A 72,089-nucleotide genomic window follows, 5' to 3' on the forward strand; every position below is an offset into this window, starting at 1 on the left:
CGCCGACTGCAGATTATCACCTCAGAATTAACGATCGAGACGACGGGAGCGCGCCGAGACTCCAGTAAGATTCCTAAAGACTGCCGGTCTTTAGTCTGGGACTGTGAAAATCCTTTGGTGTACGCCCGGCATAAGAAGTACGGAGCCCCGCACAATAAGAGAGCTACAAATGCAGTAACTCCAGTGCGATGCTGTCACTCACAGCTATGGTGTTGGGTTTGACGAGCTCTTTAGAGCGCATGTGCAGCGCCTCCCGCTGTTCAGCCGCTGCTATGACACTTCTGCTGTGACGATTCACTCCGTTCACACTGTCCTGCATGCGCTGCCAATCAGATTTGGACAAAACTAGGTCTGCTTCGTATTTCTCTATCTCCCAACTCACAACTGTATGCATTAGACAACAAATTTCCAAGTTATTATAAAAGCCATTCCTGATAAGCTGGAGTCGATGGTTGCGGTCAACACCTCTCATATTGCCGGATTGAGAGAAAAGCTTAACGCCGTGTGTGATGATGTGAATGAGGTGAAGACCAAAGTTTCCCAAGTCGAGTCATCACTGTTGAAAGAGAACAATCGGATCGGCGCATTGGAGTCACGCATCACTGAATTGGAGCGGTATTTCAGACGTTGGAATTTGAAATTACACTGCCTGTCAGATAATATCGATGAAAAAAATGTAAGGAGAGAAGTGGTTGGCATTTGTCAGAAATTACTGCCAGAGCACGCTGACCATCTTCCGGATGTGATCGACACAGTGCATCGTGTTGGTGTGAAGAAAATTCTGCCCGCGGTGTAATCATCCAGTTCTCTTCGCGTATACACAGAGCAGCAGTACGGGCGGCAGCCAAAAACTCCGCTTATCTACGGGAAAATGGTCTGCGTTTTAGAGAGGATCTTTGCAAGGCCGACAGAGATGGTAGAATGAAGTTGTGGCCGTTAGTCGACGAGGCACGGAAAGCAGGAAAGGTTGCCTACTTTGTAGCTGGTCGGGCCTTCGTGGAGAAAAAAAGAGATCTTTCCGCCAAGCTGAGTTCTCTCAACTTTGAGATAAGGTGTTCTGTTTACATGCTTGTTAAAAAATAAATTAATTTGTTTTTCATCGCCACTTGTTTTTTTCCTAGCTATTGTTCATATTTTGTCCGGTTATACCTACGAAACTACAGTTGATGTGGCACTTTTTGTTCTCATCAAAATATTGTTCAAGTGAATTCCATTTTTATTTTGATGTCTTTAACTTTAATTTCACTCAATGCAAAGAATCGAAATAGCCTTACCTTGTGTCAAATAGTAAACTGAGCAACAGGAGAACTGGATATTAATTATAAAAACGCTTGCACGCTCTTGCCGTATCTACGGACTGACCGCTTGTTCTTTAGGAGTGGGTAGATGTTTCTCCCTGCCTTCTCGGCTGTTTCGATGACTTGATTGGCGTATTTCTGGAACTGGGTTTCCTCCTCAACAATGAGAGCGGTGTTCTTTGCCACAAAGTCTTTCAGTTCTTTTTTCGCACGACGATTTGTGGTCTAATAACGTAAGACACGAACATGGAGGCCTTTCACTCTGTCGGTCTGGTATACTGCTTGGTTTCTGCTTTCTCAATGGCCTCCTTTCGTATCTGGGCCTGGTATTTCTCTTCTTCTATGTCGAGACGTTTCTTCTCCTCTTCTTCGATCGCCTTCAACTTGCTGTGGACGCCAGCAGCGTAGGCGCCGGTGCCGTACTTTTGCAATCAGGCGTAGACAACGTAAACCATCCCGTGAGTTTCTTCTCTAAGAAATGTAATTCTGCCAAGCGAAAGTACTCCACTATCAAGCAAGAGACTTTGGCTTTAGTCCTGGCTATTCAACACTTCGAAGTGTATTTAGGCTCTACGGTACATCCAGTTAAGGTCTATACTGACCATGAGCCACTCAAATTCCTCAGTCGCATGTACAATTCAAATCGTAGGTTAATGCGCTGGAGTCTATTGCTTCAACCTTTTAACCTCCAAATTGTGCATATCCGGGGAATAGACAATATTATCGCAGATGCGTTGTCTAGGGTGGATGCTTAATAGTATAAAAAAAAAAATTTACTTGGAAAAAAACAAAAACGTTTTGTTTATTGTGAAAATGAACTTGCATGTGTCCTTATTTACTGAATATGGTCTATACATTTAGGTTATAGTTAATAATAATAAAACAACACTATATGTATATATATATATATATATATATATATATATATATATATATATATATATATATATATACAGATTGTTTTGGGATTTATTTTAATTTATTGGGCTTGCTAACCTAATGTAAGTCTGTAGCAATACTAGGTATTGCGTCGCGCATAGTTGCGATTTGCCTGTGACTTAACCATATACGCCAAAATAATACATTCCTGTGTAATTCTAACTTCTTTTCGCATGCAGATACGCCTTGAACGAGGTAGTGATTATTTATAGCTGGAACTCTATTGTCTGGGTTGGCTCAAACATTGAGCTGAAACACAGAATTCGTGAGTAAAAATGAGTGTTCTCATGTTCCAGGTATGGCGACAGGTCACCATTTCGGGGTGGGGGTATTACGTCCCCCAGCTCTGGTCTTTGTTCCTATACATGTGTTTGAGCGCAATGTCTCTTCCCCAATTACAGATGAGCCACACCTGAGCGAAGCCTACTTGCGCTATAAAAGGCTCCTGGGACCATTCTACATTACAAATGTAGAATTCTGTATCCGTAGTTTCAATTATTAAAACCATATTCTTGATTGATCCTGAAGTGCTCATTTACAAGTCAATGAAATGAATATCTCATAGCTACAAAGCTTTACAAGTTGCTACTATATCAGTAACGTAAATTTTATAAACACGAGAAAAATTAATGTTCACGGCCGGAACATTGAGATTTCTTGGAGTTTATAAAAAGGGATAACTTTGTTGAGAAGTTGGTAAGTTAATCTTACGGCTGTTTGCTGGACAAACCGATTGTTTGATAAACTAAATTAATTCCCTTAAAGTTGTCTCATATAATCGATCTGTAATGAGACCATTGATATATGAATGAGGAATTATAATTCGTTATGATTTACCATTCATATATACAATCGATCTATTTTCAATTTCGATAATTTAACTGTAATATGCAATATATTAATCATATTCATGATTAATTATTAAAATTCCCTATGCATAATTTGAGCTAATTAAGGCACATCTCGATGTGGCTACAAGGGAGCTAAGAACAAGAGGAACAGGTGAGCACACTCAGACAAGGAACAGGTGACCACACTCAGGTAAACGAGGACTCAAACAAGGGAGCAGAGAACATGAGGAACAGGTGACAACACTCAGACAAAAGAGGACTCAACTAGACAAGAGGGTGTGGTACAGGGAAACAAGGAGGCAGGAACAGAGGAGCACATGGCCAACACAAACAAAACCATATGTTAAAGCACAACACAAACATAGAGACATGAAACAAAGACAACACAGACAAAGCTGCCAGAGCAAGACCCTGACAATATTCATAGAAGAAAATATTCTGCGGGCCATTAAAGTTTAGTGAAAATCGTCAAAAACCCTGGCGGTGGCTGGCAACTTTTTTTTTAAAAATGCTGGCGGGGAAAGAGTTAATAAAGAGTTGACTATTTAATGGGATGACCTAACTTTTTCACATGACCGGGGGTTATGAATCTATATCATTATATGATGAGAACAATAGTTTGAACTAAATGTCTTGAAAGGGTATAATTTTAAATGCTGTGTTGAAATTATGGATATAAGTGTTTCTTTGTTGTGACTGATGGCTTCCTGTTTCCGGTTTTCTGAGAACGATTTTATTGGTTGTTGATTGTTTTACGTCACTATGACTACGCTAGGACTTGCGATAATATCAAACATGTTTAATATGAAAGACTAGAGAAAGACTGGCATAAATCGGGTCGCCGGCTCCAGATTATCACCTCACAATTAACGATCGAGACGACGGGAGCGCGCCGAGACTCCAGTAAGATTCCTAAAGACTGCCGGTCTTTAGTCTGGGACTGTGAAAATCCTTTGGTGTACGCCCGGCATAAGAAGTACGGAGCCCCGCACAATAAGAGAGCTACAAATGCAGTAACTCCAGTGCGATGCTGTCACTCACAGCTATGGTGTTGGGTTTGACGAGCTCTTTAGAGCGCATGTGCAGCGCCTCCCGCTGTTCAGCCGCTGCTATGACACTTCTGCTGTGACGATTCACTCCGTTCACACTGTCCTGCATGCGCTGCCAATCAGATTTGGACAAAACTAGGTCTGCTTCGTATTTCTCTATCTCCCAACTCACAACTGTATGCATTAGACAACAAATTTCCAAGTTATTATAAAAGCCATTCCTGATAAGCTGGAGTCGATGGTTGCGGTCAACACCTCTCATATTGCCGGATTGAGAGAAAAGCTTAACGCCGTGTGTGATGATGTGAATGAGGTGAAGACCAAAGTTTCCCAAGTCGAGTCACCACTGTTGAAAGAGAACAATCGGATCGGCGCATTGGAGTCACGCATCACTGAATTGGAGCGGTATTCCAGACGTTGGAATTTGAAATTACACTGCCTGTCAGATAATATCGATGAAAAAAATGTAAGGAGAGAAGTGGTTGGCATTTGTCAGAAATTACTGCCAGAGCACGCTGACCATCTTCCGGATGTGATCGACACAGTGCATCGTGTTGGTGTGAAGAAAATTCTGCCCGCGGTGTAATCATCCAGTTCTCTTTGCGTATACACAGAGCAGCAGTACGGGCGGCAGCCAAAAACTCCGCTTATCTACGGGAAAATGGTCTGCGTTTTAGAGAGGATCTTTGCAAGGCCGACAGAGATGGTAGAATGAAGTTGTGGCCGTTAGTCGACGAGGCACGGAAAGCAGGAAAGGTTGCCTACTTTGTAGCTGGTCGGGCCTTCGTGGAGAAAAAAGAGATCTTTCCGCCAAGCTGAGTTCTCTCAACTTTGAGATAAGGTGTTCTGTTTACATGCTTGTTAAAAAATAAATTAATTTGTTTTTCATCGCCACTTGTTTTTTTCCTAGCTATTGTTCATATTTTGTCCGGTTATACCTACGAAACTACAGTTGATGTGGCACTTTTTGTTCTCATCAAAATATTGTTCAAGTGAATTCCATTTTTATTTTGAGGTCTTTAACTTTAATTTCACTCAATGCAAAGAATCGAAATAGCCTTACCTTGTGTCAAATAGTAAACTGAGCAACAGGAGAACTGGATATTAATTATAAAAACGCTTGCACGCTCTTGCCGTATCTACGGACTGACCGCTTGTTCTTTAGGAGTGGGTAGATGTTTCTCCCTGCCTTCTCGGCTGTTTCAATGACTTGATTGGCGTATTTCTGGAACTGGGTTTCCTCCTCAACAATGAGAGCGGTGTTCTTTGCCACAAAGTCTTTCAGTTCTTTTTTCGCACGACGATTTGTGGTCTAATAACGTAAGACACAAACATGGAGGCCTTTCACTCTGTCGGTCTGGTATACTGCTTGGTTTCTGCTTTCTCAATGGCCTCCTTTCGTATCTGGGCCTGGTATTTCTCTTCTTCTATGTCGAGACGTTTCTTCTCCTCTTCTTCGATCGCCTTCAGCTTGCTGTGGACGCCAGCAGCGTAGGCGCCGGTGCCGTACTTTTGCAATCAGCCGTAGACAACGTAAACCATCCCGTGAGTTTCTTCTCTAAGAAATGTAATTCTGCCAAGCGAAAGTACTCCACTATCAAGCAAGAGACTTTGGCTTTAGTCCTGGCTATTCAACACTTCGAAGTGTATTTAGGCTCTACGGTACATCCAGTTAAGGTCTATACTGACCATGAGCCACTCAAATTCCTCAGTCGCATGTACAATTCAAATCGTAGGTTAATGCGCTGGAGTCTATTGCTTCAACCTTTTAACCTCCAAATTGTGCATATCCGGGGAATAGACAATATTATCGCAGATGCGTTGTCTAGGGTGAATGCTTAATAGTATTGAAAAAAAAATTTACTTGGAAAAAAACAAAAACGTTTTGTTTATTGTGAAAATGAACTTGCATGTGTCCTTATTTACTGAATATGGTCTATACATTTAGGTTATAGTTAATAATAATAAAACAACACTATATGTATATATATATATATAGATTGTTTTGGGATTTATTTTAATTTATTGGGCTTGCTAACCTAATGTAAGTCTGTAGCAATATTAGGTATTGCGTCGCGCATAGTTGCGATTTGCCTGTGACTTAACCATATACGCCAAAATAATACATTCCTGTGTAATTCTAACTTCTTTTCGCATGGAGATACGCCTTGAACGAGGTAGTGATTATTTATAGCTGGAACTCTATTGTCTGGGTTGGCTCAAACATTGAGCTGAAACACAGAATTCGTGAGTAAAAATGAGTGTTCTCATGTTCCAGGTATGGCGACAGGTCACCATTTCGGGGTGGGGGTATTACGTCCCCCAGCTCTGGTGTTTGTTCCTATACATGTGTTTGAGCGCAATGTCTCTTCCCCAATTACAGATAAGCCACACCTGAGCGAAGCCTACTTGCGCTATAAAAGGCTCCTGGGACCATTCTACATTTCAAATGTACAATTCTGTATCCGTAGTTTCAATTATTAAAACCATATTCTTGATTGATCCTGAAGTGCTCATTTACAAGTCAATGAAATGAATATCTCATAGCTACAAAGCTTTACAAGTTGTTACTATATCAGTAACGTAAATTTTATAAATACGAGAAAAATTAATGTTCACGGCCGGAACATTGAGATTTCTTGGAGTTTATAAAAAGGGATAACTTTGTTGAGAAGTTGGTAAGTTAATCTTACGGCTGTTTGCTGGACAAACCGATTGTTTGATAAACTAAATTAATTCCCTTAAAGTTGTCTCATATAATCGATCTGTAATGAGACCATTGATATATGAATGAGGAATTATAATTCGTTATGATTTACCATTCATATATACAATCGATCCATTTTCAATTTCGATAATTTAACTGTAATATGCAATATATTAATCATATTCATGATTAATTATTAAAATTCCCTATGCATAATTTGAGCTAATTAAGGCACATCTCGATGTGGCTACAAGGGAGCTAAGAACAAGAGGAACAGGTGAGCACACTCAGACAAGGAACAGGTGACCACACTCAGGTAAACGAGGACTCAAACAAGGGAGCAGAGAACATGAGGAACAGGTGACAACACTCAGACAAAAGAGGACTCAACTAGACAAGAGGGTGTGGTACAGGGAAACAAGGAGGCAGGAACAGAGGAGCACATGGCCAACACAAACAAAACCATATGTTAAAGCACAACACAAACATAGAGACATGAAACAAAGACAACACAGACAAAGCTGCCAGAGCAAGACCCTGACAATATTCATAGAAGAAAATATTCTGCGGGCCATTAAAGTTTAGTGAAAATCGTCAAAAACCCTGGCGGTGGCTGGCAACTTTTTTTTTAAAAATGCTGGCGGGGAAAGAGTTAATAAAGAGTTGACTATTTAATGGGATGACCTAACTTTTTCACATGACCGGGGTTATGAATCTATATCATTATATGATGAGAACAATAGTTTGAACTAAATGTCTTGAAAGGGTATAATTTTAAATGCTGTGTTGAAATTATGGATATAAGTGTTTCTTTGTTGTGACTGATGGCTTCCTGTTTCCGGTTTTCTGAGAACGATTTTATTGGTTGTTGATTGTTTTACGTCACTATGACTACGCTAGGACTTGCGATAATATCAAACATGTTTAATATGAAAGACTAGAGAAAGACTGGCATAAATCGGGTCGCCGGCTCCAGATTATCACCTCACAATTAACGATCGAGACGACGGGAGCGCGCCGAGACTCCAGTAAGATTCCTAAAGACTGCCGGTCTTTAGTCTGGGACTGTGAAAATCCTTTGGTGTACGCCCGGCATAAGAAGTACGGAGCCCCGCACAATAAGAGAGCTACAAATGCAGTAACTCCAGTGCGATGCTGTCACTCACAGCTATGGTGTTGGGTTTGACGAGCCCTTTAGAGCGCATGTGCAGCGCCTCCCGCTGTTCAGCCGCTGCTATGACACTTCTGCTGTGACGATTCACTCCGTTCACACTGTCCTGCATGCGCTGCCAATCAGATTTGGACAAAACTAGGTCTGCTTCGTATTTCTCTATCTCCCAACTCACAACTGTATGCATTAGACAACAAATTTCCAAGTTATTATAAAAGCCATTCCTGATAAGCTGGAGTCGATGGTTGCGGTCAACACCTCTCATATTGCCGGATTGAGAGAAAAGCTTAACGCCGTGTGTGATGATGTGAATGAGGTGAAGACCAAAGTTTCCCAAGTCGAGTCATCACTGTTGAAAGAGAACAATCGGATCGGCGCATTGGAGTCACGCATCACTGAATTGGAGCGGTATTCCAGACGTTGGAATTTGAAATTACACTGCCTGTCAGATAATATCGATGAAAAAAATGTAAGGAGAGAAGTGGTTGGCATTTGTCAGAAATTACTGCCAGAGCACGCTGACCATCTTCCGGATGTGATCGACACAGTGCATCGTGTTGGTGTGAAGAAAATTCTGCCCGCGGTGTAATCATCCAGTTCTCTTCGCGTATACACAGAGCAGCAGTACGGGCGGCAGCCAAAAACTCCGCTTATCTACGGGAAAATGGTCTGCGTTTTAGAGAGGATCTTTGCAAGGCCGACAGAGATGGTAGAATGAAGTTGTGGCCGTTAGTCGACGAGGCACGGAAAGCAGGAAAGGTTGCCTACTTTGTAGCTGGTCGGGCCTTCGTGGAGAAAAAAGAGATCTTTCCGCCAAGCTGAGTTCTCTCAACTTTGAGATAAGGTGTTCTGTTTACATGCTTGTTAAAAAATAAATTAATTTGTTTTTCATCGCCACTTGTTTTTTTCCTAGCTATTGTTCATATTTTGTCCGGTTATACCTACGAAACTACAGTTGATGTGGCACTTTTTGTTCTCATCAAAATATTGTTCAAGTGAATTCCATTTTTATTTTGAGGTCTTTAACTTTAATTTCACTCAATGCAAAGAATCGAAATAGCCTTACCTTGTGTCAAATAGTAAACTGAGCAACAGGAGAACTGGATATTAATTATAAAAACGCTTGCACGCTCTTGCCGTATCTACGGACTGACCGCTTGTTCTTTAGGAGTGGGTAGATGTTTCTCCCTGCCTTCTCGGCTGTTTCGATGACTTGATTGGCGTATTTCTGGAACTGGGTTTCCTCCTCAACAATGAGAGCGGTGTTCTTTGCCACAAAGTCTTTCAGTTATTTTTTCGCACGACAATTTGTGGTCTAATAACGTAAGACACGAACATGGAGGCCTTTCACTCTGTCGGTCTGGTATACTGCTTGGTTTCTGCTTTCTCAATGGCCTCCTTTCGTATCTGGGCCTGGTATTTCTCTTCTTCTATGTCGAGACGTTTCTTCTCCTCTTCTTCGATCGCCTTCAGCTTGCTGTGGACGCCAGCAGCGTAGGCGCCGGTGCCGTACTTTTGCAATCAGGCGTAGACAACGTAAACCATCCCGTGAGTTTCTTCTCTAAGAAATGTAATTCTGCCAAGCGAAAGTACTCCACTATCAAGCAAGAGACTTTGGCTTTAGTCCTGGCTATTCAACACTTCGAAAGTGTATTTAGGTTCTACGGTACATCCAGTTAAGGTCTATACTGACCATTAGTGTTGTTTTTGGCTGCCTGTTTTAATTTTAGTTTTAGTCTAGTCTTTGTGTCAAGCTGTCATTTTAGTTTTTATTAGTTTTAGTCACATTCATACTCTTTTTAGTCTAGTCTAGTTTTAGTCGACGAAAACTGATGACATTTTAGTCTAGTTTTAGTCGAAGAAAAACATAGTCTAGTTTTAGTCAATGAAAATTGTATTTTTTTCAATACTCTTTTTAGTATTCTATTTAACCCAGTCAGTCAATATAGCCTATACGTAGGCCTATCTATTGTATAGACGAAACCAAAATTTTCTTTTAGCCAAACCCATTTCAAACAATCTTATCTTCTGTTATCTTATTATATTATTGTTTCCTTATAGACTCAAGAATACATCCATTCCAGACACGGAAAATGCTCTGATTTGAATGTACAACATATTTATTTTACCAGCCAAACATGTTAGAAGTAGCCTACACACATGATGAAATGAAAGTTTTTCCAAATGTAATTTCTTCTTTTTCTCCCAAAGACGAATCCCTTTCTCTGTGTCAGACTTAACTTTGTTTGTTGTCGTTTATGCTAATGCCTGTTTCACACATAGGCAACTCCGTATTTTTTCCCGCACCCATGTAGAGCCTATATGGTTAGAGCGCTCACACGCACGCGGATGCGGTCCGTCAATGCGCTCCAGGAGCGTGCGTGCATAACAGCAGAGCAGAGATCTACACACAGTAGGCTATCTACCTCAACAACGCGACATAATGGATGTTGGCTAAAAATATTGATTTGAAATAAAAAATAGAGAATGAATGTTGTGATTGTGGTACAGCCGTAGATCAGTTGCGCACTGCAAACGGAGCACATGTGAAAGCAAAATAGCTCGTGCAGCTCCTGCATACACACCGCAACACGCACCGCATACGCACTACACACGGAGTAGCCTATGTGTCAAACACTCGCGCAGCTGCATCTTCTAAATAATGCCGCGAGTGGGGCTTGAGGATGTGAAGTCGCCTGCGTCTGCGATCTCATGCAGCCCCTGAAGTGACACACGAAACAGAAATGCTGCATAATAATAATGCAAGTAAACGAGACGAAATAACGTTAAATAACATTTCGTCTCGTCTCGTTTTGGTCAACGAAAATGAAGAGACATTTTAGCATAGTTTTTATTTTGTAAACCACATTTAGTCTCGTTTTTATTCGTCAACGATATTGCATTATACATTTAGTTATAGTCATCGTCACATGACCAGCATTTACGTTGCGTCTCGTCTCGTTTTCGTCACGTGATAAAGGTTCGTTGACGACGAAATTTAGTCATAATTTTCGTTGACGAAAGCAACACTACTGACCATGACCCACTCAAATTCCTCAGTCGCATGTACAATTCAAATCGTAGGTTAATGCGCTGATTGCTTCAACCTTTTAACCTCCAAATTGTGCATGTCCGGGGAATAGACAATATTATCGCAGATGCGTTGTCTAGGGTGGATGCTTAATAGTATTTTTTTTTAAAAGCTGGAAGCACTTTCTTTCATTTTTTGTATGTATGTGTATTGGAGTGCTTTTCCTTCTTCTTTAGCTTTTTGAGCTTGAAGTTTTTGCTTCTCCATGAAGATTTGATCTGCTTCCTTCTTTGCATTCAGCATCTCCAGAGCTTTCTGTTTTTCTTCCTCTGCCTTTCGTTCCAGCTCTTGCCTCTGATATAGAGTTGAGAAAAATGTTTATTTCAATAAATGCATTTCAAATTCTATATATAAACCGTGTGATGCTCATAAACCCAGCATCACTGCGGTAAAATTAAGCAATAAGCCCCGCGAAGCCATGTTTTACAGTGGAACAGCTGAGGGCCGTTGTTAGGCATGACGCGGAGCGGAGATTTAAAAATGTTTACATGTCGTTAGCCTCATAGCTATTATGCTATGAGACTAACGATGTATAAAAACATTAGGAATAGGTAATTTACCCTGGATTCTCTGTGTGCAGAGATAGATTTCAACATGGCTGCATGTTTTTCTTCTTTCTCGCGCTGCACTCGGGCCCGTCTGGCCTCACGTTCAGCGACTGCTTTTGCGATGATATCTTCCTCATTGCTGATTTTTTCCTGCTTCTGCACGGCTAACTGCTGTATAACAGTCTCTCTATGTCTTTGACGCTCTCTAAGGCAAAAATAAAGACAAATACAAGCCCAGTTCTGAGACAGTGGAAAGAATTATACTTTCTCCAGGCTTCCCACTCAGTGAACTTCCATTAATTCAATAACCTTCCCAGTTAGATGTGATTCATGAATGAGCAAGTTGTAAGAATGTGGATGTCAAATGGTATGTCAATGTTCCCAAAATACCTTTCACAGACAAATTAAAGATTGGAACTGGTTTGCAAGCACGTTTGAATTTGAAACAAACACTTAGAGCAGTTTCTAGTTGATTAAATACACCCGAATAACTAAGTTAGCAAAACTCAAATAATTTGAGGTAATCAGTTACATCAAATTGTTTAAGTTAAGAAATTGAATGTGTAAGTAAGCAGAGCTTGCAGATTTTTGTTTTGTAATAATATATTTTAATTGCTTTTAACTTGAAATATTTGAGTAAGATAATTCATACACAACTTAAAATTCTCATGTAATCTCAACTTCAATATTTTTAGTAGTGGAAACTTGGCTGGATTTAACCAGCTAATTCAATAAGTGCTACCTATAGTATCAGCATATCATAGCCCTTGCGGAATGAGTACATCAACTTAAAACATTTAACACACACTGTTCTCAAACCAAACTCGTCACCGGCCATGATGGTAACTCCCCAAAAAACCCAACATAACAGAAACTCTTCTAAACTAGCATAACAAAACATTAAACACTACTAAATCTCCCACTTAACATTAATCTGGCACAAAAACCATTATATGACACTTAATTTTAGCATTTACTCTCCCTTTTGAGTGTCATTGCAAAGCATGCTGGGAAATAAAAATCCCAGCCCAGTTTCAGTTAAATTTAAGTTTGTCAAAATTAAAAGAAACAAGTTCATAGAACTCAAAACAACGAAACAATTCAACTTACTTAAAATGTGTCAGTTTTGTGAACTCAAAAGAAAAAATAAATGTTAAAATATTCATAAAATTATCGTATTCATAAAATTAAGTATCGTATGTTAATTTGATGGAACTAATTTGTATAATGTGAGTTGGCCCTACTCAAAACAATGGATTATTTTGAGTGTTAGGGTTTACAGTGTTAGGAAGCTAAAAATAAAAATATTAGATGAGAAACTTTAACCTTGAACTTAGAAATGTTGCCTTGGCAACTAATTGAAATAACATTTCACTTTGTAAGTTGAAGTACTAAAATTACTAAAACTGAAGTAAATATAAAATAAAACTCAAAAGAAATAAAATAAAATAAAAACAGGGGGAAAAATGACAAAAGCACACAATTCTGAAAATAATAATAAAAGGTCATTCAAAACATTGCTAAATACTGTATACTATAAATACTAAAATATCACTGGAAGCCCATGATCTCTAGAGATTCACAGTTTTAAAGTAACAAAAATGCCTAAAATGCACCCAAAGTTATTTTATCTGTTGTCTAAGCATTTAATATATAAATGTTAGTATGGGTTGGAAGTGTTTAACATAATTAATCAGCATGCTGTGTTTTTGATGCGTGTTAGCCCTCATAAATGTGCAAAAATGCTCCTGAAAATAAAGAAGTTAATTTCTGACACCAATGAGTGTGATTACAGTTTTTCTCGATTGCTTAAACACTATAACCAGGCTTTTGAACTAAAATTTCAAAACCATAATGCCATTTATCAAAAAGCACACCCATTTCACTGAACTATGAACACTATTCCCTGTTTTGACACATTAGTCAGATTTGTTGAACTATTACAGCAAAACTCTACACACAAATCCCTTCATTTCTCATTGCCTACACCACGTGGTCATTTAGAAAGCACTAGTGTCACAGGTCGGGGGGGCCAAGCCAGACTGCGCCCACCCCTCAAAACCCAGGACCACCTCGAGGAGCGTACCAGAGACCAGACAGACAAGAAGATTTTCTAAAAACGAAAGTCTTTATTGAATAAAAGCAAGAATTAAAAGTCTTAATGCGGGCTTCGTCTCTCTTTCCAGGGAGGAGGAGACCGAGGGGTGTACTGCGAGGGCCCGGATTACTGGCAGCCACAGAGGAGGAGGGAGCCGAACGCCCGTCTGGCATCCAGGTAAGTAACGTGGTAAGAAGGCTCTTTTCGGCGTAATACAGGCGGACAACGGTCCGGGCAGAGCAGGGCCAGGACCATGGGCCAGGAGGGGACTCTCTCCACAGGACAGGTGGGTAGCAGGTAAGTTTTTCCCAAGCGTCAGCTATTCGGCAGGTGATCGGCACAGGGGGCGATGGAGTCCAGGAGGAGGACTCGCTGCCAGTCAGGTAGGTAGTCGGGTAGGCAGGTCTCCTCCGTGTAGGGTGCTCTCCCCCGTGGCGTCACTGAGCAGCAGGTGTGAGGTCCCCCGAGTGCCTCTCCGCCCTTGACGGCTCCAGCCAGAGACAAGGGTACCCTGTATAATCCAGGACAGAGACAAGTGTGCAGGTTCAATTCTATTTCGGTGAAGTATGGACTTACGGCTGGAGCGGGTGGTTCGGGACAAGCAGCGCTGCTGGGGTGTGTCTCCTCTGAACAGGCAGCACACAAGAAGGCCGAGGCAGAAGAATCTTCTATTTAAATAGGCGAAGCCTTTGATACAAGAACAAACATGATCCTTTCGTATAATGGGGAATCAGGCTTACGGCTGGGCTGGGTGGTTCCCACGGCGACACGAAGGCTGGGGTGTGTCTTTCCTCCGAACAGGCAGCACACAGGAAGGCGGTGGCAGAGGAACGTTCTATTTAGATAGACAGGACAAGTTAAACAGGACAATCACACTCCTCTCCCATATCACAGGACCTGGTGGCCGAAGTGGAACATACACATCCAACCTGAGGGCTTCGTTCCGCAAACACTGGCGAGAATGTGAACTGGAGAACACTGGCGGTTAAATAAACATGTACATCCACACACTGCAACTTCACGTCAAGTCCAATACTGTGTGACACTTCAATTCAGGCACCGCAATCCACTCTCAAATCTTAGTGCAATAAGGCCAGCCCTCACCCAATGTTCAATCCCTCCACTGTTGCGCTGATTCAACACTCAGAAGCTGATGAGATGCAGAGGATTTCGCACCGCATGGAACACAGCGTCTTCAACACTCAGAAGAAGATATCAGGGTTTCAAAGATGAATCAGTCCACACTCTTAGTGGTAATTATATTTGTGGTCAATACACTTCACAATTCCTTATCCAATTCAGTGCAAGACATGCATTCACACGGATCCGGTGTTTCATTACTTATCTTTCTCCCTCGAGTGATGGCATTCTCCAATCTTGACTCAATCTCCACAATTCACTCACTTCACATCCAATTCACGTTCCAGCTTGCACTCCCTCAATCACCGTTGCACCCCTTTCCAGTCAGCTCCTCACAGCCGCTCCACAGATCCCAGCAAACCCAAGCCACTGCCAAAGGAATCGATTGCTCCCAGGGGAGTACCACACTCGAATGCCTTTTCCTTTTCCTTTTAACTACTTCTTTTGGTCGTGTTTCCCAATCACAAATCCCCACAGCAAACACCCGCACCTGGTCCTGCTTAGCTAATCAGCTGCCGCTGTCATGGCAACTGACAACAAGCAAACCAGCACGGTGTGCCGGTGAAATCGTCCCGGGGGGAAACACACTCCTAGCGGAAATTAGTTCCGCTAGATTTGTCACCTTGTGACACTAGCATTCAAAATTGTTCACTCAAGTCAGCACAGCTTCAGCTCAGTTAGCACACAATTACCCAGGTGAAAACACTAAGAGTCAAAATTGAACACACATCAGTCAGATCCTTCAATACAGATAAAAGGTTATACAATCTTTTATAAAAGATAAAAATCAGTTTACTGAGTTTTGGAACAATGGGTCCACAGATAAATTAAGCAATAGGTCGAGGAGGGAGAGGAAGAGGAGGAGGAGGAGCAGGAAAAGGAGGAGGAGGAGGAGGAAGAGGAGGAGCAGGAAAAGGAGGAGGAAGAGGAGGAGGAGAAGGAGGAGGAGGAAGGGCAAGGGCAAGAAGACAAGCAGTCTCGGATGAAATTCAAGCCACTTTAGTTGGCCATGTCCTTGTCCATGGTATGACTATGAGGGAGGCTGGGTAATGAGTACAGCCAAATTTGAGTCGCTTCACCGTCGCCTCCATCATCAGAACCTTCAGGGAGGTGTGGTGGCAAACAAATTTCTATCACTGAATAAGAGACAAACAATTCCAATTGTCTTTGATGAGGTTTATGTTCTTGTAAGAAAAGGCCAGCAGTCGTACAGTCACACAGAGTGGCTGCAGAGTGTGACAATGAAGGGAGGGCATCCTTTCTCCTTTATAGTCTTACTGTAACTCACAGAATGTTATCTTTCTAGGCCAATGATGGTATTTTATCCATATGTGGAACATTCTTAGACTTGTTCATCATATTGTATCCTTGAGTGGAGGCATGTACCAACACTCTTTACCATTCCAATACAATTCCATATTTGAATAAGGTTTGTGTGTGCTCTTTTACTGTCATATGATGCTCACACACATCTTACGTAAGAGTAGGAGAGAGTAAAAAAAAGATGTGGGGGGGGGGGGGAACCACAAGCAACATGAATTACCAGTTTTGGAAATGTTGTTTTGAATTTATAGCACCAGTGTGTAAGACTATGTTGTAGTGTGTGTATTTTTGAGGGCTTGTGTGTCCTGTCTGAGGGCAAAGTTTGGTTTTTCAGCAAGAGTGAATGGTTTTGAGTGTAGAGCTTCATTTTGACCTGAAAATAGGATGTTTGGGGAATTGGGTGAGACGTTATGGATTTGTGTTTACTGTTTTGAGAATACGAGGCATAGTTTCAAGAAATGTGTTTAAGCAATCGAGAAAAACTGTAATATCCACCACAGGACGCATTTCCATTGTCTTATGTACAATACCTAAATGTTTCCTCCTGTTTTTCTCTCCTCATTCTCGTCACTTTTTCGCTCTGGCTGGCGATCTGCTTTCTCTTCTCCTCCTCTTCCTCTTGCCTCCGAGCCTCCGCTGCTTTTGTCAGCTCTCTGTTGGTCAAATGGTCCTGATGGAAGACAGAAGAAGGGATTTCAAAACCGCATCTGATTCGATCTGCTTTTACAGTGTGAATGTTGTCCAACAACCGGCTTACACGAAAGCATTCATTCTTTTTCTCTTCACTTCTCGATTCTGGCGCTCTTTGATGGCCTGTTCCCTCAGATGAAGATCTCGGAGTTGCTTCATCTCTTCAGCCTCCCTTCTCCTCTCCTGCTCCTTCTTCATGTCATGCTCCTTAACCCTAATAAAGGAGGAAACGTCAGACACATTGACACATTAAGGTGATTCCCAGCTAACAGGGAATGTTCTCAGAACTTTAGATACGGTTCTCTCAAAGTTACGAACAAACGTTCTTCTAGTAACATTATGTTTGTTCAAAGTTATCTGGTCTTTAATCATGTTCTCAAAACATTAACACAAAACAGAACTTATACATAATTCGTGGAGTGGTTTTTTTTACAGAAAAAGTAACAACATTAACATAACACTACTTTCCATTAAACTAACTAAGTAATACAATTAGTTAATTTTAACGTAACACAATATTGTAATGTATTACTTTTAAAAGTAACTTTCCCCAACACTTTTCAAAAGTAACATTCCCAGTGTTTGAAGAATAAAAACATTTTAAAGGTGCCCTAGAATGTTTTTTTTTATTATTTTATAATGTTTCCTGGGTTGCCCTTATAATGTTAGTATGTTTTTTAGATCAAAAATAATCATAATTTAGAAATAAATGGCATTTTTCCTAGCCTGCTTTTAGCCTCTGATTTGAACACTCTGTTTGAAGGGGCGTGTCTGCTGTGGGATTCAGTGTAACCGCGGCCACTGCTGTGATTGGCTGACATGCTTGCATATGAAATAGCTACGCATTACATGTGAAACTCTCTCGAATACTTTTACTACTGCTATTATACATTTTTACTATAACAGCTATCGAGATTAACGAATCGTGAGATGTTTTTAAAGTATTTAGATCTATTCCCATCGCATAAAATGTTGCCGTGATGAGCATTGAGCAGATGACAGTGTGTTGATCGCGAGAATGAAGATATTATCATTGCAAAGCAGTTTCTGCACTCTCTCTAATGCTTTCACCAATGCAAACACGATGATGTAAATACAGTAAGAGCTTCGTTGTGCAGTAACGTGCGTCATTGATTTCATAACGAGTTTGGCAAGTGTCCAGATAAACTCGCGCTGTGTGGAAAGATTGTTCTTTGATCGCTTTCTGTATATAATTTGTTCACAATTTAAATACGAATATTTTCATCCTACTAAGGACTAAGGTTCGGTATTTATGGAAAGGTCCACCGGAGGAAAATAGGGGAGGGTCGTGTCTTTTTATTCTTTGTTGAGGGGAGGGTCATTCAATTTTTTTTAGTCTAGGGGGGAGGGTCACCCAACTTTTCTATTCATGTAAACAGCAAAATTTCAAAGTGGCTTGTTTGGTGCATATTTTTTTCCATGTATCTCCATGTAGCTCTCTCAGTCTCGGCCCCCCGTCGCTATCAGATTGGTCTGACCCAACAAAAATCCAGTTTGGCGCTGTCTGACAGTGCGCGCTCAGAAAAATTGCATCATGTCAGAACTGAACGCCAATGAAATGTTTACCCGGCAAAGCTTTAAAGCACGAGCAAATAATGAACTTTTGTGATTGCGAATAACAAGGTCAGTATCCTGTGAGTGCTACTCTACCGCTGCATTAACATGTGATGTGAATGTACGTCAAGTTTTACAGTATTGGGACTGAGGCGCCAGAACTGCAGCTGATGTGCGCTGTAGCACGATACTATTCTAGTTTTCATTCTTATTGTTTCCACAACAATGTTTAGTGAGTAAATCTACTGAAATTGCCACCATAACAGTGGATATGTGTAACACGTAGGGCTACCACATTTTTAAATTACTATTAGTATTATTTGAAGTTAACATAATAAAATACGTAGACCTACACCAAAAAACTAGTTGAGGATAAAATTATTTCAAATTGGGCAATTCCAGCGTTATGGAAGTGACATTTGCAGTCAAAACCTGAAATATAAATTATCAGAAAATGCATTTAATACTGAAACGTCTGTTTATATAGGCCTATCCATATTCCCTTAATAAAGGAGTCAAGACATTAGACAAATATCAGTCTACACATGTGTTTTATATTTAATATGAGCGAAATACACATGTGACGTGACACAAAAAACCTTTAACTTTTAGATGGCAAAATATTTTTTTTAGTAATTCTACGAATTACTGCGCAAAACAAAAGTAGGCTAATACCATAGACTGTAATACTAACCGGATGAAGAAGGGTCGGCCTCCACAGAACATAAAATATTCATTTTATTTTATCTTTCGTGTTAGCATTTTAACTTTTAAACAGAACATTTAAAAACGAAAGAAAGCGGATTGCTCTCTGCTTAGTCATCCGTGAAATCTGCATTTCTCTCTGGCGCGTTCACTACTGCGAAGATCGCGAGTCAGCATCGTCAACTTCATCTTTCCAGCCGACACACTGGCTGAAAACACTTTATTAATAAACAATTAAAATGTCTCCTTGCTATATTTTACATATTCATAATCATTACTTTTACCGGTTCTTTGTGGCAGCTTTTAGATAGGCTACTTACAACATGAACGCGTCACCGCATCAGCACCGAAAACATGATTTTTTTTTCTTTCAAATCTAAAATCAAAAATCGTGATACGAACCGAATTGTAGGTTTGCTTTATCGATCGTTAAGCCTTAGTAAGATGAGAAAGCAGGAGTTTAGTCGTTTGTCGTGGTTGTAAAAAAACAATGGCTATCTGAACATCTTTGCCAAGCGCAAACCGGCTACGTAATCAATACATTAGCGGGGAGGGTCATGCCTTTTTTCACAATCATTTTGGAGGGTCATAGAAACATTTATTACTGGCTAAGGGAGGGTCAAGTCTTTTTTGACTACAGATCTCAAATTTCCGCCGGTGGCCCCTTAAATAAAAAACGAACAGTCCCTAAAAGAAACGATGTGAAGTTGATATTTTAGTCACTGGCTTGACTTACTGATGCATAAACAGTATTGAACGATTTTGAGAGAAAGATTACCTGTCTGAACTTGAACAATTACACATCAGAAAGTGTTGCTTGGTAGCTCGATCCGAGGCCAGCTCTGTATTGGCCCAAGTTGAGGAAACAGTCGGTGAAATGTTTGGAAATTTCCAGAGAAAATAAAATTAACCCATTGTTTCTTCAGAGGCTCAGATGAAGGAACTAAAAAATACTTTTGTGTTCATGTGTACATCCAAACACTGAGCAACTGCCATGCTTCGGTTTTTCAGGGGTGTTTTTAAAAAACGAGATTTAACTAAGAAGGAGAAAACAATGGTGTTTGAGACTCACTGTATGTCATGTCCATGTACTGAACTCTTGTTATTTAACTATGCTAACATAAATTCAATTTCACATTCTAGGGCACCTTTAAATGTTGTTGACACTTTGAACGTTTAGGGAACATTCAGAAATAACATTTATATCTTAATTGGAACGTTATCAAAAAGTCCTTAGAGCATATTTGTGTTAGCTGTGTATGCACTGAAGCATAAATGCACTTTAATTTCTCCTTACTGTAGTTTCAAGCACTCAGAAATGGCCAGTTGGTCTCGTTTTCTCTGCAGTGCTTTCTGTCGCTCCTGCTGGACCGCCTGCTCTTCTCTGCAAGCCATTCGGGCCAAGATCTCTCTGTCCACGGCTCTGCTGGCGTTCTGCCTCATGCGCTTGAGCTCGATCTGAGCCTCTCTTTCCTTCAGGACCTCCGCCAGCCTCAGAGCGCTCTAGAACAACAAGAGGATCGTTACTACTAACATTTCACCACAGAAAAACACTTGTGGTCTAATAACGTAAGACACACACATGGAGGCCTTTGACTCTGTCCGTCTGGTGGTACTGCTGGGTTTTAGTTTCCTCAATTATCTCCTTTCGTATCTGGGCCTGATATCTTGCTTCTTCCAAGTCGATACGTTTCTTCTCCTCCTCTTCCATCGCCTCTCGAATTGTTTTCGCCTCCAGTTTTTTCCGTCGTTCTCCCTGTAAGGACAAAATCAGATTTGTTTGTTGTACTTTGTTACTGTAAACATCAAGTCTCATATTATAACCCTCAGAGACCCAGGTATTCTTTTTTATTTATTTATTTTTAATGAAGAAAACTAAAATATCACATCAAGATGACATTCAAATTACAATTAAACATTATACCAAATTGTAACAAACTTAGTATTATAATAGGGGCACAGACACAAAAAGAAAATCAGACAGCGAGAAGTCTAAATAAGGCTATATAAAAACAATAAAAGTGTCTGACAATGTTTCTATAGACAGACGTCTTTACTTTAATAATCATAATAATTTATAATTTAAATAAATTATTCTTATTTCTTAATAAAGACTCATAAAAAGGCCTATTTTCTTCCTTAAAAGTGATTAGGTCATTAAAAAGCATGATGTTTACGCATATATAGTTTTAGGAAGTACGGAGCCCCGCACAATAAGAGAGCTACAAATGCAGTAACTCCAGTGCGATGCTGTCACTCACAGCTATGGTGTTGGGCCAGTGTTTGACGAGCTCTTTAGAGCGCATGTGCAGCGCCTCCCGCTGTTCAGCCGCTGCTATTACACTTCTGCTGTGACGATTCACTCCGTTCACACGGTCCTGGACGCGCTGCCATTCAGATCTGGACAACACTAGGTCTGCTTCGGGTTTTTCCATCTCCCAACTCACAACTGTATGCATTAGACAACATATTTCCAAGTTATTATAAAAGCCATTCTAACCGAAAGGGTGACATTTCTGTCCCCAGGTCATTATATGTATAAAATTGCATGAAAATTAACTCTAAAATACATTTTATTATTAAGCAAAATGTCCTGCACACTAAGCTAACTACAAATTTAAAATGTATAATTAAAAACATAAATAAAAACTACATAGAACACTAAAAAATATGTCCCCACTCTCTATCTCTAAACTTTACCATGAAATATAATGATTAAAATCTATCAGAAATCAGATTTTTTTTGCATTGTTGTTTGACTTTATATCCAATCTATGTTTTTAAATATTTGATCTAATATTTTAGATAAAATACATATTTTAGTCGTGTCCCCGGGTTTTCACTCAGTCCTGTTTTAAACCGAAATTTAAAAAGCAAACATAAGTTCACAATAAAACGAAATAAAGCCACAACACAACAGAAATAAGCCACAACACAACAGAAATAAAGCCACAACACAACAGAAATAAGCCACAACACAACAGAAATAAGCCGCCACAACACAACAGAAATAAGCCACAACACAACAGAAATAAAGCCACAACACAACAGAAATAAGCCACAACACAACAGAAATAAAGCCACAACACAACAGAAATAAAGCCACAACACAACAGAAATAAGCCGCCACAACACAACAGAAATAAGCCACAACACAACAGAAATAAATGAGTTTCGGTAACAGGACTGAGAAAACATGCGTCCATCTTTTGCTTAGAAACCTTGTAAAAATTAAATAAAGTTGCCTGAGATTGAACAACTAGTGTTGTCAAAATATTCGGTACTTCGGTACCAAGTCGGTACTAACATTTTTTAAACGTCACGGTACCAAGTCCCGGTGGTACCGAATACCCGGTCAAACCCGGTTCTGGATGCACATGCATGCACGAAGGGCGTGAAGTTGCGTCCGCTTCATGAAAGCGCTGAGACATGGCGACCGGCGGCGCTGCTGATGTGGTGTCTGTGTATTAATCTGGAAAAAGACTATTTAAATATTAACCCTGCATGTTCTGCTTGTCTCTGTGTGAATGAACGGCGCAGACGCGCGGTTTCATTTAACGTTACCTCACACACACACACACACACACACACACACACACACACACACACACTGAAGCACGAGTGACGCTCGCGCTGTTTTCAGTCTCTGCTGCCTCACGATATGATGACATGATTCATGATTCAATTCATCTCCGAGAGTCACTTCATGAGCATTTTACCGTTTCCATTTGAGAAAAACTATCGCCATATCATACACGCACAGAAACTCAAAGGTCTTCACGGCAACCCGTCAAAATAAAAGTTTGGTTTAACTTAAAGAAATTGACAGAAATAATTATATTAGGCTTCTGTACAATAGATTTAACTACGTCTCCATTAATTAAAAATACTACTACTACTACTAATAATAATAATAATAATAATAATGTGTGCATAGAAGGTTGCTTATTTTTCACTTGATTTTTTTGCAATATTTCTCAATATCATCTATTTTCATTTAAACAGCATGTAGCCTTCAATGCTTTCGTAAATTTACCGTCATAAATAATAAAGTCATTGAATTGAATTGAAATTTTTTTCTTCAAATAGTTAAATTGGAAAAATGGTTCAAACTGATTTTGCTATGGTACCGAAATTGGTACCGAGAACCGTAAAATGTTAATGGTATCGGTACTGACTACTGGAATTTTGGTACCGTGACATCCCTATGAACAACAATACACATTTTGAATAGTTAAATATGCATAGTATTAGATTCAGTGTTGAAAAATATAAAAAATAAAGTTTAATTTTGAAAAGTTACAATAAGCAAATGGTACATTCATGTAATGGTTACACAGATATTTTGTTGTGCAGTATTTTCTTTAAATACCTTGTATCCTTGTCTTATGTACAATACCTAAATGTACAATACCTAAATGTTTCCTCCTGTTTTTCTCTCCTCATTCTCGTCACTTTTTCGCTCTGGCTGGCGATCTGCTTTCTCTTCTCCTCCTCTTCCTCTTGCCTCCGAGCCTCCGCTGCTTTTGTCAGCTCTCTGTTGGTCAAATGGTCCTGATGGAAGACAGAAGAAGGGATTTCAAAACCGCATCTGATTCGATCTGCTTTTACAGTGTGAATGTTGTCCAACAACCGGCTTACACGAAAAGCATTCATTCTTTTTCTCTTCACTTCTCGATTCTGGCGCTCTTTGATGGCCTGTTCCCTCAGATGAAGATCTCGGAGTTGCTTCATCTCTTCAGCCTCCCTTCTCCTCTCCTGCTCCTTCTTCATGTCATGCTCCTTAACCCTAATAAAGGAGGAAACGTCAGACACATTGACACATTAAGGTGATTCCCAGCTAACAGGGAATGTTCTCAGAACTTTAGATACGGTTCTCTCAAAGTTACGAACAAACGTTCTTCTAGTAACATTATGTTTGTTCAAAGTTATCTGGTCTTTAATCATGTTCTCAAAACATTAACACAAAACAGAACTTATACATAATTCGTGGAGTTTTTTTTTACAGAAAAAGTAACAACTTTAACATAACACTACTTTCCATTAAACTAACTAAGTAATACAATTAGTTAATTTTAACGTAACACAATATTGTAATGTATTACTTTTAAAAGTAACTTTCCCCAACACTGTTCAAAAGTAACATTCCCACAGTGTTTGAAGAATAAAAAAAAATAAAAACATTTTAAATGTTGTTGACACTTTGAACGTTTAGGGAACATTCAGAAATAACATTTATATCTTAATTGGAACGTTATCAAAAAGTCCTTAGAGCATATTTGTGTTAGCTGTGTATGCACTGAAGCATAAATGCACTTTAATTTCTCCTTACTGTAGTTTCAAGCACTCAGAAATGGCCAGTTGGTCTCGTTTTCTCTGCAGTGCTTTCTGTCGCTCCTGCTGGACCGCCTGCTCTTCTCTGCAAGCCATTCGGGCCAAGATCTCTCTGTCCACGGCTCTGCTGGCGTTCTGCCTCATGCGCTTGAGCTCGATCTGAGCCTCTCTTTCCTTCAGGACCTCCGCCAGCCTCAGAGCGCTCTAGAACAACAAGAGGATCGTTTCTACTAACATTTCACCACAGAAAAACACTTGTGGTCTAATAACGTAAGACACACACATGGAGGCCTTTGACTCTGTCCGTCTGGTGGTACTGCTGGGTTTTAGTTTCCTCAATTATCTCCTTTCGTATCTGGGCCTGATATCTTGCTTCTTCCAAGTCGATACGTTTCTTCTCCTCCTCTTCCATCGCCTCTCGAATTGTTTTCGCCTCCAGTTTTTTCCGTCGTTCTCCCTGTAAGGACAAAATCAGATTTGTTTGTTGTACTTTGTTACTGTAAACATCAAGTCTCATATTATAACCCTCAGAGACCCAGGTATTCTTTTTTATTTATTTATTTTTAATGAAGAAAACTAAAATATCACATCAAGATGACATTCAAATTACAATTTAACATTATACCAAATTGTAACAAACTTAGTATTATAATAGGGGCACAGACACAAAAAGAAAATCAGACAGCGAGAAGTCTAAATAAGGCTATTTAAAAACAATAAAAGTGTCTGACAATGTTTCTATAGACAGACGTCTTTACTTTAATAATCATAATAATTTATAATTTAAATAAATTATTCTTATTTCTTAATAAAGACTCATAAAAAGGCCTATTTTCTTCCTTAAAAGTGATTAGGTCATTAAAAAGTATGATGTTTACGCATATATAGTTTTAGGAAGTACGGAGCCCCGCACAATAAGAGAGCTACAAATGCAGTAACTCCAGTGCGATGCTGTCACTCACAGCTATGGTGTTGGGCCAGTGTTTGACGAGCTCTTTAGAGCGCATGTGCAGCGCCTCCCGCTGTTCAGCCGCTGCTATTACACTTCTGCTGTGACGATTCACTCCGTTCACACGGTCCTGGACGCGCTGCCATTCAGATCTGGACAACACTAGGTCTGCTTCGGGTTTTTCCATCTCCCAACTCACAACTGTATGCATTAGACAACATATTTCCAAGTTATTATAAAAGCCATTCTAACCGAAAGGGTGACATTTCTGTCCCCAGGTCATTATATGTATAAAATTGCATGAAAATTAACTCTAAAATACATTTTATTATTAAAGTAACAACAGGTAACTTTTCAGCCTTCATAATATATTTCCAAGTCTCTTGTGATGGTACATCGACTTACAATAGGTTGAATGAAAGGTCTGCCATAGCCTGACGGGGTCTGTAGCGTTTTTAATCGTACTTTTAAACTTCGGGTTTCGGGTAGTAACCGGCGAACAAAGAGAACTACAAAATTCGACTGCTTTACGGCATATTCGTCACTTCCACCACCACCCCCACATCCTTAAAATCGGACTTGCGAGCCAAATGTTATAGTCATGGCCGAAGCAGCACAGAAAAACAAGAAAGCAAAGGTTTTATCGGAGCAAAGCAAAAAGAGAAAAAGAGAAAGTGATCGCGTTAAAGGCAGAACGAGGATCAACATTGCAGAGCTGCCAACTCTCACGCATTGGCCGTGAGACACCCGCATTTGATTGGTTTCACACGCTCACACGCCACACCCCCGGTTTCTCACGCTAAATTGTCAACCCGGTCGGTCAAATGCCTGAAAGATGAGTTTATCTATAGATCTCTACCTGTTGAGCCACTCGTGATCGACAAGTTATACCGCAAATTAGTTCAAATCTCCCGGAATCTAGAGCGAGCGCGCACGCGAGACAGAGACTGTGCTCCAACGCGCGCGGACGGCAGAGAGAGAAAGCGAGCGAGAGACCTTGCGTGTGCAGGGAGCATCGAACCCCCCATCGAAAAAAGAATGCCTCTCTCTAACCTCTCTAATTCGCTAGAGTAGTAGCGAATTATCAATCTGGTAGCTAGTAAACGATATTCTAGTTTTTGATGGTTAGCTATCGCTAGTATTCTCGTTCTGATTTGAACTTTGCAATCGATGAAATGTAAATAGCAAATGTTTGACCTAAAAAGTGTAGTCTACTCAACATGTACAAAGAAAGGAGGAAGATTATTAATAAAATCATATTTTAGGATACCTAACATGTCTGTGATATTTGTTTATTTGTCTTGCCTCAAGCTATAATGCAAATCGATTTGTAAAATTTGCAGATTCATTTATGGTAGCTTGATATTATAATATTGACGATATATGGTTATTATCAACCACTCAAACATTGCATTGAAGTATCATATAGATTCAGTAAAACGGTAACCAATAGACTAGGCTACTATAATGACGCTGGCTTATAAACGCGATCATTTGTCGTTATAAAAAAAATAAAACACATGAAATTATATTCATATGACATGCTGAAATATATGCCACTGTACCTGGGATGAAGACATTTCACACACGCGAGAACACCTGCATGTGACCTCCTCCTACAGTGTTCAGGGCTATCATGGTTGTCAACAAATGCACGTGCATGTAGGATGACAGTTTACGACAGTAGTAGAGGACAATACTGTTTCCCAACTGTAGGGGGAGCCCGAGAGCAAAAAACTACCTGTTGTTACCTTTAAGCAAAATGTCCTGCATACTAAGCTAACTACAAATTTAAAATGTATAATTAAAAACATAAATAAAAACTACATAGAACACTAAAAAATAGCATTTTCTGCATGTCCCCACTCTCTATCTCTAAACTTTACCATGAAATATAATGATTAAAATCTATCAGAAATCAGATTTTTTTTGCATTGTTGTTTGACTTTATATCCAATCTATGTTTTTAAATATTTTATCTAATATTTTAGATAAAATACATATTTTAGTCGTGTCCCCGGGTTTTCACTCAGTCCTGTTTTAAACCGAAATTTAAAAAGCAAACATAAGTTTACAATAAAACGAAATAAAGCCACAACACAACAGAAATAAGCCACAACACAACAGAAATAAGCCACAACACAACACAACAGAAATAAGCCACAACACAACAGAAATAAGCCACAACACAACAGAAATAAATGAGTTTCGGTAACAGGACTGAGAAAACATGCGTCCATCTTTTGCTTAGAAACCTTGTAAAAATTAAATAAAGTTGCCTGAGATTGAACAACAATACACATTTTGAATAGTTAAATATGCATAGTATTAGATTCAGTGTTGAAAAATATAAAAAATAAAGTTTCATTTTGAAAAGTTACAATAAGCAAATGGTACATTCATGTAATGGTTACACAGATATTTTGTTGTGCAGTATTTTCTTTAAATACCTTGTATCCTTGTCTTATGTACAATACCTAAATGTACAATACCTAAATGTACAATACCTAAATGTACAATACCTAAATGTACAATACCTAAATGTACAATACCTAAATGTTTCCTCCTGTTTTTCTCTCCTCATTCTCGTCACTTTTTCGCTCTGGCTGGCGATCTGCTTTCTCTTCTCCTCCTCTTCCTCTTGCCTCCGAGCCTCCGCTGCTTTTGTCAGCTCTCTGTTGGTCAAATGGTCCTGATGGAAGACAGAAGAAGGGATTTCAAAACCGCATCTGATTCGATCTGTTTTTACAGTGTGAATGTTGTCCAACAACCGGCTTACACGAAAAGCATTCATTCTTTTTCTCTTCACTTCTCGATTCTGGCGCTCTTTGATGGCCTGTTCCCTCAGATGAAGATCTCGGAGTTGCTTCATCTCTTCAGCCTCCCTTCTCCTCTCCTGCTCCTTCTTCATGTCATGCTCCTTAACCCTAATAAAGGAGGAAACGTCAGACACATTGACACATTAAGGTGATTCCCAGCTAACAGGGAATGTTCTCAGAACTTTAGAAACGGTTCTCTCAAAGTTACGAACAAACGTTCTTCTAGTAACATTATGTTTGTTCAAAGTTATCTGGTCTTTAATCATGTTCTCAAAACATTAACACAAAACAGAACTTATACATAATTCGTGGAGTGGTTTTTTTTACAGAAAAAGTAACAACATTAACATAACACTACTTTCCATTAAACTAACTAAGTAATACAATTAGTTAATTTTAACGTAACACAATATTGTAATGTATTACTTTTAAAAGTAACTTTCCCCAACACTGTTCAAAAGTAACATTCCCAGTGTTTGAAGAATAAAAACATTTTAAAGGTGCCCTAGAATGTTTTTTTTTATTATTTTATAATGTTTCCTGGGTTGCCCTTATAATGTTAGTATGTTTTTTAGATCAAAAATAATCATAATTTAGAAATAAATGGCATTTTTCCTAGCCTGCTTTTAGCCTCTGATTTGAACACTCTGTTTGAAGGGGCGTGTCTGCTGTGGGATTCAGTGTAACCGCGGCCACTGCTGTGATTGGCTGACATGCTTGCATATGAAATAGCTACGCATTACATGTGAAACTCTCTCGAATACTTTTACTACTGCTATTATACATTTTTACTATAACAGCTATCGAGATTAACGAATCGTGAGATGTTTTTAAAGTATTTAGATCTATTCCCATCACATAAAATGTTGCCGTGATGAGCATTGAGCAGATGACAGTGTGTTGATCGCGAGAATGAAGATATTATCATTGCAAAGCAGTTTCTGCACTCTCTCTAATGCTTTCACCAATGCAAACACGATGATGTAAATACAGTAAGAGCTTCGTTGTGCAGTAACGTGCGTCATTGATTTCATAACGAGTTTGGCAAGTGTCCAGATAAACTCGCGCTGTGTGGAAAGATTGTTCTTTGATCGCTTTCTGTATATAATTTGTTCACAATTTAAATACGATTATTTTCATCCTACTAAGGGACCGTTCGGTATTTATGGAAAGGTCCACCGGAGGAAAATAGGGGAGGGTCGTGTCTTTTTATTCTTTGTTGAGGGGAGGGTCATTCAATTTTTTTAGTCTAGGGGGGAGGGTCACCCAACTTTTCTATTCATGAAAACAGCAAAATTTCAAAGTGGCTTGTTTGGTGCATATTTTTTTCCATGTATCTCCATGTAGCTCTCTCAGTCTCGGCCCCCCGTCGCTATCAGATTGGTCTGACCCAACAAAAATCCAGTTTGGCGCTGTCTGACAGTGCGCGCTCAGAAAAATTGCATCATGTCAGAACTGAACGCCAATGAAATGTTTACCCGGCAAAGCTTTAAAGCACGAGCAAATAATGAACTTTTGTGATTGCGAATAACAAGGTCAGTATCCTGTGAGTGCTACTCTACCGCTGCATTAACATGTGATGTGAATGTACGTCAAGTTTTACAGTATTGGGACTGAGGCGCCAGAACTGCAGCTGATGTGCGCTGTAGCACGATACTATTCTAGTTTTCATTCTTATTGTTTCCACAACAATGTTTAGTGAGTAAATCTACTGAAATTGCCACCATAACAGTGGATATGTGTAACACGTAGGGCTACCACATTTTTAAATTACTATTAGTATTATTTGAAGTTAACATAATAAAATACGTAGACCTACACCAAAAAACTAGTTGAGGATAAAATTATTTCAAATTGGGCAATTCCAGCGTTATGGAAGTGACATTTGCAGTCAAAACCTGAAATATAAATTATCAGAAAATGCATTTAATACTGAAACGTCTGTTTATATAGGCCTATCCATATTCCCTTAATAAAGGAGTCAAGACATTAGACAAATATCAGTCTACACATGTGTTTTATATTTAATATGAGCGAAATACACATGTGACGTGACACAAAAAATCTTTAACTTTTAGATGGCAAAATATTTTTTTTTGTAATTCTACGAATTACTGCGCAAAACAAAAGTAGGCTAATACCATAGACTGTAATACTAACCGGATGAAGAAGGGTCGGCCTCCACAGAACATAAAATATTCATTTTATTTTATCTTTCGTGTTAGCATTTTAACTTTTAAACAGAACATTTAAAAACGAAAGAAAGCGGATTGCTCTCTGCTTAGTCATCCGTGAAATCTGCATTTCTCTCTGGCGCGTTCACTACTGCGAAGATCGCGAGTCAGCATCGTCAACTTCATCTTTCCAGCCGACACACTGGCTGAAAACACTTTATTAATAAACAATTAAAATGTCTCCTTGCTATATTTTACATATTCATAATCATTACTTTTACCGGTTCTTTGTGGCAGCTTTTAGATAGGCTACTTACAACATGAACGCGTCACCGCATCAGCACCGAAAACATGATTTTTTTTCTTTCAAATCTAAAATCAAAAATCGTGATACGAACCGAATTGTAGGTTTGCTTTATCGATCGTTAAGCCTTAGTAAGATGAGAAAGCAGGAGTTTAGTCGTTTGTCGTGGTTGTAAAAAAACAATGGCTATCTGAACATCTTTGCCAAGCGCAAACCGGCTACGTAATCAATACATTAGCGGGGAGGGTCATGCCTTTTTTCACAATCATTTTGGAGGGTCATAGAAACATTTATTACTGGCTAAGGGAGGGTCAAGTCTTTTTTGACTACAGATCTCAAATTTCCGCCGGTGGCCCCTTAAATAAAAAACGAACAGTCCCTAAAAGAAATGATGTGAAGTTGATATTTTAGTCACTGGCTTGACTTACTGATGCATAAACAGTATTGAACGATTTTGAGAGAAAGATTACCTGTCTGAACTTGAACAATTACACATCAGAAAGTGTTGCTTGGTAGCTCGATCCGAGGCCAGCTCTGTATTGGCCCAAGTTGAGGAAACAGTCGGTGAAATGTTTGGAAATTTCCAGAGAAAATAAAATTAACCCATTGTTTCTTCAGAGGCTCAGATGAAGGAACTAAAAAATACTTTTGTGTTCATGTGTACATCCAAACACTGAGCAACTGCCATGCTTCGGTTTTTCAGGGGTGTTTTTAAAAAACGAGATTTAACTAAGAAGGAGAAAACAATGGTGTTTGAGACTCACTGTATGTCATGTCCATGTACTGAACTCTTGTTATTTAACTATGCTAACATAAATTCAATTTCACATTCTAGGGCACCTTTAAATGTTGTTGACACTTTGAACGTTTAGGGAACATTCAGAAATAACATTTACACTCACCGGCCACTTTATTAGGTACACCTGTCCAACTGCTCGTTAACACTTAATTTCTAAGCAGCCAATCACATGGCGGCAACTCAGTGCATTTAGGCATGTAGACATGGTCAAGACAATCTCCTGCAGTTCAAACCAAGCATCAGTATGGGGAAGAAAGTTGATTTGAGTGACTTTGAACGTGGCATGATTGTTGGTGCCAGAAGGGCTGGTCTGAGTATTTCAGAAACTGCTAATCTACTGGGATTTTCACGCACAACCATCTCTAGGGTTTACAGAGAATGGTCCGAAAAAGAAAAAACATCCAGTGAGCGGCAGTTCTGTGGGCGGAAATGCCTTGTTGATGCCAGAGGTCAGAGGAGAATGGCCAGACTGGTTCGAGCTGATAGAAGGGCAACAGTGACTGAAATAACCACTCGTTACAACCGAGGTATGCAGCAAAGCATTTGTGAAGCCACAACACGCACAACCTTGAGGCGGATGGGCTACAACAGCAGAAGACTCCACCGGGTACCACTCATCTCCACTACAAATAGGAAAAAGAGGCTACAATTTGCAAGAGCTCACCAAAATTGAACAGTTGAAGACTGGAAAAATGTTGCCTGGTCTGATGAGTCTCGATTTCTGTTGAGACATTCAGATGTTAGAGTCAGAATTTGGCGTAAACAGAATGAGAACATGGAACCATCATGCCTTGTTACCACTGTGCAGGCTGGTGGTGGTGGTGTAATGGTGTGGGGGATGTTTTCCTGGCACACTTTAGGCCCCTTAGTGCCAATTGGGCATCGTTTAAATGCCACGGCCTACCTGAGCATTGTTTCTGACCATGTCCATCCCTTTATGGCCACCATGTACCCATCCTCTGATGGCTACTTCCACCATGTCACAAAGCTCTAATCATTTCAAATTGGTTTCTTGAACATGACAATGAGTTCACTGTACTAAAATGGCCTCCACAGTCACCAGATCTCAACCCAATAGAGCATCTTTGGGATGTGGTGGAACGGGAGATTCGCATCATGGATGTGCAGCCTACAAATCTGCGGCAACTGTGTGATGCCATCATGTCAATATGGACCAAACTCCCTGAGGAATGCTTCCAGCACCTTGTTGAATCTATGCCACGAAGAATTGAGGCAGTTCTGAAGGCAAAAGGGGGTCCAACCCGTTACTAGCATGGGGTACCTAATAAAGTGGCCGGTGAGTGTATATCTTAATTGGAACGTTATCAAAAAGTCCTTAGAGAATATTTGTGTTAGCTGTGTATGCACTGAAGCATAAATGCACTTTAATTTCTCCTTACTGTAGTTTCAAGCACTCAGAAATGGCCAGTTGGTCTCGTTTTCTCTGCAGTGCTTTCTGTCGCTCCTGCTGGACCGCCTGCTCTTCTCTGAAAGCCATTCGGGCCAAGATCTCTCTGTCCACGGCTCTGCTGGCGTTCTGCCTCATGCGCTTGAGCTCGATCTGAGCCTCTCTTTCCTTCAGGACCTCCGCCAGCCTCAGAGCGCTCTAGAACAACAAGAGGATCGTTTCTACTAACATTTCACCACAGAAAAACACTTGTGGTCTAATAACGTAAGACACACACATGGAGGCCTTTGACTCTGTCCGTCTGGTGGTACTGCTGGGTTTTAGTTTCCTCAATTATCTCCTTTCGTATCTGGGCCTGATATCTTGCTTCTTCCAAGTCGATACGTTTCTTCTCCTCCTCTTCCATCGCCTCTCGAATTGTTTTCGCCTCCAGTTTTTTCCGTCGTTCTCCCTGTAAGGACAAAATCAGATTTGTTTGTTGTACTTTGTTACTGTAAACATCAAGTCTCATATTATAACCCTCAGAGACCCAGGTATTCTTTTTTATTTATTTATTTTTAATGAAGAAAACTAAAATATCACATCAAGATGACATTCAAATTACAATTTAACATTATACCAAATTGTAACAAACTTAGTATTATAATAGGGGCACAGACACAAAAAGAAAATTAGACAGCGAGAAGACTAAATAAGGCTATATAAAAACAATAAAAGTGTCTGACAATTTCTATAGACAGACGTCTTTACTTTAATAATCATAATAATTTATAATTTAAATAAATTATTCTTATTTCTTAATAAAGACTCATAAAAAGGCCTATTTTCTTCCTTAAAAGTGATTAGGTCATTAAAAAGCATGATGTTTACGCATATATAGTTTTAGGAAGTACGGAGCCCCGCACAATAAGAGAGCTACAAATGCAGTAACTCCAGTGCGATGCTGTCACTCACAGCTATGGTGTTGGGCCAGTGTTTGACGAGCTCTTTAGAGCGCATGTGCAGCGCCTCCCGCTGTTCAGCCGCTGCTATTACACTTCTGCTGTGACGATTCACTCCGTTCACACGGTCCTGGACGCGCTGCCATTCAGATCTGGACAACACTAGGTCTGCTTCGGGTTTTTCCATCTCCCAACTCACAACTGTATGCATTAGACAACATATTTCCAAGTTATTATAAAAACATTCCACCGAAAGGGTGACATTTCTGTCCCCAGGTCATTATATGTATAAAATTGCATGAAAATTAACTCTAAAATACATTTTATTATTAAGCAAAATGTCCTGCACACTAAGCTAACTACAAATTTAAAATGTATAATTAAAAACATAAATAAAAACTACATAGAACACTAAAAAATAGCATTTTCTGCATGTCCCCACTCTCTATCTCTAAACTTTACCATGAAATATAATGATTAAAATCTATCAGAAATCAGATTTTTTTTGCATTGTTGTTTGACTTTATATCCAATCTATGTTTTTAAATATTTGATCTAATATTTTAGATAAAATACATATTTTAGTCGTGTCCCCGGGTTTTCACTCAGTCCTGTTTTAAACCGAAATTTAAAAAGCAAACATAAGTTCACAATAAAACGAAATAAAGCCACAACACAACAGAAATAAGCCACAACACAACAGAAATAAGCCACAACACAACAGAAATAAATGAGTTTCGGTAACAGGACTGAGAAAACATGCGTCCATCTTTTGCTTAGAAACCTTGTAAAAGTTAAATAAAGTTGCCTGAGATTGAACAACAATACACATTTTGAATAGTTAAATATGCATAGTATTAGATTCAGTGTTGAAAAATATAAAAAATAAAGTTTCATTTTGAAAAGTTACAATAAGCAAATGGTACATTCATGTAATGGTTACACAGATATTTTGTTGTGCAGTATTTTCTTTAAATACCTTGTATCCTTGTCTTATGTACAATACCTAAATGTACAATACCTAAATGTTTCCTCCTGTTTTTCTCTCCTCATTCTCGTCACTTTTTCGCTCTGGCTGGCGATCTGCTTTCTCTTCTCCTCCTCTTCCTCTTGCCTCCGAGCCTCCGCTGCTTTTGTCAGCTCTCTGTTGGTCAAATGGTCCTGATGGAAGACAGAAGAAGGGATTTCAAAACCGCATCTGATTCGATCTGCTTTTACAGTGTGAATGTTGTCCAACAACCGGCTTACACGAAAAGCATTCATTCTTTTTCTCTTCACTTCTCGATTCTGGCGCTCTTTGATGGCCTGTTCCCTCAGATGAAGATCTCGGAGTTGCTTCATCTCTTCAGCCTCCCTTCTCCTCTCCTGCTCCTTCTTCATGTCATGCTCCTTAACCCTAATAAAGGAGGAAACGTCAGACACATTGATACATTAAGGTGATTCCCAGCTAACAGGGAATGTTCTCAGAACTTTAGATACGGTTCTCTCAAAGTTACGAACAAACGTTCTTCTAGTAACATTATGTTTGTTCAAAGTTATCTGGTCTTTAATCATGTTCTCAAAACATTAACACAAAACAGAACTTATACATAATTCGTGGAGTGTTTTTTTTTACAGAAAAAGTAACAACATTAACATAACACTACTTTCCATTAAACTAACTGAGTAATACAATTAGTTAATTTTAACGTAACACAATATTGTAATGTATTACTTTTAAAAGTAACTTTCCCCAACACTGTTCAAAAGTAACATTCCCAGTGTTTGAAGAATAAAAACATTTTAAAGGTGCCCTAGAATGTTTTTTTTTATTATTTTATAATGTTTCCTGGGTTGCCCTTATAATGTTAGTATGTTTTTTAGATCAAAAATAATCATAATTTAGAAATAAATGGCATTTTTCCTAGCCTGCTTTTAGCCTCTGATTTGAACACTCTGTTTGAAGGGGCGTGTCTGCTGTGGGATTCAGTGTAACCGCGGCCACTGCTGTGATTGGCTGACATGCTTGCATATGAAATAGCTACGCATTACATGTGAAACTCTCTCGAATACTTTTACTACTGCTATTATACATTTTTACTATAACAGCTATCGAGATTAACGAATCGTGAGATGTTTTTAAAGTATTTAGATCTATTCCCATCACATAAAATGTTGCCGTGATGAGCATTGAGCAGATGACAGTGTGTTGATCGCGAGAATGAAGATATTATCATTGCAAAGCAGTTTCTGCACTCTCTCTAATGCTTTCACCAATGCAAACACGATGATGTAAATACAGTAAGAGCTTCGTTGTGCAGTAACGTGCGTCATTGATTTCATAACGAGTTTGGCAAGTGTCCAGATAAACTCGCGCTGTGTGGAAAGATTGTTCTTTGATCGCTTTCTGTATATAATTTGTTCACAATTTAAATACGATTATTTTCATCCTACTAAGGACTAAGGTTCGGTATTTATGGAAAGGTCCACCGGAGGAAAATAGGGGAGGGTCGTGTCTTTTTATTCTTTGTTGAGGGGAGGGTCATTCAATTTTTTTTAGTCTAGGGGGGAGGGTCACCCAACTTTTCTATTCATGTAAACAGCAAAATTTCAAAGTGGCTTGTTTGGTGCATATTTTTTTCCATGTATCTCCATGTAGCTCTCTCAGTCTCGGCCCCCCGTCGCTATCAGATTGGTCTGACCCAACAAAAATCCAGTTTGGCGCTGTCTGACAGTACGCGCTCAGAAAAATTGCATCATGTCAGAACTGAACGCCAATGAAATGTTTACCCGGCAAAGCTTTAAAGCACGAGCAAATAATGAACTTTTGTGATTGCGAATAACAAGGTCAGTATCCTGTGAGTGCTACTCTACCGCTGCATTAACATGTGATGTGAATGTACGTCAAGTTTTACAGTATTGGGACTGAGGCGCCAGAACTGCAGCTGATGTGCGCTGTAGCACGATACTATTCTAGTTTTCATTCTTATTGTTTCCACAACAATGTTTAGTGAGTAAATCTACTGAAATTGCCACCATAACAGTGGATATGTGTAACACGTAGGGCTACCACATTTTTAAATTACTATTAGTATTATTTGAAGTTAACATAATAAAATACGTAGACCTACACCAAAAAACTAGTTGAGGATAAAATTATTTCAAATTGGGCAATTCCAGCGTTATGGAAGTGACATTTGCAGTCAAAACCTGAAATATAAATTATCAGAAAATGCATTTAATACTGAAACGTCTGTTTATATAGGCCTATCCATATTCCCTTAATAAAGGAGTCAAGACATTAGACAAATATCAGTCTACACATGTGTTTTATATTTAATATGAGCGAAATACACATGTGACGTGACACAAAAAATCTTTAACTTTTAGATGGCAAAATATTTTTTTTTTGTAATTCTACGAATTACTGCGCAAAACAAAAGTAGGCTAATACCATAGACTGTAATACTAACCGGATGAAGAAGGGTCGGCCTCCACAGAACATAAAATATTCATTTTATTTTATCTTTCGTGTTAGCATTTTAACTTTTAAACAGAACATTTAAAAACGAAAGAAAGCGGATTGCTCTCTGCTTAGTCATCCGTGAAATCTGCATTTCTCTCTGGCGCGTTCACTACTGCGAAGATCGCGAGTCAGCATCGTCAACTTCATCTTTCCAGCCGACACACTGGCTGAAAACACTTTATTAATAAACAATTAAAATGTCTCCTTGCTATATTTTACATATTCATAATCATTACTTTTACCGGTTCTTTGTGGCAGCTTTTAGATAGGCTACTTACAACATGAACCGCATCAGCACCGAAAACATGATTTTTTTTTTTTCAAATCTAAAATCAAAAATCGTGATACGAACCGAATTGTAGGTTTGCTTTATCGATCGTTAAGCCTTAGTAAGATGAGAAAGCAGGAGTTTAGTCGTTTGTCGTGGTTGTAAAAAAACAATGGCCATCTGAACATCTTTGCCAAGCGCAAACCGGCTACGTAATCAATACATTAGCGGGGAGGGTCATGCCTTTTTTCACAATCATTTTGGAGGGTCATAGAAACATTTATTACTGGCTAAGGGAGGGTCAAGTCTTTTTTGACTACAGATCTCAAATTTCCGCCGGTGGCCCCTTAAATAAAAAACGAACAGTCCCTAAAAGAAACTATGTGAAGTTGATATTTTAGTCACTGGCTTGACTTACTGATGCATAAACAGTATTGAACAATTTTGAGAGAAAGATTACCTGTCTGAACTTGAACAATTACACATCAGAAAGTGTTGCTTGGTAGCTCGATCCGAGGCCAGCTCTGTATTGGCCCAAGTTGAGGAAACAGTCGGTGAAATGTTTGGAAATTTCCAGAGAAAATAAAATTAACCCATTGTTTCTTCAGAGGCTCAGATGAAGGAACTAAAAAATACTTTTGTGTTCATGTGTACATCCAAACACTGAGCAACTGCCATGCTTCGGTTTTTCAGGGGTGTTTTTAAAAAACGAGATTTAACTAAGAAGGAGAAAACAATGGTGTTTGAGACTCACTGTATGTCATGTCCATGTACTGAACTCTTGTTATTTAACTATGCTAACATAAATTCAATTTCACATTCTAGGGCACCTTTAAATGTTGTTGACACTTTGAACGTTTAGGGAACATTCAGAAATAACATTTACACTCACCGGCCACTTTATTAGGTACACCTGTCCAACTGCTCGTTAACACTTAATTTCTAAGCAGCCAATCACATGGCGGCAACTCAGTGCATTTAGGCATGTAGACATGGTCAAGACAATCTCCTGCAGTTCAAACTAGGGCTGCAACAACTAATCGATAAAATCGATAATAATCGATTATGAAAATCGTTGTCAACGAATGTCATTATCGATTAGTTGGTCTGCTTACGTCACGGGGAGCGTTTACTGGTGATTGGTTGAAACAGGCCAATCAGGATGCTCTCTGTCTTACACGCGCTTCATGAGGCACACACGCAAGGTCTCTCTCCCTCCGCTGCTCTGCCGCGCGCTCGCGCTACACGGTTTGGAGCACAGTCTCTTCTGTCTCGCATGCGCGCTCTTGCTTGCGCGCTCAAATCCCGGGAGTTTGAACTAATTTGCGGGCATCAGGGAGCCGCATAAGCCGCTATCAATATGCGGGGGACTCCCAGAACTTCCGGGAGACTTGGGATGTCTGTATTTTGTCTCGAGCATCAGGTTGCGCAATCAGTTCGCTCGCAACATAAGTGAGGGATTAAAATAGCGCTACCGCAGAAATAGGTTAAATTAAAACGGTCTTTACAAAGCGAAGCACTAAATATAAAGGCAGTTAATAACAGCAGCAGTAAAAGATTGTTTTTTAGTCACTGTACTCAGTGGTTTTCAGCAAATGCTTGTGCACTAATGCATCATTTTTCCTGTCTTTTTAATCAAGCCTGTTAGCTTGCTGCGTAACTCCATTCCTTTCTCTATTTACAGCATTTGTCTATTAAGTTTTAATTGTTTTTCAAACGCGATCTACTGCGGCTCTACGTTCACACGCTTGTTTTCAGTCTTTCTATATTTATTTTATCAATGTATCCTTATAATTCAATTAATTTTAAATAAAAATTAAATGAATTATATATTTTAGATGTTTTTAGTTTATATCTTCACATCTGAACAACATGTCTGTGTAAATTTGTTTTAACAAAAATTGTGTTAAAACAATATGTTGGATATAAATGTTTTTTTTTTTTTTTTTTTACATTAATCATGGTTGTCAACTTGCCATCAGCAATTATCATTAAAAACAATGCAAATATTGATATTACTAAAACTCAAATGTGTGGCTTTTGCACTTTTTAAAATACATTTTTACACATAAATATCCTAACTTAGGGTTTTAGGTAACACTTTATTTTACGGTGTCCTTGTTACATATGTTACATGTACTCACTGTAGTAATAACAGTAAATTATGCATAATTACATGCAACTAACCCTCAACGAAATCCTAAATCATACCCTATTCCTATAGTAAGTACATGTAGTTACTTAATATTACTCTGTACTTAAATATATAATTACACTGTAACAAGGACACCTTAAAACAAAGTGTAACCGGGTTTTATTTAGTCAATAAACAAAAAAATCAAATTGAAATTTGGTATCCGATTAATCGATTAATCGAAAAAATAATCGTCCGATTAATCGATTATCAAAATAATCGTTAGTTGCAGCCCTAGTTCAAACCGAGCATCAGTATGGGGAAGAAAGTTGATTTGAGTGACTTTGAACGTGGCATGATTGTTGGTGCCAGAAGGGCTGGTCTGAGTATTTCAGAAACTGCTAATCTACTGGGATTTTCACGCACAACCATCTCTAGGGTTTACAGAGAATGGTCCGAAAAAGAAAAAACATCCAGTGAGCGGCAGTTCTGTGGGCGGAAATGCCTTGTTGATGCCAGAGGTCAGAGGAGAATGGCCAGACTGGTTCGAGCTGATAGAAGGGCAACAGTGACTGAAATAACCACTCGTTACAACCGAGGTATGCAGCAAAGCATTTGTGAAGCCACAACACGCACAACCTTGAGGCGGATGGGCTACAACAGCAGAAGACCCCACCGGGTACCACTCATCTCCACTACAAATAGGAAAAAGAGGCTACAATTTGCAAGAGCTCACCAAAATTGAACAGTTGAAGACTGGAAAAATGTTGCCTGGTCTGATGAGTCTCGATTTCTGTTGAGACATTCAGATGTTAGAGTCAGAATTTGGCGTAAACAGAATGAGAACATGGAACCATCATGCCTTGTTACCACTGTGCAGGCTGGTGGTGGTGGTGTAATGGTGTGGGGGATGTTTTCCTGGCACACTTTAGGCCCCTTAGTGCCAATTGGGCATCGTTTAAATGCCACGGCCTACCTGAGCATTGTTTCTGACCATGTCCATCCCTTTATGGCCACCATGTACCCATCCTCTGATGGCTACTTCCACCATGTCACAAAGCTCTAATCATTTCAAATTGGTTTCTTGAACATGACAATGAGTTCACTGTACTAAAATGGCCTCCACAGTCACCAGATCTCAACCCAATAGAGCATCTTTGGGATGTGGTGGAACGGGAGATTCGCATCATGGATGTGCAGCCGACAAATCTGCGGCAACTGTGTGATGCCATCATGTCAATATGGACCAAACTCCCTGAGGAATGCTTCCAGCACCTTGTTGAATCTATGCCACGAAGAATTGAGGCAGTTCTGAAGGCAAAAGGGGGTCCAACCCGTTACTAGCATGGGGTACCTAATAAAGTGGCCGGTGAGTGTATATCTTAATTGGAACGTTATCAAAAAGTCCTTAGAGCATATTTGTGTTAGCTGTGTATGCACTGAAGCATAAATGCACTTTAATTTCTCCTTACTGTAGTTTCAAGCACTCAGAAATGGCCAGTTGGTCTCGTTTTCTCTGCAGTGCTTTCTGTCGCTCCTGCTGGACCGCCTGCTCTTCTCTGCAAGCCATTCGGGCCAAGATCTCTCTGTCCACGGCTCTGCTGGCGTTCTGCCTCATGCGCTTGAGCTCGATCTGAGCCTCTCTTTCCTTCAGGACCTCCGCCAGCCTCAGAGCGCTCTAGAACAACAAGAGGATCGTTTTACTAACATTTCACCACAGAAAAACACTTGTGGTCTAATAACGTAAGACACACACATGGAGGCCTTTGACTCTGTCCGTCTGGTGGTACTGCTGGGTTTTAGTTTCCTCAATTATCTCCTTTCGTATCTGGGCCTGATATCTTGCTTCTTCCAAGTCGATACGTTTCTTCTCCTCCTCTTCCATCGCCTCTCGAATTGTTTTCGCCTCCAGTTTTTTCCGTCGTTCTCCCTGTAAGGACAAAATCAGATTTGTTTGTTGTACTTTGTTACTGTAAACATCCAGTCTCATATTATAACCCTCAGAGACCCAGGTATTCTTTTATTTATTTATTTTTAATGAAGAAAAACTAAAATATCACATCAAGATGACATTCAAATTACAATTTAACATTATACCAAATTGTAACAAACTTAGTATTATAATAGGGGCACAGACACAAAAAGAAAATCAGACAGCGAGAAGTCTAAATAAGGCTATATAAAAACAATAAAAGTGTCTGACAATGTTTCTATAGACAGACGTCTTTACTTTAATAATCATAATAATTTATAATTTAAATAAATTATTCTTATTTCTTAATAAAGACTCATAAAAAGGCCTATTTTCTTCCTTAAAAGTGATTAGGTCATTAAAAAGCATGATGTTTACGCATATATAGTTTTAGGAAGTACGGAGCCCCGCACAATAAGAGAGCTACAAATGCAGTAACTCCAGTGCGATGCTGTCACTCACAGCTATGGTGTTGGGCCAGTGTTTGACGAGCTCTTTAGAGCGCATGTGCAGCGCCTTCCGCTGTTCAGCCGCTGCTATTACACTTCTGCTGTGACGATTCACTCCGTTCACACGGTCCTGGACGCGCTGCCATTCAGATCTGGACAACACTAGGTCTGCTTCGGGTTTTTCCATCTCCCAACTCACAACTGTATGCATTAGACAACATATTTCCAAGTTATTATAAAAGCCATTCCACCGAAAGGGTGACATTTCTGTCCCCAGGTCATTATATGTATAAAATTGCATGAAAATTAACTCTAAAATACATTTTATTATTAAGCAAAATGTCCTACACACTAAGCTAACTACAAATTTAAAATGTATAGTTAAAAACATAAATAAAAACTACATAGAACACTAAAAAATAGCATTTTCTGCATGTCCCCACTCTCTATCTCTAAACTTTACCATGAAATATAATGATTAAAATCTATCAGAAATCAGATTTTTTTTGCATTGTTGTTTGACTTTATATCCAATCTATGTTTTTAAATATTTTATCTAATATTTTAGATAAAATACATATTTTAGTCGTGTCCCCGGGTTTTCACTCAGTCCTGTTTTAAACCGAAATTTAAAAAGCAAACATAAGTTCACAATAAAACGAAATAAAGCCACAACACAACAGAAATAAGCCACAACACAACAGAAATAAGCCACAACACAACACAACAGAAATAAGCCACAACACAACACAACAGAAATAAAGCCACAACACAACAGAAATAAGCCACAACACAACAGAAATAAGCCACAACACAACAGAAATAAGCCACAACACAACAGAAATAAGCCACAACACAACAGAAATAAGCCACAACACAACAGAAATAAAGCCACAACACAACAGAAATAAGCCACAACACAACAGAAATAAATGAGTTTCGGTAACAGGACTGAGAAAACATGCGTCCATCTTTTGCTTAGAAACCTTGTAAAAATTAAATAAAGTTGCCTGAGATTGAACAACAATACACATTTTGAATAGTTAAATATGCATAGTATTAGATTCAGTGTTGAAAAATATAAAAAATAAAGTTTCATTTTGAAAAGTTACAATAAGCAAATGGTACATTCATTTAATGGTTACACAGATATTTTGTTGTGCAGTATTTTCTTTAAATACCTTGTATCCTTGTCTTATGTACAATACCTAAATGTACAATACCTAAATGTACAATACCTAAATGTACAATACCTAAATGTTTCCTCCTGTTTTTCTCTCCTCATTCTCGTCACTTTTTCGCTCTGGCTGGCGATCTGCTTTCTCTTCTCCTCCTCTTCCTCTTGCCTCCGAGCCTCCGCTGCTTTTGTCAGCTCTCTGTTGGTCAAATGGTCCTGATGGAAGACAGAAGAAGGGATTTCAAAACCGCATCTGATTCGATCTGCTTTTACAGTGTGAATGTTGTCCAACAACCGGCTTACACGAAAAGCATTCATTCTTTTTCTCTTCACTTCTCGATTCTGGCGCTCTTTGATGGCCTGTTCCCTCAGATGAAGATCTCGGAGTTGCTTCATCTCTTCAGCCTCCCTTCTCCTCTCCTGCTCCTTCTTCATGTCATGCTCCTTAACCCTAATAAAGGAGGAAACGTCAGACACATTGATACATTAAGGTGATTCCCAGCTAACAGGGAATGTTCTCAGAACTTTAGATACGGTTCTCTCAAAGTTACGAACAAACGTTCTTCTAGTAACATTATGTTTGTTCAAAGTTATCTGGTCTTTAATCATGTTCTCAAAACATTAACACAAAACAGAACTTATACATAATTCGTGGAGTGTACAGAAAAAGTAACAACATTAACATAACACTACTTTCCATTAAACTAACTAAGTAATACAATTAGTTAATTTTAACGTAACACAATATTGTAATGTATTACTTTTAAAAGTAACTTTCCCCAACACTGTTCAAAAGTAACATTCCCAGTGTTTGAAGAATAAAAACATTTTAAAGGTGCCCTAGAATGTTTTTTTTTATTATTTTATAATGTTTCCTGGGTTGCCCTTATAATGTTAGTATGTTTTTTAGATCAAAAATAATCATAATTTAGAAATAAATGGCATTTTTCCTAGCCTGCTTTTAGCCTCTGATTTGAACACTCTGTTTGAAGGGGCGTGTCTGCTGTGGGATTCAGTGTAACCGCGGCCACTGCTGTGATTGGCTGACATGCTTGCATATGAAATAGCTACGCATTACATGTGAAACTCTCTCGAATACTTTTACTACTGCTATTATACATTTTTACTATAACAGCTATCGAGATTAACGAATCGTGAGATGTTTTTAAAGTATTTAGATCTATTCCCATCACATAAAATGTTGCCGTGATGAGCATTGAGCAGATGACAGTGTGTTGATCGCGAGAATGAAGATATTATCATTGCAAAGCAGTTTCTGCACTCTCTCTAATGCTTTCACCAATGCAAACACGATGATGTAAATACAGTAAGAGCTTCGTTGTGCAGTAACGTGCGTCATTGATTTCATAACGAGTTTGGCAAGTGTCCAGATAAACTCGCGCTGTGTGGAAAGATTGTTCTTTGATCGCTTTCTGTATATAATTTGTTCACAATTTAAATACGATTATTTTCATCCTACTAAGGACTAAGGTTCGGTATTTATGGAAAGGTCCACCGGAGGAAAATAGGGGAGGGTCGTGTCTTTTTATTCTTTGTTGAGGGGAGGGTCATTAAATTTTTTTTAGTCTAGGGGGGAGGGTCACCCAACTTTTCTATTCATGTAAACAGCAAAATTTCAAAGTGGCTTGTTTGGTGCATATTTTTTTCCATGTATCTCCATGTAGCTCTCTCAGTCTCGGCCCCCCGTCGCTATCAGATTGGTCTGACCCAACAAAAATCCAGTTTGGCGCTGTCTGACAGTACGCGCTCAGAAAAATTGCATCATGTCAGAACTGAACGCCAATGAAATGTTTACCCGGCAAAGCTTTAAAGCACGAGCAAATAATGAACTTTTGTGATTGCGAATAACAAGGTCAGTATCCTGTGAGTGCTACTCTACCGCTGCATTAACATGTGATGTGAATGTACGTCAAGTTTTACAGTATTGGGACTGAGGCGCCAGAACTGCAGCTGATGTGCGCTGTAGCACGATACTATTCTAGTTTTCATTCTTATTGTTTCCACAACAATGTTTAGTGAGTAAATCTACTGAAATTGCCACCATAACAGTGGATATGTGTAACACGTAGGGCTACCACATTTTTTAATTACTATTAGTATTATTTGAAGTTAACATAATAAAATACGTAGACCTACACCAAAAAACTAGTTGAGGATAAAATTATTTCAAATTGGGCAATTCCAGCGTTATGGAAGTGACATTTGCAGTCAAAACCTGAAATATAAATTATCAGAAAATGCATTTAATACTGAAACGTCTGTTTATATAGGCCTATCCATATTCCCTTAATAAAGGAGTCAAGACATTAGACAAATATCAGTCTACACATGTATTTTATATTTAATATGAGCGAAATACACATGTGACGTGACACAAAAAATCTTTAACTTTTAGATGGCAAAATATTTTTTTTTGTAATTCTACGAATTACTGCGCAAAACAAAAGTAGGCTAATACCATAGACTGTAATACTAACCGGATGAAGAAGGGTCGGCCTCCACAGAACATAAAATATTCATTTTATTTTATCTTTCGTGTTAGCATTTTAACTTTTAAACAGAACATTTAAAAACGAAAGAAAGCGGATTGCTCTCTGCTTAGTCATCCGTGAAATCTGCATTTCTCTCAGGCGCGTTCACTACTGCGAAGATCGCGAGTCAGCATCGTCAACTTCATCTTTCCAGCCGACACACTGGCTGAAAACACTTTATTAATAAACAATTAAAATGTCTCCTTGCTATATTTTACATATTCATAATCATTACTTTTACCGGTTCTTTGTGGCAGCTTTTAGATAGGCTACTTACAACATGAACGCGTCACCGCATCAGCACCGAAAACATGATTTTTTTTTTTTTCAAATCTAAAATCAAAAATCGTGATACGAACCGAATTGTAGGTTTGCTTTATCGATCGTTAAGCCTTAGTAAGATGAGAAAGCAGGAGTTTAGTCGTTTGTCGTGGTTGTAAAAAAACAATGGCTATCTGAACATCTTTGCCAAGCGCAAACCGGCTACGTAATCAATACATTAGCGGGGAGGGTCATGCCTTTTTTCACAATCATTTTGGAGGGTCATAGAAACATTTATTACTGGCTAAGGGAGGGTCAAGTCTTTTTTGACTACAGATCTCAAATTTCCGCCGGTGGCCCCTTAAATAAAAAACGAACAGTCCCTAAAAGAAACGATGTGAAGTTGATATTTTAGTCACTGGCTTGACTTACTGATGCATAAACAGTATTGAACGATTTTGAGAGAAAGATTACCTGTCTGAACTTGAACAATTACACATCAGAAAGTGTTGCTTGGTAGCTCGATCCGAGGCCAGCTCTGTATTGGCCCAAGTTGAGGAAACAGTCGGTGAAATGTTTGGAAATTTCCAGAGAAAATAAAATTAACCCATTGTTTCTTCAGAGGCTCAGATGAAGGAACTAAAAAATACTTTTGTGTTCATGTGTACATCCAAACACTGAGCAACTGCCATGCTTCGGTTTTTCAGGGGTGTTTTTAAAAAACGAGATTTAACTAAGAAGGAGAAAACAATGGTGTTTGAGACTCACTGTATGTCATGTCCATGTACTGAACTCTTGTTATTTAACTATGCTAACATAAATTCAATTTCACATTCTAGGGCACCTTTAAATGTTGTTGACACTTTGAACGTTTAGGGAACATTCAGAAATAACATTTACACTCACCGGCCACTTTATTAGGTACACCTGTCCAACTGCTCGTTAACACTTAATTTCTAAGCAGCCAATCACATGGTGGCAACTCAGTGCATTTAGGCATGTAGACATGGTCAAGACAATCTCCTGCAGTTCAAACCGAGCATCAGTATGGGGAAGAAAGTTGATTTGAGTGACTTTGAACGTGGCATGATTGTTGGTGCCAGAAGGGCTGGTCTGAGTATTTCAGAAACTGCTAATCTACTGGGATTTTCACGCACAACCATCTCTAGGGTTTACAGAGAATGGTCCGAAAAAGAAAAAACATCCAGTGAGCGGCAGTTCTGTGGGCGGAAATGCCTTGTTGATGCCAGAGGTCAGAGGAGAATGGCCAGACTGGTTCGAGCTGATAGAAGGGCAACAGTGACTGAAATAACCACTCGTTACAACCGAGGTATGCAGCAAAGCATTTGTGAAGCCACAACACGCACAACCTTGAGGCGGATGGGCTACAACAGCAGAAGACCCCACCGGGTACCACTCATCTCCACTACAAATAGGAAAAAGAGGCTACAATTTGCAAGAGCTCACCAAAATTGAACAGTTGAAGACTGGAAAAATGTTGCCTGGTCTGATGAGTCTCGATTTCTGTTGAGACATTCAGATGTTAGAGTCAGAATTTGGCGTAAACAGAATGAGAACATGGAACCATCATGCCTTGTTACCACTGTGCAGGCTGGTGGTGGTGGTGTAATGGTGTGGGGGATGTTTTCCTGGCACACTTTAGGCCCCTTAGTGCCAATTGGGCATCGTTTAAATGCCACGGCCTACCTGAGCATTGTTTCTGACCATGTCCATCCCTTTATGGCCACCATGTACCCATCCTCTGATGGCTACTTCCACCATGTCACAAAGCTCTAATCATTTCAAATTGGTTTCTTGAACATGACAATGAGTTCACTGTACTAAAATGGCCTCCACAGTCACCAGATCTCAACCCAATAGAGCATCTTTGGGATGTGGTGGAACGGGAGATTCGCATCATGGATGTGCAGCCGACAAATCTGCGGCAACTGTGTGATGCCATCATGTCAATATGGACCAAACTCCCTGAGGAATGCTTCCAGCACCTTGTTGAATCTATGCCACGAAGAATTGAGGCAGTTCTGAAGGCAAAAGGGGGTCCAACCCGTTACTAGCATGGGGTACCTAATAAAGTGGCCGGTGAGTGTATATCTTAATTGGAACGTTATCAAAAAGTCCTTAGAGCATATTTGTGTTAGCTGTGTATGCACTGAAGCATAAATGCACTTTAATTTCTCCTTACTGTAGTTTCAAGCACTCAGAAATGGCCAGTTGGTCTCGTTTTCTCTGCAGTGCTTTCTGTCGCTCCTGCTGGACCGCCTGCTCTTCTCTGCAAGCCATTCGGGCCAAGATCTCTCTGTCCACGGCTCTGCTGGCGTTCTGCCTCATGCGCTTGAGCTCGATCTGAGCCTCTCTTTCCTTCAGGACCTCCGCCAGCCTCAGAGCGCTCTAGAACAACAAGAGGATCGTTTCTACTAACATTTCACCACAGAAAAACACTTGTGGTCTAATAACGTAAGACACACACATGGAGGCCTTTGACTCTGTCCGTCTGGTGGTACTGCTGGGTTTTAGTTTCCTCAATTATCTCCTTTCGTATCTGGGCCTGATATCTTGCTTCTTCCAAGTCGATACGTTTCTTCTCCTCCTCTTCCATCGCCTCTCGAATTGTTTTCGCCTCCCGTTTTTTCCGTCGTTCTCACTGTAAGGACAAAATCAGATTTGTTTGTTGTACTTTGTTACTGTAAACATCAAGTCTCATATTATAACCCTCAGAGACCCAGGTATTCTTTTTTATTTATTTATTTTTAATGCAGAAAACTAAAATATCACATCAAGATGACATTCAAATTACAATTTAACATTATACCAAATTGTAACAAACTTAGTATTATAATAGGGGCACAGACACAAAAAGAAAATTAGACAGCGAGAAGACTAAATAAGGCTATATAAAAACAATAAAAGTGTCTGACAATGTTTCTATAGACAGACGTCTTTACTTTAATAATCATAATAATTTATAATTTAAATAAATTATTCTTATTTCTTAATAAAGACTCATAAAAAGGCCTATTTTCTTCCTTAAAAGTGATTAGGTCATTAAAAAGCATGATGTTTACGCATATATAGTTTTAGGAAGTACGGAGCCCCGCACAATAAGAGAGCTACAAATGCAGTAACTCCAGTGCGATGCTGTCACTCACAGCTATGGTGTTGGGCCAGTGTTTGACGAGCTCTTTAGAGCGCATGTGCAGCGCCTCCCGCTGTTCAGCCGCTGCTATGACACTTCTGCTGTGACGATTCACTCCGTTCACACGGTCCTGGACGCGCTGCCATTCAGATCTGGACAACACTAGGTCTGCTTCGGGTTTTTCCATCTCCCAACTCACAACTGTATGCATTAGACAACATATTTCCAAGTTATTATAAAAACATTCCACCGAAAGGGTGACATTTCTGTCCCCAGGTCATTATATGTATAAAATTGCATGAAAATTAACTCTAAAATACATTTTATTATTAAGCAAAATGTCCTGCACACTAAGCTAACTACAAATTTAAAATGTATAATTAAAAACATAAATAAAAACTACATAGAACACTAAAAAATAGCATTTTCTGCATGTCCCCACTCTCTATCTCTAAACTTTACCATGAAATATAATGATTAAAATCTATCAGAAATCAGATTTTTTTTGCATTGTTGTTTGACTTTATATCCAATCTATGTTTTTAAATATTTTATCTAATATTTTAGATAAAATACATATTTTAGTCGTGTCCCCGGGTTTTCACTCAGTCCTGTTTTAAACCGAAATTTAAAAAGCAAACATAAGTTCACAATAAAACGAAATAAAGCCACAACACAACAGAAATAAGCCACAACACAACAGAAATAAATGAGTTTCGGTAACAGGACTGAGAAAACATGCGTCCATCTTTTGCTTAGAAACCTTGTAAAAATTAAATAAAGTTGCCTGAGATTGAACAACAATACACATTTTGAATAGTTAAATATGCATAGTATTAGATTCAGTGTTGAAAAATATAAAAAATAAAGTTTCATTTTGAAAAGTTACAATAAGCAAATGGTACATTCATGTAATGGTTACACAGATATTTTGTTGTGCAGTATTTTCTTTAAATACCTTGTATCCTTGTCTTATGTACAATACCTAAATGTACAATACCTAAATGTACAATACCTAAATGTTTCCTCCTGTTTTTCTCTCCTCATTCTCGTCACTTTTTCGCTCTGGCTGGCGATCTGCTTTCTCTTCTCCTCCTCTTCCTCTTGCCTCCGAGCCTCCGCTGCTTTTGTCAGCTCTCTGTTGGTCAAATGGTCCTGATGGAAGACAGAAGAAGGGATTTCAAAACCGCATCTGATTCGATCTGCTTTTACAGTGTGAATGTTGTCCAACAACCGGCTTACACGAAAAGCATTCATTCTTTTTCTCTTCACTTCTCGATTCTGGCGCTCTTTGATGGCCTGTTCCCTCAGATGAAGATCTCGGAGTTGCTTCATCTCTTCAGCCTCCCTTCTCCTCTCCTGCTCCTTCTTCATGTCATGCTCCTTAACCCTAATAAAGGAGGAAACGTCAGACACATTGACACATTAAGGTGATTCCCAGCTAACAGGGAATGTTCTCAGAACTTTAGAAACGGTTCTCTCAAAGTTACGAACAAACGTTCTTCTAGTAACATTATGTTTGTTCAAAGTTATCTGGTCTTTAATCATGTTCTCAAAACATTAACACAAAACAGAACTTATACATAATTCGTGGAGTGTTTTTTTTTACAGAAAAAGTAACAACATTAACATAACACTACTTTCCATTAAACTAACTAAGTAATACAATTAGTTAATTTTAACGTAACACAATATTGTAATGTATTACTTTTAAAAGTAACTTTCCCCAACACTGTTCAAAAGTAACATTCCCAGTGTTTGAAGAATAAAAACATTTTAAAGGTGCCCAAGAATGTTTTTTTTTATTATTTTATAATGTTTCCTGGGTTGCCCTTATAATGTTAGTATGTTTTTTAGATCAAAAATAATCATAATTTAGAAATAAATGGCATTTTTCCTAGCCTGCTTTTAGCCTCTGATTTGAACACTCTGTTTGAAGGGGCGTGTCTGCTGTGGGATTCAGTGTAACCGCGGCCACTGCTGTGATTGGCTGACATGCTTGCATATGAAATAGCTACGCATTACATGTGAAACTCTCTCGAATACTTTTACTACTGCTATTATACGTTTTTACTATAACAGCTATCGAGATTAACGAATCGTGAGATGTTTTTAAAGTATTTAGATCTATTCCCATCACATAAAATGTTGCCGTGATGAGCATTGAGCAGATGACAGTGTGTTGATCGCGAGAATGAAGATATTATCATTGCAAAGCAGTGTCTTCACTCTCTCTAATGCTTTCACCAATGCAAACACGATGATGTAAATACAGTAAGAGCTTCGTTGTGCAGTAACGTGCGTCATTGATTTCATAACGAGTTTGGCAAGTGTCCAGATAAACTCGCGCTGTGTGGAAAGATTGTTCTTTGATCGCTTTCTGTATATAATTTGTTCACAATTTAAATACGATTATTTTCATCCTACTAAGGACTAAGGTTCGGTATTTATGGAAAGGTCCACCGGAGGAAAATAGGGGAGGGTCGTGTCTTTTTATTCTTTGTTGAGGGGAGGGTCATTCAATTTTTTTAGTCTAGGGGGGAGGGTCACCCAACTTTTCTATTCATGAAAACAGCAAAATTTCAAAGTGGCTTGTTTGGTGCATATTTTTTTCCATGTATCTCCATGTAGCTCTCTCAGTCTCGGCCCCCCGTCGCTATCAGATTGGTCTGACCCAACAAAAATCCAGTTTGGCGCTGTCTGACAGTACGCGCTCAGAAAAATTGCATCATGTCAGAACTGAACGCCAATGAAATGTTTACCCGGCAAAGCTTTAAAGCACGAGCAAATAATGAACTTTTGTGATTGCGAATAACAAGGTCAGTATCCTGTGAGTGCTACTCTACCGCTGCATTAACATGTGATGTGAATGTACGTCAAGTTTTACAGTATTGGGACTGAGGCGCCAGAACTGCAGCTGATGTGCGCTGTAGCACGATACTATTCTAGTTTTCATTCTTATTGTTTCCACAACAATGTTTAGTGAGTAAATCTACTGAAATTGCCACCATAACAGTGGATATGTGTAACACGTAGGGCTACCACATTTTTAAATTACTATTAGTATTATTTGAAGTTAACATAATAAAATACGTAGACCTACACCAAAAAACTAGTTGAGGATAAAATTATTTCAAATTGGGCAATTCCAGCGTTATGGAAGTGACATTTGCAGTCAAAACCTGAAATATAAATTATCAGAAAATGCATTTAATACTGAAACGTCTGTTTATATAGGCCTATCCATATTCCCTTAATAAAGGAGTCAAGACATTAGACAAATATCAGTCTACACATGTATTTTATATTTAATATGAGCGAAATACACATGTGACGTGACACAAAAAATCTTTAACTTTTAGATGGCAAAATATTTTTTTTTGTAATTCTACGAATTACTGCGCAAAACAAAAGTAGGCTAATACCATAGACTGTAATACTAACCGGATGAAGAAGGGTCGGCCTCCACAGAACATAAAATATTCATTTTATTTTATCTTTCGTGTTAGCATTTTAACTTTTAAACAGAACATTTAAAAACGAAAGAAAGCGGATTGCTCTCTGCTTAGTCATCCGTGAAATCTGCATTTCTCTCTGGCGCGTTCACTACTGCGAAGATCGCGAGTCAGCATCGTCAACTTCATCTTTCCAGCCGACACACTGGCTGAAAACACTTTATTAATAAACAATTAAAATGTCTCCTTGCTATATTTTACATATTCATAATCATTACTTTTACCGGTTCTTTGTGGCAGCTTTTAGATAGGCTACTTACAACATGAACGCGTCACCGCATCAGCACCGAAAACATGATTTTTTTTTTTTTCAAATCTAAAATCAAAAATCGTGATACGAACCGAATTGTAGGTTTGCTTTATCGATCGTTAAGCCTTAGTAAGATGAGAAAGCAGGAGTTTAGTCGTTTGTCGTGGTTGTAAAAAAACAATGGCTATCTGAACATCTTTGCCAAGCGCAAACCGGCTACGTAATCAATACATTAGCGGGGATGGTCATGCCTTTTTTCACAATCATTTTGGAGGGTCATAGAAACATTTATTACTGGCTAAGGGAGGGTCAAGTCTTTTTTGACTACAGATCTCAAATTTCCGCCGGTGGCCCCTTAAATAAAAAACGAACAGTCCCTAAAAGAAACGATGTGAAGTTGATATTTTAGTCACTGGCTTGACTTACTGATGCATAAACAGTATTGAACGATTTTGAGAGAAAGATTACCTGTCTGAACTTGAACAATTACACATCAGAAAGTGTTGCTTGGTAGCTCGATCCGAGGCCAGCTCTGTATTGGCCCAAGTTGAGGAAACAGTCGGTGAAATGTTTGGAAATTTCCAGAGAAAATAAAATTAACCCATTGTTTCTTCAGAGGCTCAGATGAAGGAACTAAAAAATACTTTTGTGTTCATGTGTACATCCAAACACTGAGCAACTGCCATGCTTCGGTTTTTCAGGGGTGTTTTTAAAAAACGAGATTTAACTAAGAAGGAGAAAACAATGGTGTTTGAGACTCACTGTATGTCATGTCCATGTACTGAACTCTTGTTATTTAACTATGCTAACATAAATTCAATTTCACATTCTAGGGCACCTTTAAATGTTGTTGACACTTTGAACGTTTAGGGAACATTCAGAAATAACATTTACACTCACCGGCCACTTTATTAGGTACACCTGTCCAACTGCTCGTTAACACTTAATTTCTAAGCAGCCAATCACATGGTGGCAACTCAGTGCATTTAGGCATGTAGACATGGTCAAGACAATCTCCTGCAGTTCAAACCGAGCATCAGTATGGGGAAGAAAGTTGATTTGAGTGACTTTGAACGTGGCATGATTGTTGGTGCCAGAAGGGCTGGTCTGAGTATTTCAGAAACTGCTAATCTACTGGGATTTTCACGCACAACCATCTCTAGGGTTTACAGAGAATGGTCCGAAAAAGAAAAAACATCCAGTGAGCGGCAGTTCTGTGGGCGGAAATGCCTTGTTGATGCCAGAGGTCAGAGGAGAATGGCCAGACTGGTTCGAGCTGATAGAAGGGCAACAGTGACTGAAATAACCACTCGTTACAACCGAGGTATGCAGCAAAGCATTTGTGAAGCCACAACACGCACAACCTTGAGGCGGATGGGCTACAACAGCAGAAGACCCCACCGGGTACCACTCATCTCCACTACAAATAGGAAAAAGAGGCTACAATTTGCAAGAGCTCACCAAAATTGAACAGTTGAAGACTGGAAAAATGTTGCCTGGTCTGATGAGTCTCGATTTCTGTTGAGACATTCAGATGTTAGAGTCAGAATTTGGCGTAAACAGAATGAGAACATGGAACCATCATGCCTTGTTACCACTGTGCAGGCTGGTGGTGGTGGTGTAATGGTGTGGGGGATGTTTTCCTGGCACACTTTAGGCCCCTTAGTGCCAATTGGGCATCGTTTAAATGCCACGGCCTACCTGAGCATTGTTTCTGACCATGTCCATCCCTTTATGGCCACCATGTACCCATCCTCTGATGGCTACTTCCACCATGTCACAAAGCTCTAATCATTTCAAATTGGTTTCTTGAACATGACAATGAGTTCACTGTACTAAAATGGCCTCCACAGTCACCAGATCTCAACCCAATAGAGCATCTTTGGGATGTGGTGGAACGGGAGATTCGCATCATGGATGTGCAGCCGACAAATCTGCGGCAACTGTGTGATGCCATCATGTCAATATGGACCAAACTCCCTGAGGAATGCTTCCAGCACCTTGTTGAATCTATGCCACGAAGAATTGAGGCAGTTCTGAAGGCAAAAGGGGGTCCAACCCGTTACTAGCATGGGGTACCTAATAAAGTGGCCGGTGAGTGTATATCTTAATTGGAACGTTATCAAAAAGTCCTTAGAGCATATTTGTGTTAGCTGTGTATGCACTGAAGCATAAATGCACTTTAATTTCTCCTTACTGTAGTTTCAAGCACTCAGAAATGGCCAGTTGGTCTCGTTTTCTCTGCAGTGCTTTCTGTCGCTCCTGCTGGACCGCCTGCTCTTCTCTGCAAGCCATTCGGGCCAAGATCTCTCTGTCCACGGCTCTGCTGGCGTTCTGCCTCATGCGCTTGAGCTCGATCTGAGCCTCTCTTTCCTTCAGGACCTCCGCCAGCCTCAGAGCGCTCTAGAACAACAAGAGGATCGTTTCTACTAACATTTCACCACAGAAAAACACTTGTGGTCTAATAACGTAAGACACACACATGGAGGCCTTTGACTCTGTCCGTCTGGTGGTACTGCTGGGTTTTAGTTTCCTCAATTATCTCCTTTCGTATCTGGGCCTGATATCTTGCTTCTTCCAAGTCGATACGTTTCTTCTCCTCCTCTTCCATCGCCTCTCGAATTGTTTTCGCCTCCAGTTTTTTCCGTCGTTCTCACTGTAAGGACAAAATCAGATTTGTTTGTTGTACTTTGTTACTGTAAACATCAAGTCTCATATTATAACCCTCAGAGACCCAGGTATTCTTTTTTATTTATTTATTTTTAATGAAGAAAACTAAAATATCACATCAAGATGACATTCAAATTACAATTTAACATTATACCAAATTGTAACAAACTTAGTATTATAATAGGGGCACAGACACAAAAAGAAAATCAGACAGCGAGAAGTCTAAATAAGGCTATATAAAAACAATAAAAGTGTCTGACAATGTTTCTATAGACAGACGTCTTTACTTTAATAATCATAATAATTTATAATTTAAATAAATTATTCTTATTTCTTAATAAAGACTCATAAAAAGGCCTATTTTCTTCCTTAAAAGTGATTAGGTCATTAAAAAGCATGATGTTTACGCATATATAGTTTTAGGAAGTACGGAGCCCCGCACAATAAGAGAGCTACAAATGCAGTAACTCCAGTGCGATGCTGTCACTCACAGCTATGGTGTTGGGCCAGTGTTTGACGAGCTCTTTAGAGCGCATGTGCAGCGCCTCCCGCTGTTCAGCCGCTGCTATTACACTTCTGCTGTGACGATTCACTCCGTTCACACGGTCCTGGACGCGCTGCCATTCAGATCTGGACAACACTAGGTCTGCTTCGGGTTTTTCCATCTCCCAACTCACAACTGTATGCATTAGACAACATATTTCCAAGTTATTATAAAAACATTCCACCGAAAGGGTGACATTTCTGTCCCCAGGTCATTATATGTATAAAATTGCATGAAAATTAACTCTAAAATACATTTTATTATTAAGCAAAATGTCCTGCACACTAAGCTAACTACAAATTTAAAATGTATAATTAAAAACATAAATAAAAACTACATAGAACACTAAAAAACAGCATTTTCTGCATGTCCCCACTCTCTATCTCTAAACTTTACCATGAAATATAATGATTAAAATCTATCAGAAATCAGATTTTTTTTGCATTGTTGTTTGACTTTATATCCAATCTATGTTTTTAAATATTTTATCTAATATTTTAGATAAAATACATATTTTAGTCGTGTCCCCGGGTTTTCACTCAGTCCTGTTTTAAACCGAAATTTAAAAAGCAAACATAAGTTCACAATAAAACGAAATAAAGCCACAACACAACAGAAATAAGCCACAACACAACAGAAATAAGCCACAACACAACACAACAGAAATAAGCCACAACACAACAGAAATAAGCCACAACACAACAGAAATAAGCCACAACACAACAGAAATAAGCCACAACACAACACAACAGAAATAAGCCACAACACAACAGAAATAAGCCACAACACAACAGAAATAAATGAGTTTCGGTAACAGGACTGAGAAAACATGCGTCCATCTTTTGCTTAGAAACCTTGTAAAAATTAAATAAAGTTGCCTGAGATTGAACAACAATACACATTTTGAATAGTTAAATATGCATAGTATTAGATTCAGTGTTGAAAAATATAAAAAATAAAGTTTCATTTTGAAAAGTTACAATAAGCAAATGGTACATTCATGTAATGGTTACACAGATATTTTGTTGTGCAGTATTTTCTTTAAATACCTTGTATCCTTGTCTTATGTACAATACCTAAATGTACAATACCTAAATGTTTCCTCCTGTTTTTCTCTCCTCATTCTCGTCACTTTTTCGCTCTGGCTGGCGATCTGCTTTCTCTTCTCCTCCTCTTCCTCTTGCCTCCGAGCCTCCGCTGCTTTTGTCAGCTCTCTGTTGGTCAAATGGTCCTGATGGAAGACAGAAGAAGGGATTTCAAAACCGCATCTGATTCGATCTGCTTTTACAGTGTGAATGTTGTCCAACAACCGGCTTACACGAAAAGCATTCATTCTTTTTCTCTTCACTTCTCGATTCTGGCGCTCTTTGATGGCCTGTTCCCTCAGATGAAGATCTCGGAGTTGCTTCATCTCTTCAGCCTCCCTTCTCCTCTCCTGCTCCTTCTTCATGTCATGCTCCTTAACCCTAATAAAGGAGGAAACGTCAGACACATTGACACATTAAGGTGATTCCCAGCTAACAGGGAATGTTCTCAGAACTTTAGATACGGTTCTCTCAAAGTTACGAACAAACGTTCTTCTAGTAACATTATGTTTGTTCAAAGTTATCTGGTCTTTAATCATGTTCTCAAAACATTAACACAAAACAGAACTTATACATAATTCGTGGAGTGTTTTTTTTTACAGAAAAAGTAACAACATTAACATAACACTACTTTCCATTAAACTAACTGAGTAATACAATTAGTTAATTTTAACGTAACACAATATTGTAATGTATTACTTTTAAAAGTAACTTTCCCCAACACTGTTCAAAAGTAACATTCCCAGTGTTTGAAGAATAAAAACATTTTAAAGGTGCCCTAGAATGTTTTTTTTTATTATTTTATAATGTTTCCTGGGTTGCCCTTATAATGTTAGTATGTTTTTTAGATCAAAAATAATCATAATTTAGAAATAAATGGCATTTTTCCTAGCCTGCTTTTAGCCTCTGATTTGAACACTCTGTTTGAAGGGGCGTGTCTGCTGTGGGATTCAGTGTAACCGCGGCCACTGCTGTGATTGGCTGACATGCTTGCATATGAAATAGCTACGCATTACATGTGAAACTCTCTCGAATACTTTTACTACTGCTATTATACATTTTTACTATAACAGCTATCGAGATTAACGAATCGTGAGATGTTTTTAAAGTATTTAGATCTATTCCCATCACATAAAATGTTGCCGTGATGAGCATTGAGCAGATGACAGTGTGTTGATCGCGAGAATGAAGATATTATCATTGCAAAGCAGTGTCTTCACTCTCTCTAATGCTTTCACCAATGCAAACACGATGATGTAAATACAGTAAGAGCTTCGTTGTGCAGTAACGTGCGTCATTGATTTCATAACGAGTTTGGCAAGTGTCCAGATAAACTCGCGCTGTGTGGAAAGATTGTTCTTTGATCGCTTTCTGTATATAATTTGTTCACAATTTAAATACGATTATTTTCATCCTACTAAGGACTAAGGTTCGGTATTTATGGAAAGGTCCACCGGAGGAAAATAGGGGAGGGTCGTGTCTTTTTATTCTTTGTTGAGGGGAGGGTCATTCAATTTTTTTAGTCTAGGGGGGAGGGTCACCCAACTTTTCTATTCATGAAAACAGCAAAATTTCAAAGTGGCTTGTTTGGTGCATATTTTTTTCCATGTATCTCCATGTAGCTCTCTCAGTCTCGGCCCCCCGTCGCTATCAGATTGGTCTGACCCAACAAAAATCCAGTTTGGCGCTGTCTGACAGTACGCGCTCAGAAAAATTGCATCATGTCAGAACTGAACGCCAATGAAATGTTTACCCGGCAAAGCTTTAAAGCACGAGCAAATAATGAACTTTTGTGATTGCGAATAACAAGGTCAGTATCCTGTGAGTGCTACTCTACCGCTGCATTAACATGTGATGTGAATGTACGTCAAGTTTTACAGTATTGGGACTGAGGCGCCAGAACTGCAGCTGATGTGCGCTGTAGCACGATACTATTCTAGTTTTCATTCTTATTGTTTCCACAACAATGTTTAGTGAGTAAATCTACTGAAATTGCCACCATAACAGTGGATATGTGTAACACGTAGGGCTACCACATTTTTAAATTACTATTAGTATTATTTGAAGTTAACATAATAAAATACGTAGACCTACACCAAAAAACTAGTTGAGGATAAAATTATTTCAAATTGGGCAATTCCAGCGTTATGGAAGTGACATTTGCAGTCAAAACCTGAAATATAAATTATCAGAAAATGCATTTAATACTGAAACGTCTGTTTATATAGGCCTATCCATATTCCCTTAATAAAGGAGTCAAGACATTAGACAAATATCAGTCTACACATGTATTTTATATTTAATATGAGCGAAATACACATGTGACGTGACACAAAAAATCTTTAACTTTTAGATGGCAAAATATTTTTTTTTGTAATTCTACGAATTACTGCGCAAAACAAAAGTAGGCTAATACCATAGACTGTAATACTAACCGGATGAAGAAGGGTCGGCCTCCACAGAACATAAAATATTCATTTTATTTTATCTTTCGTGTTAGCATTTTAACTTTTAAACAGAACATTTAAAAACGAAAGAAAGCGGATTGCTCTCTGCTTAGTCATCCGTGAAATCTGCATTTCTCTCTGGCGCGTTCACTACTGCGAAGATCGCGAGTCAGCATCGTCAACTTCATCTTTCCAGCCGACACACTGGCTGAAAACACTTTATTAATAAACAATTAAAATGTCTCCTTGCTATATTTTACATATTCATAATCATTACTTTTACCGGTTCTTTGTGGCAGCTTTTAGATAGGCTACTTACAACATGAACGCGTCACCGCATCAGCACCGAAAACATGATTTTTTTTTTTTTTCAAATCTAAAATCAAAAATCGTGATACGAACCGAATTGTAGGTTTGCTTTATCGATCGTTAAGCCTTAGTAAGATGAGAAAGCAGGAGTTTAGTCGTTTGTCGTGGTTGTAAAAAAACAATGGCTATCTGAACATCTTTGCCAAGCGCAAACCGGCTACGTAATCAATACATTAGCGGGGAGGGTCATGCCTTTTTTCACAATCATTTTGGAGGGTCATAGAAACATTTATTACTGGCTAAGGGAGGGTCAAGTCTTTTTTGACTACAGATCTCAAATTTCCGCCGGTGGCCCCTTAAATAAAAAACGAACAGTCCCTAAAAGAAACGATGTGAAGTTGATATTTTAGTCACTGGCTTGACTTACTGATGCATAAACAGTATTGAACGATTTTGAGAGAAAGATTACCTGTCTGAACTTGAACAATTACACATCAGAAAGTGTTGCTTGGTAGCTCGATCCGAGGCCAGCTCTGTATTGGCCCAAGTTGAGGAAACAGTCGGTGAAATGTTTGGAAATTTCCAGAGAAAATAAAATTAACCCATTGTTTCTTCAGAGGCTCAGATGAAGGAACTAAAAAATACTTTTGTGTTCATGTGTACATCCAAACACTGAGCAACTGCCATGCTTCGGTTTTTCAGGGGTGTTTTTAAAAAACGAGATTTAACTAAGAAGGAGAAAACAATGGTGTTTGAGACTCACTGTATGTCATGTCCATGTACTGAACTCTTGTTATTTAACTATGCTAACATAAATTCAATTTCACATTCTAGGGCACCTTTAAATGTTGTTGACACTTTGAACGTTTAGGGAACATTCAGAAATAACATTTACACTCACCGGCCACTTTATTAGGTACACCTGTCCAACTGCTCGTTAACACTTAATTTCTAAGCAGCCAATCACATGGTGGCAACTCAGTGCATTTAGGCATGTAGACATGGTCAAGACAATCTCCTGCAGTTCAAACCGAGCATCAGTATGGGGAAGAAAGTTGATTTGAGTGACTTTGAACGTGGCATGATTGTTGGTGCCAGAAGGGCTGGTCTGAGTATTTCAGAAACTGCTAATCTACTGGGATTTTCACGCACAACCATCTCTAGGGTTTACAGAGAATGGTCCGAAAAAGAAAAAACATCCAGTGAGCGGCAGTTCTGTGGGCGGAAATGCCTTGTTGATGCCAGAGGTCAGAGGAGAATGGCCAGACTGGTTCGAGCTGATAGAAGGGCAACAGTGACTGAAATAACCACTCGTTACAACCGAGGTATGCAGCAAAGCATTTGTGAAGCCACAACACGCACAACCTTGAGGCGGATGGGCTACAACAGCAGAAGACCCCACCGGGTACCACTCATCTCCACTACAAATAGGAAAAAGAGGCTACAATTTGCAAGAGCTCACCAAAATTGAACAGTTGAAGACTGGAAAAATGTTGCCTGGTCTGATGAGTCTCGATTTCTGTTGAGACATTCAGATGTTAGAGTCAGAATTTGGCGTAAACAGAATGAGAACATGGAACCATCATGCCTTGTTACCACTGTGCAGGCTGGTGGTGGTGGTGTAATGGTGTGGGGGATGTTTTCCTGGCACACTTTAGGCCCCTTAGTGCCAATTGGGCATCGTTTAAATGCCACGGCCTACCTGAGCATTGTTTCTGACCATGTCCATCCCTTTATGGCCACCATGTACCCATCCTCTGATGGCTACTTCCACCATGTCACAAAGCTCTAATCATTTCAAATTGGTTTCTTGAACATGACAATGAGTTCACTGTACTAAAATGGCCTCCACAGTCACCAGATCTCAACCCAATAGAGCATCTTTGGGATGTGGTGGAACGGGAGATTCGCATCATGGATGTGCAGCCGACAAATCTGCGGCAACTGTGTGATGCCATCATGTCAATATGGACCAAACTCCCTGAGGAATGCTTCCAGCACCTTGTTGAATCTATGCCACGAAGAATTGAGGCAGTTCTGAAGGCAAAAGGGGGTCCAACCCGTTACTAGCATGGGGTACCTAATAAAGTGGCCGGTGAGTGTATATCTTAATTGGAACGTTATCAAAAAGTCCTTAGAGCATATTTGTGTTAGCTGTGTATGCACTGAAGCATAAATGCACTTTAATTTCTCCTTACTGTAGTTTCAAGCACTCAGAAATGGCCAGTTGGTCTCGTTTTCTCTGCAGTGCTTTCTGTCGCTCCTGCTGGACCGCCTGCTCTTCTCTGCAAGCCATTCGGGCCAAGATCTCTCTGTCCACGGCTCTGCTGGCGTTCTGCCTCATGCGCTTGAGCTCGATCTGAGCCTCTCTTTCCTTCAGGACCTCCGCCAGCCTCAGAGCGCTCTAGAACAACAAGAGGATCGTTTCTACTAACATTTCACCACAGAAAAACACTTGTGGTCTAATAACGTAAGACACACACATGGAGGCCTTTGACTCTGTCCGTCTGGTGGTACTGCTGGGTTTTAGTTTCCTCAATTATCTCCTTTCGTATCTGGGCCTGATATCTTGCTTCTTCCAAGTCGATACGTTTCTTCTCCTCCTCTTCCATCGCCTCTCGAATTGTTTTCGCCTCCAGTTTTTTCCGTCGTTCTCCCTGTAAGGACAAAATCAGATTTGTTTGTTGTACTTTGTTACTGTAAACATCCAGTCTCATATTATAACCCTCAGAGACCCAGGTATTCTTTTATTTATTTATTTTTAATGAAGAAAAACTAAAATATCACATCAAGATGACATTCAAATTACAATTTAACATTATACCAAATTGTAACAAACTTAGTATTATAATAGGGGCACAGACACAAAAAGAAAATTAGACAGCGAGAAGTCTAAATAAGGCTATATAAAAACAATAAAAGTGTCTGACAATGTTTCTATAGACAGACGTCTTTACTTTAATAATCATAATAATTTATAATTTAAATAAATTATTCTTATTTCTTAATAAAGACTCATAAAAAGGCCTATTTTCTTCCTTAAAAGTGATTAGGTCATTAAAAAGCATGATGTTTACGCATATATAGTTTTAGGAAGTACGGAGCCCCGCACAATAAGAGAGCTACAAATGCAGTAACTCCAGTGCGATGCTGTCACTCACAGCTATGGTGTTGGGCCAGTGTTTGACGAGCTCTTTAGAGCGCATGTGCAGCGCCTTCCGCTGTTCAGCCGCTGCTATTACACTTCTGCTGTGACGATTCACTCCGTTCACACGGTCCTGGACGCGCTGCCATTCAGATCTGGACAACACTAGGTCTGCTTCGGGTTTTTCCATCTCCCAACTCACAACTGTATGCATTAGACAACATATTTCCAAGTTATTATAAAAGCCATTCCACCGAAAGGGTGACATTTCTGTCCCCAGGTCATTATATGTATAAAATTGCATGAAAATTAACTCTAAAATACATTTTATTATTAAGCAAAATGTCCTACACACTAAGCTAACTACAAATTTAAAATGTATAGTTAAAAACATAAATAAAAACTACATAGAACACTAAAAAATAGCATTTTCTGCATGTCCCCACTCTCTATCTCTAAACTTTACCATGAAATATAATGATTAAAATCTATCAGAAATCAGATTTTTTTTGCATTGTTGTTTGACTTTATATCCAATCTATGTTTTTAAATATTTTATCTAATATTTTAGATAAAATACATATTTTAGTCGTGTCCCCGGGTTTTCACTCAGTCCTGTTTTAAACCGAAATTTAAAAAGCAAACATAAGTTCACAATAAAACGAAATAAAGCCACAACACAACAGAAATAAGCCACAACACAACAGAAATAAGCCACAACACAACACAACAGAAATAAGCCACAACACAACAGAAATAAGCCACAACACAACAGAAATAAATGAGTTTCGGTAACAGGACTGAGAAAACATGCGTCCATCTTTTGCTTAGAAACCTTGTAAAAATTAAATAAAGTTGCCTGAGATTGAACAACAATACACATTTTGAATAGTTAAATATGCATAGTATTAGATTCAGTGTTGAAAAATATAAAAAATAAAGTTTCATTTTGAAAAGTTACAATAAGCAAATGGTACATTCATGTAATGGTTACACAGATATTTTGTTGTGCAGTATTTTCTTTAAATACCTTGTATCCTTGTCTTATGTACAATACCTAAATGTACAATACCTAAATGTTTCCTCCTGTTTTTCTCTCCTCATTCTCGTCACTTTTTCGCTCTGGCTGGCGATCTGCTTTCTCTTCTCCTCCTCTTCCTCTTGCCTCCGAGCCTCCGCTGCTTTTGTCAGCTCTCTGTTGGTCAAATGGTCCTGATGGAAGACAGAAGAAGGGATTTCAAAACCGCATCTGATTCGATCTGCTTTTACAGTGTGAATGTTGTCCAACAACCGGCTTACACGAAAAGCATTCATTCTTTTTCTCTTCACTTCTCGATTCTGGCGCTCTTTGATGGCCTGTTCCCTCAGATGAAGATCTCGGAGTTGCTTCATCTCTTCAGCCTCCCTTCTCCTCTCCTGCTCCTTCTTCATGTCATGCTCCTTAACCCTAATAAAGGAGGAAACGTCAGACACATTGACACATTAAGGTGATTCCCAGCTAACAGGGAATGTTCTCAGAACTTTAGATACGGTTCTCTCAAAGTTACGAACAAACGTTCTTCTAGTAACATTATGTTTGTTCAAAGTTATCTGGTCTTTAATCATGTTCTCAAAACATTAACACAAAACAGAACTTATACATAATTCGTGGAGTGGTTTTTTTTACAGAAAAAGTAACAACATTAACATAACACTACTTTCCATTAAACTAACTAAGTAATACAATTAGTTAATTTTAACGTAACACAATATTGTAATGTATTACTTTTAAAAGTAACTTTCCCCAACACTGTTCAAAAGTAACATTCCCAGTGTTTGAAGAATAAAAACATTTTAAAGGTGCCCTAGAATGTTTTTTTTTATTATTTTATAATGTTTCCTGGGTTGCCCTTATAATGTTAGTATGTTTTTTAGATCAAAAATAATCATAATTTAGAAATAAATGGCATTTTTCCTAGCCTGCTTTTAGCCTCTGATTTGAACACTCTGTTTGAAGGGGCGTGTCTGCTGTGGGATTCAGTGTAACCGCGGCCACTGCTGTGATTGGCTGACATGCTTGCATATGAAATAGCTACGCATTACATGTGAAACTCTCTCGAATACTTTTACTACTGCTATTATACATTTTTACTATAACAGCTATCGAGATTAACGAATCGTGAGATGTTTTTAAAGTATTTAGATCTATTCCCATCACATAAAATGTTGCCGTGATGAGCATTGAGCAGATGACAGTGTGTTGATCGCGAGAATGAAGATATTATCATTGCAAAGCAGTTTCTGCACTCTCTCTAATGCTTTCACCAATGCAAACACGATGATGTAAATACAGTAAGAGCTTCGTTGTGCAGTAACGTGCGTCATTGATTTCATAACGAGTTTGGCAAGTGTCCAGATAAACTCGCGCTGTGTGGAAAGATTGTTCTTTGATCGCTTTCTGTATATAATTTGTTCACAATTTAAATACGATTATTTTCATCCTACTAAGGACTAAGGTTCGGTATTTATGGAAAGGTCCACCGGAGGAAAATAGGGGAGGGTCGTGTCTTTTTATTCTTTGTTGAGGGGAGGGTCATTCAATTTTTTTTAGTCTAGGGGGGAGGGTCACCCAACTTTTCTATTCATGTAAACAGCAAAATTTCAAAGTGGCTTGTTTGGTGCATATTTTTTTCCATGTATCTCCATGTAGCTCTCTCAGTCTCGGCCCCCCGTCGCTATCAGATTGGTCTGACCCAACAAAAATCCAGTTTGGCGCTGTCTGACAGTACGCGCTCAGAAAAATTGCATCATGTCAGAACTGAACGCCAATGAAATGTTTACCCGGCAAAGCTTTAAAGCACGAGCAAATAATGAACTTTTGTGATTGCGAATAACAAGGTCAGTATCCTGTGAGTGCTACTCTACCGCTGCATTAACATGTGATGTGAATGTACGTCAAGTTTTACAGTATTGGGACTGAGGCGCCAGAACTGCAGCTGATGTGCGCTGTAGCACGATACTATTCTAGTTTTCATTCTTATTGTTTCCACAACAATGTTTAGTGAGTAAATCTACTGAAATTGCCACCATAACAGTGGATATGTGTAACACGTAGGGCTACAACATTTTTTAATTACTATTAGTATTATTTGAAGTTAACATAATAAAATACGTAGACCTACACCAAAAAACTAGTTGAGGATAAAATTATTTCAAATTGGGCAATTCCAGCGTTATGGAAGTGACATTTGCAGTCAAAACCTGAAATATAAATTATCAGAAAATGCATTTAATACTGAAACGTCTGTTTATATAGGCCTATCCATATTCCCTTAATAAAGGAGTCAAGACATTAGACAAATATCAGTCTACACATGTATTTTATATTTAATATGAGCGAAATACACATGTGACGTGACACAAAAAATCTTTAACTTTTAGATGGCAAAATATTTTTTTTTGTAATTCTACGAATTACTGCGCAAAACAAAAGTAGGCTAATACCATAGACTGTAATACTAACCGGATGAAGAAGGGTCGGCCTCCACAGAACATAAAATATTCATTTTATTTTATCTTTCGTGTTAGCATTTTAACTTTTAAACAGAACATTTAAAAACGAAAGAAAGCGGATTGCTCTCTGCTTAGTCATCCGTGAAATCTGCATTTCTCTCTGGCGCGTTCACTACTGCGAAGATCGCGAGTCAGCATCGTCAACTTCATCTTTCCAGCCGACACACTGGCTGAAAACACTTTATTAAACAATTAAAATGTCTCCTTGCTATATTTTACATATTCATAATCATTACTTTTACCGGTTCTTTGTGGCAGCTTTTAGATAGGCTACTTACAACATGAACGCGTCACCGCATCAGCACCGAAAACATGATTTTTTTTTTTTCAAATCTAAAATCAAAAATCGTGATACGAACCGAATTGTAGGTTTGCTTTATCGATCGTTAAGCCTTAGTAAGATGAGAAAGCAGGAGTTTAGTCGTTTGTCGTGGTTGTAAAAAAACAATGGCTATCTGAACATCTTTGCCAAGCGCAAACCGGCTACGTAATCAATACATTAGCGGGGAGGGTCATGCCTTTTTTCACAATCATTTTGGAGGGTCATAGAAACATTTATTACTGGCTAAGGGAGGGTCAAGTCTTTTTTGACTACAGATCTCAAATTTCCGCCGGTGGCCCCTTAAATAAAAAACGAACAGTCCCTAAAAGAAACGATGTGAAGTTGATATTTTAGTCACTGGCTTGACTTACTGATGCATAAACAGTATTGAACGATTTTGAGAGAAAGATTACCTGTCTGAACTTGAACAATTACACATCAGAAAGTGTTGCTTGGTAGCTCGATCCGAGGCCAGCTCTGTATTGGCCCAAGTTGAGGAAACAGTCGGTGAAATGTTTGGAAATTTCCAGAGAAAATAAAATTAACCCATTGTTTCTTCAGAGGCTCAGATGAAGGAACTAAAAAATACTTTTGTGTTCATGTGTACATCCAAACACTGAGCAACTGCCATGCTTCGGTTTTTCAGGGGTGTTTTTAAAAAACGAGATTTAACTAAGAAGGAGAAAACAATGGTGTTTGAGACTCACTGTATGTCATGTCCATGTACTGAACTCTTGTTATTTAACTATGCTAACATAAATTCAATTTCACATTCTAGGGCACCTTTAAATGTTGTTGACACTTTGAACGTTTAGGGAACATTCAGAAATAACATTTACACTCACCGGCCACTTTATTAGGTACACCTGTCCAACTGCTCGTTAACACTTAATTTCTAAGCAGCCAATCACATGGTGGCAACTCAGTGCATTTAGGCATGTAGACATGGTCAAGACAATCTCCTGCAGTTCAAACCGAGCATCAGTATGGGGAAGAAAGTTGATTTGAGTGACTTTGAACGTGGCATGATTGTTGGTGCCAGAAGGGCTGGTCTGAGTATTTCAGAAACTGCTAATCTACTGGGATTTTCACGCACAACCATCTCTAGGGTTTACAGAGAATGGTCCGAAAAAGAAAAAACATCCAGTGAGCGGCAGTTCTGTGGGCGGAAATGCCTTGTTGATGCCAGAGGTCAGAGGAGAATGGCCAGACTGGTTCGAGCTGATAGAAGGGCAACAGTGACTGAAATAACCACTCGTTACAACCGAGGTATGCAGCAAAGCATTTGTGAAGCCACAACACGCACAACCTTGAGGCGGATGGGCTACAACAGCAGAAGACCCCACCGGGTACCACTCATCTCCACTACAAATAGGAAAAAGAGGCTACAATTTGCAAGAGCTCACCAAAATTGAACAGTTGAAGACTGGAAAAATGTTGCCTGGTCTGATGAGTCTCGATTTCTGTTGAGACATTCAGATGTTAGAGTCAGAATTTGGCGTAAACAGAATGAGAACATGGAACCATCATGCCTTGTTACCACTGTGCAGGCTGGTGGTGGTGGTGTAATGGTGTGGGGGATGTTTTCTTGGCACACTTTAGGCCCCTTAGTGCCAATTGGGCATCGTTTAAATGCCACGGCCTACCTGAGCATTGTTTCTGACCATGTCCATCCCTTTATGGCCACCATGTACCCATCCTCTGATGGCTACTTCCACCATGTCACAAAGCTCTAATCATTTCAAATTGGTTTCTTGAACATGACAATGAGTTCACTGTACTAAAATGGCCTCCACAGTCACCAGATCTCAACCCAATAGAGCATCTTTGGGATGTGGTGGAACGGGAGATTCGCATCATGGATGTGCAGCCGACAAATCTGCGGCAACTGTGTGATGCCATCATGTCAATATGGACCAAACTCCCTGAGGAATGCTTCCAGCACCTTGTTGAATCTATGCCACGAAGAATTGAGGCAGTTCTGAAGGCAAAAGGGGGTCCAACCCGTTACTAGCATGGGGTACCTAATAAAGTGGCCGGTGAGTGTATATCTTAATCCTTAGTCCTTAGAGCATATTTGTGTTAGCTGTGTATGCACTGAAGCATAAATGCACTTTAATTTCTCCTTACTGTAGTTTCAAGCACTCAGAAATGGCCAGTTGGTCTCGTTTTCTCTGCAGTGCTTTCTGTCGCTCCTGCTGGACCGCCTGCTCTTCTCTGCAAGCCATTCGGGCCAAGATCTCTCTGTCCACGGCTCTGCTGGCGTTCTGCCTCATGCGCTTGAGCTCGATCTGAGCCTCTCTTTCCTTCAGGACCTCCGCCAGCCTCAGAGCGCTCTAGAACAACAAGAGGATCGTTTCTACTAACATTTCACCACAGAAAAACACTTGTGGTCTAATAACGTAAGACACACACATGGAGGCCTTTGACTCTGTCCGTCTGGTGGTACTGCTGGGTTTTAGTTTCCTCAATTATCTCCTTTCGTATCTGGGCCTGATATCTTGCTTCTTCCAAGTCGATACGTTTCTTCTCCTCCTCTTCCATCGCCTCTCGAATTGTTTTCGCCTCCCGTTTTTTCCGTCGTTCTCACTGTAAGGACAAAATCAGATTTGTTTGTTGTACTTTGTTACTGTAAACATCAAGTCTCATATTATAACCCTCAGAGACCCAGGTATTCTTTTTTATTTATTTATTTTTAATGCAGAAAACTAAAATATCACATCAAGATGACATTCAAATTACAATTTAACATTATACCAAATTGTAACAAACTTAGTATTATAATAGGGGCACAGACACAAAAAGAAAATTAGACAGCGAGAAGACTAAATAAGGCTATATAAAAACAATAAAAGTGTCTGACAATGTTTCTATAGACAGACGTCTTTACTTTAATAATCATAATAATTTATAATTTAAATAAATTATTCTTATTTCTTAATAAAGACTCATAAAAAGGCCTATTTTCTTCCTTAAAAGTGATTAGGTCATTAAAAAGCATGATGTTTACGCATATATAGTTTTAGGAAGTACGGAGCCCCGCACAATAAGAGAGCTACAAATGCAGTAACTCCAGTGCGATGCTGTCACTCACAGCTATGGTGTTGGGCCAGTGTTTGACGAGCTCTTTAGAGCGCATGTGCAGCGCCTCCCGCTGTTCAGCCGCTGCTATTACACTTCTGCTGTGACGATTCACTCCGTTCACACGGTCCTGGACGCGCTGCCATTCAGATCTGGACAACACTAGGTCTGCTTCGGGTTTTTCCATCTCCCAACTCACAACTGTATGCATTAGACAACATATTTCCAAGTTATTATAAAAACATTCCACCGAAAGGGTGACATTTCTGTCCCCAGGTCATTATATGTATAAAATTGCATGAAAATTAACTCTAAAATACATTTTATTATTAAGCAAAATGTCCTGCACACTAAGCTAACTACAAATTTAAAATGTATAATTAAAAACATAAATAAAAACTACATAGAACACTAAAAAATAGCATTTTCTGCATGTCCCCACTCTCTATCTCTAAACTTTACCATGAAATATAATGATTAAAATCTATCAGAAATCAGATTTTTTTTGCATTGTTGTTTGACTTTATATCCAATCTATGTTTTTAAATATTTTATCTAATATTTTAGATAAAATACATATTTTAGTCGTGTCCCCGGGTTTTCACTCAGTCCTGTTTTAAACCGAAATTTAAAAAGCAAACATAAGTTCACAATAAAACGAAATAAAGCCACAACACAACAGAAATAAGCCACAACACAACAGAAATAAGCCACAACACAACACAACAGAAATAAGCCACAACACAACAGAAATAAGCCACAACACAACAGAAATAAGCCACAACACAACAGAAATAAATGAGTTTCGGTAACAGGACTGAGAAAACATGCGTCCATCTTTTGCTTAGAAACCTTGTAAAAATTAAATAAAGTTGCCTGAGATTGAACAACAATACACATTTTGAATAGTTAAATATGCATAGTATTAGATTCAGTGTTGAAAAATATAAAAAATAAAGTTTCATTTTGAAAAGTTACAATAAGCAAATGGTACATTCATGTAATGGTTACACAGATATTTTGTTGTGCAGTATTTTCTTTAAATACCTTGTATCCTTGTCTTATGTACAATACCTAAATGTACAATACCTAAATGTTTCCTCCTGTTTTTCTCTCCTCATTCTCGTCACTTTTTCGCTCTGGCTGGCGATCTGCTTTCTCTTCTCCTCCTCTTCCTCTTGCCTCCGAGCCTCCGCTGCTTTTGTCAGCTCTCTGTTGGTCAAATGGTCCTGATGGAAGACAGAAGAAGGGATTTCAAAACCACATCTGATTCGATCTGCTTTTACAGTGTGAATGTTGTCCAACAACCGGCTTACACGAAAAGCATTCATTCTTTTTCTCTTCACTTCTCGATTCTGGCGCTCTTTGATGGCCTGTTCCCTCAGATGAAGATCTCGGAGTTGCTTCATCTCTTCAGCCTCCCTTCTCCTCTCCTGCTCCTTCTTCATGTCATGCTCCTTAACCCTAATAAAGGAGGAAACGTCAGACACATTGACACATTAAGGTGATTCCCAGCTAACAGGGAATGTTCTCAGAACTTTAGATACGGTTCTCTCAAAGTTACGAACAAACGTTCTTCTAGTAACATTATGTTTGTTCAAAGTTATCTGGTCTTTAATCATGTTCTCAAAACATTAACACAAAACAGAACTTATACATAATTCGTGGAGTGTTTTTTTTTACAGAAAAAGTAACAACATTAACATAACACTACTTTCCATTAAACTAACTGAGTAATACAATTAGTTAATTTTAACGTAACACAATATTGTAATGTATTACTT

General features: G+C 39.0%; 1 protein-coding gene across 1 annotated transcript; it reads right to left on the reverse strand.

Moving 5' to 3' along the window:
• Positions 1-5,481: 5,481 nt before the first annotated feature.
• LOC130102015 (trichohyalin-like) lies at positions 5,482-48,848 on the reverse strand. The gene is made up of 21 exons (XM_056267887.1): positions 48,720-48,848; positions 48,435-48,640; positions 43,722-43,869; positions 43,536-43,634; positions 41,577-41,750; positions 41,293-41,498; positions 35,162-35,309; positions 34,976-35,074; positions 33,250-33,423; positions 32,965-33,170; positions 28,248-28,395; positions 28,016-28,160; positions 25,482-25,669; positions 24,803-24,976; positions 24,518-24,723; positions 23,827-23,974; positions 23,600-23,739; positions 11,667-11,859; positions 11,229-11,400; positions 8,011-8,192; positions 5,482-5,646 (listed from the first exon to the last, which is right to left on the reverse strand). Exons 1-21 carry the CDS (start codon positions 48,846-48,848, stop codon positions 5,482-5,484), a joined length of 3,450 nt encoding a protein of 1,149 aa, XP_056123862.1.
• Positions 48,849-72,089: the final 23,241 nt, after the last annotated feature.

The sequence above is a fragment of the Rhinichthys klamathensis genome, unplaced genomic scaffold (assembly GCF_029890125.1).
Source record: "Rhinichthys klamathensis goyatoka isolate OS25496 unplaced genomic scaffold, OSU_Roscu_1.1 h1tg000264l_1, whole genome shotgun sequence".
Classification (NCBI taxonomy): domain Eukaryota; kingdom Metazoa; phylum Chordata; class Actinopteri; order Cypriniformes; family Leuciscidae; genus Rhinichthys; species Rhinichthys klamathensis.

Excerpts from the sequence above, each read along its gene's own strand:
- LOC130102015 (XM_056267887.1), bottom strand. The coding sequence starts at position 48,848 with ATGGAAGAGGAGGAGAAGAAACGTATCGACTTGGAAGAAGCAAGATAT. Across the intron at positions 41,751-43,535 it reads TCGCCAGCCAGAGCGAAAAA|GGAGAACGACGGAAAAAACT; the intron begins GTGACGAGAATG and ends TTGTCCTTACAG. Across the intron at positions 41,499-41,576 it reads ACAGAGTCAAAGGCCTCCAT|AGCGCTCTGAGGCTGGCGGA; the intron begins GTGTGTGTCTTA and ends TTGTTGTTCTAG.